This window comes from Apium graveolens, chromosome 3 (genome assembly GCF_009905375.1).
Source record: "Apium graveolens cultivar Ventura chromosome 3, ASM990537v1, whole genome shotgun sequence".
In the NCBI taxonomy this organism is placed as follows: domain Eukaryota; kingdom Viridiplantae; phylum Streptophyta; class Magnoliopsida; order Apiales; family Apiaceae; genus Apium; species Apium graveolens.
The window spans coordinates 186,358,496-186,430,584 of NC_133649.1; the positions used below are offsets into that span (position 1 = coordinate 186,358,496).

The 72,089-nt window shown below is 35.6% G+C and overlaps 1 protein-coding gene, 1 long non-coding RNA gene and 1 other non-coding gene across 3 annotated transcripts; 2 read left to right on the forward strand and 1 right to left on the reverse strand.

Annotated features, from left to right (window-relative positions):
• Window positions 1-2,632: 2,632 nt before the first annotated feature.
• Window positions 2,633-2,741, forward strand: LOC141715955 (small nucleolar RNA R71). Its single transcript, XR_012572693.1, has one exon. It is a non-coding gene; the product is annotated as a small nucleolar RNA R71 (small nucleolar RNA).
• A 27,234-nt stretch (window positions 2,742-29,975) lies between these two features.
• LOC141712974 (putative serine/threonine-protein kinase PBL7) lies at window positions 29,976-35,091 on the reverse strand. Its single transcript, XM_074516133.1, has 5 exons — window positions 34,426-35,091; window positions 32,715-32,917; window positions 32,349-32,538; window positions 31,383-31,774; window positions 29,976-30,565 (listed from the first exon to the last, which is right to left on the reverse strand). The coding sequence occupies exons 1-5, from the start codon at window positions 34,628-34,630 to the stop codon at window positions 30,125-30,127; spliced, it is 1,431 nt and encodes a 476-aa protein (XP_074372234.1). The 5' UTR covers window positions 34,631-35,091; the 3' UTR covers window positions 29,976-30,124.
• Window positions 35,092-40,760: 5,669 nt separating this feature from the next.
• LOC141712975 (uncharacterized) lies at window positions 40,761-43,626 on the forward strand. The gene is made up of 4 exons (XR_012571745.1): window positions 40,761-40,928; window positions 41,363-41,401; window positions 41,956-42,032; window positions 43,393-43,626. It is a non-coding gene; the product is annotated as an uncharacterized LOC141712975 (long non-coding RNA).
• Window positions 43,627-72,089: the final 28,463 nt, after the last annotated feature.

The following is a 72,089-nucleotide window of genomic DNA, read 5'->3' on the forward strand; positions in this document are numbered from 1 at the left end:
TCGAGAGAGGAGAGGGAGAGGAGAAGGCGGTGAGTGAACAGGGGGAGTGGGGATTAAGTTTTTTTTTTTTTGTTCGTCGTTATCCCGATTTTGTCATTAACTTACGAATTTAAAGGTACATTTCTCGTGCAAAAATTCATCAAAAGAATAAGAATAGTTTAAAAATAACCCTAAATAATTCTTAAAATCTCCCAAATATTTAAAATTTATTAAAATAAAATTTTCAAAATTTTTAATTCATATTTGACTCGTTAATTTATGTCCACATTTATCCCATTAACGAATAGATGTGCGGTTAAATAAAAGCCAATTTTTTTTTTGAATTAATTTTAAAATTCTCAAAATATTTAAAGGTTAGTAGAATAAAAATTTCATGATTTTTGGAAACATTCTGGAATTAAAAATTGATTTTACAATTAAATGAAAGGAGAAAATCATTTAAAGATAAATAATCTAAAAAATATTGATTTCTAAATTTTATAAATTCCCGAAAATAATAAATAAAATTATAAAGTAACAAAAATAATTTTAGAAATAATTTTAGCATTTTTGAGAATAGATATTCAATAAAATCATTTTAAAAGCAAAATAAATTCCTACAATTCAATAATTAATTATACAAATAATCTTCGTATCCAACAAATCACAAACAATTGATAACAAAGCAATGCACAACTGACCGAACCATCAAGTATTTTATTTATTTGATAATTTCCATAATTACATTTACATATCAGATCCAATTTCATACCAGATTTGGATAAATATCAAAATAGAGCCTCTTATAAAACACTTTGTACAAAAATAGGGTAATAATATCTCGCCTTTTAAGAATACGGATTTTTATCAATCCATAAAATGATTAGCGTATCGAAAATTTCACACCGGGACTCTTACGGATCAAACCGTACCCCGGATCGAAAAAGTCAAAATACGAAAAGTGTTCGGAATTATCAGATTAGGTTAGGAAGGAGATTTCGAAAGAGTTTTGGGTTGTAAAAATGCAAAAATGGTTAAAGTGGGACGATTTCTGATTCTAAAAAGTAATTTTATAATTATGTAAAAATAATCATTATTACTTCTATAAATTCTCATAAAATCACATAACAATCCAAATATTACTAGAAAAATACCAAAACTATCTATGTTTTATTCTGGATAATTAAAGATTAAAATATCCTAATTTTATCAAAAATAAACACCCAAATATTAATATCAATCATCAAATAATTTACCAAAATTCACATAAAAATCGTATAATAATTATTTATTGATAAAAGTAATTACATAATATTTCCCAGACGTTACAATATATGTAGGCTTTGGATCAGGTAAACACAACTCCTTGAAGATAGACAAAGGCATCATATTGATTCTAGCTCCCAAATCACATAAACACATGTTGAACGACAAGTTTTCGATGGTGCAAGGAATATTGAAGCTTCCAGGATCTTTAAGCTTTAGAGGCAATTTATGTTGCAGCACAACACTACATTCCTCCGTAAGAGCAACGGTCTCTAAGTCATCGAACTTCACTTTCCGAGAGAGAATACCTTTCATAAACTTCGCATAGCTAGGAATCTATTCAAGAGCTTCAGGGAAAGGTATGTTGATATGAAGTTCCTTGAACACCTCCTGAAACTTAGCAAATTGCTTATCCAACTTTTGCTTCTGTAGCCTCTTAGGAAAAGGAGGTGGAGCATAGACCTGTTTCTCCCCTGTATTACCCTCAAGAGGAGTGGGTTCCACAGTTTTCTTCCTTGATTCCACTTCTGCTTCCTTTTGCACATCTTCTTCAGCCAAAACTTCATATTCTGGAACTTGAGATTTTTCAGGGCTTGCAACCTTCCCAAACCTCAATGTAATTGCCTTAACCTGCTCTATTGTTTCCCTCTTCCTTGGAACTTCTATGTCATTAGGGAGTGTACCAGGATGTCGATACAACAAAGTATTGGCAATCTGCCCAATTTTATTCTCCAAAGTCTTGATAGAAACCCATTGGCTCTTGCACATGAGCCTCAACTCCTCCAATTCAGATTTTTCATTAGATTGACTTGTACTTCCAAGTGGTAGTTGTTGAAGTTGGAGTTGTTGTCTTGGTGCATATTGCGGTTGTTAAAAACCACAAAGGTTGAATTGCTTTGCTGCATACTGCTGATAAGGCTGTTACACCGCATTCTGATTGTTGCTCCAACTGAAGTTAGGATGTTTGCGGTTGTTGGGATGATAAGTGGCTGGAACTGGTTGTTGTGACCTCTGAAAGTTGCTTACGAACTGAGCTGATTCACTAGATATAGCACACTGCTCTGTCTCATGCACGCCCGCATAAAGCTCACAGATACTTGTGATCTGATTAACTCCATAATTGGCCAAAGAATCCACCTTCATCGTTAAATCCTTAAGCTGAGCAGCTATAGCAATAGCTGCATCCACCTCCAGAATTCCAGTTACCTTTCCTTGAGGTAGTCTCTGAGTTGGGTTCTGGTATTCATTAGCAACCATCTGTTCATTCAACTCATAAGCTTCATCGTAGCTCTTAGCCCATAAGGCTCCACCCAATGATGCATCGAGCATGGGTCTTGACTATGCTCCCAAACCATTATAAAAGCAGTTGATAATCATCCAGTCAGGCATCCCATGATGATGACACTTTCTAAGCATCTCCTAATAACGCTCCCAAACTTCACATAAAGACTCTCCCGATTTTGCTACACAAATTGAGTCAGAGCATTCCTGATTGCAGCTATCTTTGCCATAGGGAAGAATTTAGTAAGAAACTTCTGAGCAAGATCTTCCCCAGTAGTAATAGAGCCTAGTGGTAGAGAATGCAACCAACACTTAGCTTTATCCCTCGGAGAGAATGGGAAAAGCCCCAGCTTAATAGCATCTTTAGAAACATTGTTGAATTTGAAAGTGTCGCAGATCTCGATGAAATCTCTAATGTGCATGTTGGGATCTTCCGTTGGAGAACCCCCAAACTGGACTGAATTCTGCACCATCAGAATCATGCTAGCCTTGATTTCAAAAGTATTAGCCGCTATGGATGGTCTAAAAATGCTAGATTGAATGTTATTGATCTTCAATTGAGAGTAATCCATCAAAGCCTTCGGATTCGCTACTGGTTCTCCCATTGAAATTGAAAGGAATATGTCCTAAGTCCAATCATGTATTAGGATTTAGGAATAACTTCGATGTAATCTGTTTTGATTTCATTGATATTAATAAAAGACTTGTTTTGTTTTTAATACGGGCTTTATCTATTTAAGTGTTTAAATAAGATATACCATAGTTTAGAGTAAAGCTTTTTATGGATTATAATGAGATCATAATAGTGAGACCTAAAAAGATGATAACTCTAAACTTAAATAGTTCCTGGTCATAGGATTACTAACTGGTAATTAATAATCTGCAAAGATAGGTACATACTATGCTTGCTTCATTATGAAGGATGTCTATTCTCATAGACATTTGTGTGGTGACACTATAGCTAGTATGTAGGTGCTTATTATAGAATAAGTTCACTGAACATGACTCGCACAGCTGAACAACTGATGGAGTTCACTCACGTGTCAGCAGTTGTTCACATAGTGATAGTTGTAGAAGTATCCTTAGACTTGAGGTCATCATAGTCATCTTGTGTACACTGAACTATGTTTTGGTTTAGTTCTTAGTCTCCAGGGACAATTATTAGGGCTCTTCTGGGTATAGGAATTTGTACACGAAGATAGTGTATGATCAATAAAGGATCTACCCCTTCCAGTGAAGGAAGCGAATGTTCAAGGCTGATCCACTTATGCTAGTTCAGAAATCTCTGGCTAGAGTGAATGAAATTAGAAAGGAGTTTCTAATTTGCATAGAACTACGCATAGTAAATGGTAAGCAAGTGATTGAATTAGATAGGCTTGACACGAGATCCATGCCTTGTATTTAATCGGGACATTGTAGGGTAGAAGGAGTTTATTGTACGGTAATTATTCACTGACAGGTTCTTGGTATTCTAAGCAGTGAATTCATATTATCCGGATAGTCACGATATGTTGAGAAGCATCACTCACGATGTAGAATAAATGTGATTAATTAATTAATCATATTTAATAAATTAGAGAATTTATATAAATAATGATAAAATAGTTTTATTATTATTTATTTCTACTACCGGCTTAATATTGAACCTACAGGGTCACACCATAAAAAGAGAATGATTTAATGGTGGAGGAATTAATTAATAACGGCTAATAATTATTTATTTGTGAAATAAATAATTAATTGGAAAATTTAATAATTGATTAAATGAGATTTAATTGATTATAAATTTATTAAGAAAAGTTCTTAATATTATTAATTAAGGATTTAATTTTTGGAAATTAAATCAAGAGAGAGAATTATTTCTAAAGTGTTTAGAAAAAGGATTAATAATTAAAAGGTGTTTTAATTATTAATGAGAATAATAAATGGGATAATAATAATATTATTTATGGGAAAATTTCAGCTGAAAATTTTGCCTATAAATATACTATTATAGACCCTATTTTTATCATCGAAACACAAAACCCAAAAAGTTTGGAAAACTCAATTCTCTCCACCTCCTTCCTCCTCCTTAACATCGTTTTCTTGATGGATACCGGTGGAGTGCTTCACACTTGAGGAGCAACTGCTAAGGATCTCTGATCGTTGTCTTCGAATTATTTTAAAAGGTTAGATTCGATCCCTCGAATTTTGATTCACGATTTATATGCTTTTATTTGGATTTTGTATGTGTAAAAGTGTTTTTCCATGCCCCCGCTGCGTTAAAAATCCAACAATGGTATCAGAGCGTAGGTTGTATGCATATAGATCTGTGGTAAAAATTTCAGAATTTTATGTGCTTGTATGAATTAATTATGATTTTTACAAGTTATATCATGGTTTAATTTTGTCTGATGAGAAATCGTTTCTCAGAATAATTTTGAATGTTGATCTGGATTCTACAAGTGTTGTAGATCGTCTGGGTATTTTTTCATAATTTTATGATGTATAGATTTTTTATTATGAATTTTTGAAGTTCTTGCAATTAAATTCGTAATTAAATATGTATATATATATAAATTGATTGTAAGTATGTATATATATATATATATATCTGTACATCTGCATATATCTGCTCTGCTGTTATGTCTGTTGAATGCACGGAGAAAAGCAAGGTACAGGTCTGACATGCGCGTAAACCGAGGAAGAAAGCTGTCGGCTGCTGAAAAACAAAAAATATATATATATAGGGGTGTAACGCATTCCGGGAATGCGTTACACACCTGTGGCGCATTCACGGAATGCGTTACACCCTTTAGTGGCTTAAAAGGGGTGTAACGCATCACCGGAATGCGTTACATGGTTTGTAACGCGTTCCTGTAATGCGTTACAGCCTGTCTGTTGATTTTAAAATTGATTTTCTGGGAGTTTCGTAACTCCGTTTTGGGCGTGCAATATACCGTTGGATTTGTTTTTCCGAGACGGATCTAATGGAGTGATCAATTTTAGTGTATATAAAAGTTTTGAACTGTTTATATTTCCATGAAGTGTTTTAAAGCTGTTTTTGATTGTTTGAATTGATTTTAAATGCTTCTTGTGATACATAGAGATGTATAATGCTTAGACTAATGTGCTAGATGATGTAACATGCCTACCTTGATGTTTATTCATGTTGATATATGTGATATATGCATATTTTATCATGCGATGATAGATTTAGGTGAACTTAAATGAAGATAAGGCGTTTGTTAGACAACCTAGTATAGTGAAATTGTTTCATAACCTTAATAACAATATTATGAATACAATCATGAGATTCTTGTGTTTGTGAAACACGTAATTGAATATGAATTTTCGATATGAGAGAAAGGATGATTCTGTCAACAACAGATTTCTATCTGTAAGAAAGGGTTATTAAGTGACGCCTCTTGACAATGCTCCACCCGATCTGGGAATCATATGATTATTGATTATTGATTTGGAATATTTAATTTAAAAGGAAGAATATCTTTATAATATGATTATGATTGTAACGTAATATAATCCCTCTAAAATTAAATAATATCAAGTAGTAATTGGCCAATGACACAACGGGCTTGTGTCGGTCATAGCCTTCCAACATGATAGAAAAGTAGTTCTTATTTTTGAATCATTGTCGGTTCGTGCTACAGCCGAGGGATTTGATTTCGAAATAAGAAATACTTGTCTATTACATAGAGATGTGTACATTGAATAAGAATCTAAAGGTCGGTATGTGCTACAGCCGTGGGCCTTTGGGGACTGATTCAACTGTACGGAATGTTGGGTTAGACTTGACTTAGAATATTGAGTTTGTCGTGCTACAGCCGAGACTCAATTATTCAAGAGGCTAAAGTTTGATTAGGGAATAACATGAGATGTAATTGACAAGAGTTGTCTGCCTATTAAACATTACATGGCGGTTCGTGCTACAGCCGGGGTCGTGTAATGAAATGTAGGATCCATATTCCCACTAGCATTATGAATGCTTAATTTTTCACGTAGGGGGTTGAATAAATTAGGAAAACTAGTGGGAGCCACTTATGAATAAAGACCTGATTCATATAGTGTTTTAAAATGAAATCGAATATTTGCTAAGTGTTGTTATGTGTTTATCATTTACAGATTTACAATATACATTATGTCTTCTACACTATCACTCAGGAGTATACTGGATGCTCACAAATTGACTGGTCCTAATTATGCTGACTGGCTTCGAAACTTGAGAATTGTTCTCAGGATTGAGAAGCTGGAATACGTGATTGACTCACCTAAGCCTACTGAACCTGCTAGCGATGCGCATAATGATGAACATGTGGTGTATCGTAAGTGGATAGATGATGCAAATGTTGCTCATGCATCATGCTAGCTTCCATGAACATTGAGCTACAGAAGCAACATGAGCATATGGATGCTCACACTATCCTCATGCATCTACAAGAGTTGTATGATGTGGCAGGGAGGACAGCTCGATATGAGATATCGAAGGAGTTGTTCGGTTGTAGGATGTCTGAGGGATCATCTGTGAATGACCATGTACTTAAGATGATCAATTTGATTGAACGTCTTGGACAACTTGGTTTTGCCATGGATGGGGAGCTGAGCCAAGACTTGGTCTTGCAATCGCTTCCGAGTTCGTTCTCGCAGTTTGTTGTGAACTTTCACATGAATAAGTTGGATGTCAGCCTGCCTGAACTCCACAACATGTTGAAGACTGCGAAATCAAATTTTTCCCCTAAGAAGAGTTTTGTTCTTCTAATTGGTGAAGGTTCCAATCCTAAGAAAAGGAAGAGGAACTCTTCCAAGAAGAAGAAAGTAGGTGAAGAAAAGCCGGTTCCACCAAAAGCTGAAGACCCCAAGAGCAAAGTTGTTTGCTTTCACTGTAACAAGGTGGGGCACTGGAAGATGAACTGCAAGGTTTACCTTGCATAATTGAAGAAGAAGAAGGGTAGTGAGACTACCGCTTCTGATTCAGGTATGTTCATGATAGAAGTGAATATGTCATTAAATCAAATTTCTACTTGGGTATTAGATACCGCCTGTGGTTCTCATATCTGCAATTGTTGCAGGGACCAAGGAGAAGTAGGACTCTTGAGGAAGAGGAGGTGATTCTACTGATGGGAAATGGAGCAAGAGTTGCTGCTGTAGATGTAGAATCATTTCATTTACATAGGCCTACGGGCAAGACTATTGTTTGAAATAATTGTTATTTTGTTCCCTCAATTGTGAGGAATATTATTCCCATGTTAGACTTGGCTGGATTTTCATTTATTATTGAGAATAATGAATGTTCTATTCTTAGAGATAATATTCTTTATGGACGTGGTGCTTTATATAATGGTCTGTATGTATGTGACATAATTTATTTCAGATTGAACAAACTAATAAAAGAAAAGGGATGATGAAAATCTCACTTTATAGTGGCATTGTAGTCTCCATTTAGTAGACATGGAAAGAGGGCTGCAAATTTGCTAGGAATGGTACACACAGATATATGTGAACCAATGTCTACGCAAGCCATGGGTGGATTTTCATACTTCATTACTTTTATAGATGATAGATCTGGATTCGGATATGTGTTTGATGAAACACAAGTCTGAGGCCTTTGAAAAGTTCAAAGAATATAAGTATGAAGTGGAGAAACAACCAAACATAGTATTATAACTCTTCGATCAGATCGAGGTGGTGAATACTTTGATGGAGTGTTTCTAGATTATCTCAAAGTAAATGGTATAGTCTCCCAGTAGACTCCTCCAGATTGGTATCTGAAAGGAGAAATCGAACTTTGTTAGACATAGTTCGGTCCATTATGAGCTATGCAAATCTTCCAGTATTCCTATGGGGTTATGCATTGGAAACCTCAGCATATTTACTGAATAAGGTGATTTCCAAAATCTGTTCCTCAAACTTCGTATGAGATATGAAAAGAAAGGAAACCGAGTCTTAAACACATTAAGATTTGGGGATGTCCAGCTTATGTCAAGAAAGTTGACCCAGATAAGATGGAATATCGATCCGTAAAATGTGGTTTTGTGGGATATCCTAAAGAGTCTTTAGGGTATTACTTTTACACCGATCATCGGGTGTTTGTCTCTAGACATGCTACCTTCTTGGAAAAGGAGTTTATCCTTGAAGGAAACAGTGGGAGCAAAATTGAACTTGATGAAGTTCAAGAAGCACAAACTACTACGGATCAAGTGGAAACACCTGTTCTGACTGAACAACCTTTTGTGGAACAGCCCATTCATAGATCAGGGACAGTGTCTCGCCAACCTGAGAGGTAATATGGCCTTGTCATTGAGAATGACAATGAGTTGTCGATCATTGATGATGACGACCCTGTGACCTATAATGAGGCTATGAGTAGTGTTGACTCAGAGAAATGGCATAGTGCTATAAAATCCAGAATGGAATCTATATATACGGTATACAAAAGATAGATTATAGCAGATGGCCAGGTGGAGACCTATAAGGCCAGGCTTGTGGCAAAAGGATTCAAACAAAGGCAATGGATTGACTTTGATGAAACCTTTTACCTGTAGCCCTGTTAAAATCAGTTCGGATTTTACTTGCGATTGTTGCTTACTACGACTATGAGATCTGGCATATAGCCAGATGGTTTTCTTTCCGAGGGAAATGAAAACCTAGTGTGTAAGCTACTGCGAACCATATGTAGTTTAAAGCAAGCTTCTCGAAAGATGGAACATTCGTTTTGATGAGACAATCAAAGAGTTTGATTTTATCAAAAACGTAGATGAACCATGCGTTTACAAAAGGGTTAGTGGGAGCGCGGTAACATTTCTTATATTGTATTGAATTAGAGTTGACACACATAACAACATAGCAGACCCACTCACAAAGCTACTTTATGAAAGTCACTTTGATCATCATAAAGACAAGATGGGTATTAGATACCAGAGTGATTGGCTTTAGTACAAGTGGGAGATTGAAAGGAATATGTCCTAAGTCCAATCATATATTAGGATTTAGGAATAACTTTGATGTAATATGTTTTGATTTCATTGATATTAATAAAAGACTTGTTTTGTTTTTATTACGGGCTTTATCTATTTAAGTGTTTAAATAAGATATACCATAGTTTAGAGTAAAGCTTTTTATGGATTATGATGAGATCATAATAGTGAGACCTAAAAAGATGATAACTCTAAACTTAAATAGTTCCCGGTCATAGGATTACTAACTGGTAATTAATAATCCGCAAAGATCGGTACATACTATGCTTGCTTCATTATGAAGGATGTCTGTTCTCATAGACATTTGTGTGGTGACACTATAGCTAGTATGTAGGTGCTTATTATAGAATAAGTTCACTGAACATGACTCGCACAGCTGAACAACTGATGGAGTTCACTCACGTGTCAGCAGTTGTTCACATAGTGATAGTTGTACAAGTATCCTTAGAATTGAGGTCATCATAGTCATCTTGTGTACACTGAACTATGTTTTGGTTTAGTTCTTAGTCTACAGGGACAATTATTAGGGCTCTTCTGGGTATAGGAATTTGTACACGAAGATAGTGTATGATCAATAAAGGATCTACCCCTTCCAGTGAAGGAAGCGAATGTTCAAGGCTGATCCACTTATGCTAGTTCAGGAATCTCTGGCCAGAGTGAATGAAATTAGAAAGGAGTTTCTAATTTGCATAGAACTACGCATAGTAAATGGTAAGCAAGTGATTGAATTAGATAGGCTTGACACGAGATTCATGCCTTGTATTTAATCGGGACATTGTAGGGTAGAAGGAGTTTATTGTACGGTAACTATTCACTGACAGGTTCTTGGTATTCTAAGCAGTGAATTCATATTATCCGGATAGTCGCGATATGTTGAGAAGCATCACTCACGATATAGAATAAATGTGATTAATTAATTAATCATATTTAATAAATTAGAGAATTTATATAAATAATGATAAAATAGTTTTATTATTATTTATTTCTACTACCGGCTTAATATTGAACCTACAGGGTCACACCATAAAAAAAGAATGATTTAATGGTGGAGGAATTAATTAATAATGGCTAATAATTATTTATTTGTGAAATAAATAATTAATTGGCAAATTTAATAATTGATTAAATGAGATTTAATTGATTATAAATTTATTAAGAAAAGTTCTTAATATTATTAATTAAGGATTTAATTTTTGGAAATTAAATCAAGAGAGAGAATTATTTCTAAAGTGTTTAGAAAAAGGATTAATAATTAAAAGGTGTTTTAATTATTAATGAGAATAATAAATGGGATAATAATAATATTATTTATGGGAAAATTTCAGCTGAAAATTTTGCCTATAAATATACAATTATAGACCCTATTTTTATCATCGAAACACAAAACCCAAAAAGTTTGGAAAACCCAATTCTCTCCACCTCCTTCCTCCTCCTTAACATCGTTTTCTTGGTGGATACCGGTGGAGTGCTTCACACTTGAGGAGCAACTGCTAAGGATCTCTGATCGTTGTCTCCGAATTATTTTAAAAGGTTAGATTCGATCCCTCGAATTTTTATTCACGATTTATATGCTTTTATTTGGATTTTGTATGTGTAAAAGTATTTTGCCATGCCCCCGCTGCGTTAAAAATCCAACAGAAATAATAGCTTCTTCTTCAACTTTCTCAACTTCTTCAAAAACTTCTTCAACTACTTCAACTTCGTCCAGTGTTTCCTTTCGAGATTGAGAACGCGTTCGCATACACGCTTTCTAGAGTACCTGAAATACCAACAAGCAAAACAAGTAAGTAAAATATCTTAGTCAGTGAACTTTAACGACCACTGATGTCAAGCACATAAACTAAATTAAACATCGAGTCCCCGGAAGCAGTGCCAAAAACTTGTTAGGGTGAAAACACGCGCTAAAATTACACGTAAGTATACGCGTTCACAAGTAGTATAAGATATAAATCAGATTCGTACCCACATAGACTCTTTTTAGTTAACTTAAGATTATGCACCTATGCAACAATTGTATGGCTATCGCTCAATGCTAAGACAATAACAAGTTGAGATGTTTATAACTAAGACTAAAATAACATGCAATTAATTAAGAATAAAAGTGATTGAATTAACTATATGAGGCAAACATGGGATTCCAACTTCATTAAATACTTCATTCAAAGTCATTGTTCTTAACCTTAGCATGCAATGGTGATGACAACTAATCAGATAACACGAAACTAGTAAACGCCAACTTTCGTTATACGAATACCCTACTACCAGACATCCACAAAAGATATAGAAGTTAAATAGATACCAATTATGTCGAGACCCTAAACGTCTATAGAATTTGACAACATAAAGGTTTAATAAACAATTTATCTATCGTGATTACATAGGGAAAGTAAAATGGTTAAAATTACCTACGAATCATGCATAATAAATACATGAACCTATGCTAGCATGGCAAGTTCTAAACCTCTATATTCACTGTCGCTTCAATAGAGATTAACACGTTATCTTATATGTTAGCTACGCACGACGAATAAGCACAACCAATACTAGGATATCAATCAATCACCACACACTTAGGTATCAAAACAATTAACTATAGAAATCCATAAGTAAATCTGTTAGAACCCCACGATAACGATTAGTTCATAACCGAACTCATCGTGACCATGGGTTCGAATGAAAGCATGGAAAATAAACTAAGATAAACTAGGTCTAAAATAACTGAATAATAATAACAAAGTATATTAACAAGAGTATTAGGTTCAAACAACAAAGAAAACAAGCATCCAAGATTACAACTTAAGCAAAGAATCACAAGTAAAAATAAGATCTTCTTCTCCTTCTTCATTGTATTGTGCTATTAGGTCTTCTTGCTGCTATCTCCTTTCTCTTTTATATGAAAAACATCTTTTTATCTTTATATATATATACTCCTGGATGATCCAGACGCTTCAATTTTTCGAATTATAATAGAATCAGGATTATGGAAAAATGACCTGGCGCAGCCGCCCTCAAATCCAGCGCGGCCGCCCTTGCTTTCTGTCAAATGGGTGCGGCCGCTCCGCATACCAGCGCGGCCGCCCCGGGCTTCGGAAAAATCTGAATTTTTATGCTTTCTTGACCTTCTCATGCTGGTTTCTTGCTCGCAATCGAATGAGGTTCCATACTAACACTCTTTTAAACATAAAACATGCAATATCCATTCCTTCTTTCGAATATGCCCTGAAATGCAAAACACTACGAAAACACATCAAAAACACAAATAACTTGAGTACAAAACACCAATTTGAGCCTTTACGAAGCGTTCTAAGTGGATATAAATGCCACTTATTAGCCCCAGGCTGACATCTTAAGGGATATCAAAGGAAAGCCTTCTGACCCTCTGAAACCCCTATTCGTAGCCCCAGAGAACAGAGTAAGAGACAAACACTACGGATACCACGAAGATCATGGTCACACAACTGAAAAATGTTTCTACTTCAAAATGTTCATCAGAGACCAAATCAAGAAAGGAAACATGAACCAGTATATATAGAGAAAACCCAATGAGAAAGACAAAGCCCCGGGAAGTGGTAACACATGGTCAATGTCGTATATGGTGGCATAACCTTACCACCCCGAAGTCCAGACATGGACAATGATGTTATGATGATCCAACCTTTTGAAAATGAGCCGATTTACTTCACCTATTCGGGTTATGAAGGACTGGACTCGGATCACAACCAAGTATTGAGGGTAACTCTGGATGTTACAGACTATGAGGTAAAGAGAATTCTAAATGACAATGATTCTTCAGCAAACATAGTCTTTGAACATACTTTGAGACGAATGAAGCTGGGCCATCTATGCATGGACCCTTACCTCAAAGACCCCCTTTATGGATTCAGGAATTATATGATATCAATTCGGGTGTAATCTATCTCCCTGTCACCTTTGAAGCCTCCCTAGCAGGTTTCGCATGTCATGAAATTCTATGTGATAAGGGCAACATCGTATTACAATATAATTTTGGGATGGTCGACAATCACCAAACTTTGGGCCATCCCGTCAATTATACATCTAAAGCTTAAGTTCCCCACCCCGGGAGGAATAGGAGAAATCAAAGGCGATAGAGACATGGCAGGAAGGTGTTACGGACAAGTTTTAGTCATGGCTGAGACATAACTAGAGAACAAAAAGAAGGTCATGTCCCTACCCAAGGGGCAAAGCCGGAAGAAGCACCGGGAGCACTTAAGCAAAAGACCGAAGTTGGATGTAAATGTTATAGAAGACTCGGGATACAGCATAAGCAACGCAGATGCCCAAATTCAAAAGTTTGTTAAAATCAAAGAAAAACCCAAGGTTGAACCAGCCGCACAGATAGTAGAAGTTAAACTCGACTTTCACGAATTCCACCTGGAAGTTGAAAATCGAAAAAGGCTTAGAATCAACATTCCGTGTAGAGCTCATCAAATTGCTGAAAGAATATGTTGATGTATTTTCCTGAAGCCCGGAGGACATGCCCGGAATCGATGAATCAGTAGCGATGCACATCTTAGATGTTGATCCAAGACGTAAACTGATCAAACAGAAATGAATAATTTTTTCCCCGGAGTGCCAATAAGAAATAGATGAAGAGGTGGAAAAACTCCTTAAGGCTGATATCATCTATAAAATTAAATATCCAGATTGGCTTGCCAATATTGTGCTGGTCAAAAAACTGAAAGGTAAATGAAGGATGTGTATTGATTACACAAGTCTGAATTCGGCATGCTCTAAGGATTCCTACCATCTCCCTAACATCGATCAGCTAATTGATGCGACTTCATGTTATTTTATGCTGACCTGCATGGATGCTTTTTCCGGGTACGATCAGTTCAAGGTGGATCCGAAAGACATTGCGAAAATAGCCTTCATAACCCACTGAGTTGTATATGATTTCATTATGATACCGTTCAGAGTCATCAATATCGGGGCCACATATCATAAAATGATGAACACCATATTTAAGAGCCAAGTGGGAAGGAATATGGAATTATATGTCGATAAAATGATCTCAAAGTCAATTATGTCCCGGACCACATCAAAACCTCAAAGAATGTTTCAACAACTTAATGAAATACAATATAAAACTCAATCCAGAGAAATGCGCATTTGGAGTCCCCGTTAGAAAGTTTTTGGACTTCCTGATTAGTAAAAGAGGAATTGAAGAAAACCCAAAAAAGATAAATACAATAATGGGAATGAAAGTGCCCCGAACCCAGAAAGACATTCGAAAGCTGGCTGGATGCCTCGCAACACTTCGCGGGTTTATCCCAAAACTTGCACGTAGGTGTCTCCCCTTCTTTGAGTTGCTCAAAGGAGCCCGAAATAAGAAGATGATAAACTAGACCCCGGAATGCAACTTTACATTTAAAGAAGTTAAGCAACATCTGATGAACCCCTCAGTTCTGTGAAAAGTGAAACCCAGAGAACTCCTATCTTTCTACATAGTAGCCGGCCCGAGAGCCATCCCTTCTGCTCTTATTCGGGAAAAATGGGGTACAGAATCCTGTGTATTATGTCAGCCAAGTCCTCAGAGATGCTGAAACTCGGTACCCAAACTTGGAAAAGTTTTCCTTGACCCTCGTACACTCAAGCAGGAAACAAAGGCAATACTTCCAAGGACGAGAAATTAGGTGGTCACTGATCAACCACTCTGAAAAATCATCCACAATCCCGATGCATCCCGGAGGCTGGTCAACTGGGCTATCGAGCTGGGTCAGTTCAACATCAAGTTTATACCCCAGACAGTAATGAAGGCCCAAGCACTGGCTGAGTTTGTCATTAAATATACTTTTCCTGAATCCCCATCGATTACCACAAATCCAACCAACATCGAAAATAAAGCTTAGACTAAGAATGCATGGACATTATATGTTGATGGATCGGTAACAGCTGAGCAATTTGGAGCTGGCCTCATTCTTACTAGTCCGGAAGGGTTCACCATCCAACAAGAAATAACCTTCTCCTTCAGAGCAACAAATAATCAGGCCGAGTAGGAAGCACCACTCTTTGGAATCAAACTAGCAAAATCTCTCGGGGTAACAAGCATAATTATCCACAGTGATTTCCAGATTATGGTTAAACAAATAAACGGGGAGTACATCGCCAAAGATAAAAAACTAGCACAATACCAAGCCATGGTAAGGAATATCCTGGAAACCATCCCGGATACAACAATCCTACAGATCAATAGAGAAAAAAACTCAAAAGAAAATGAGTTCTCCAACCTAGTACAAAATGCTTCAGATTTAAGCAATTCAGTCTACTTCGAAAAACTCCGGGCCCCAAGCACATAAAGGGCTGAAATCTTATGCATCAGCAGCCCAGAGAACTGGATGACTCCAGAACCAAAGGTTTCTAAAGCAAATGAGCTCTCGGCGTGGTTCTGTATGACCACAAAACCTTTGCCGAGAACAGGAATCGGGGAAACCTCTTTCAAACTAGCATATGGTTCGGAGGCTAGAATCCCAGTGGAAACCGGGTCCCCATCTCACATAGTCATTCACTTTGATGAAATGTCCAATATTAAAGGCCTAAAGACAAACCTAGAGCTACTAGATGAAGTAAGAGATCGGGAAGTGCAAAAAATGGAGAGATGCAAAGAGATGACAAAGCTCTACTTCGGGAAGAAGGCCAAAATCAGGGAGCATGAAGTTGGAGATTTGGTTCTCCGGGACACAGAAGCTTTAGACCCAACAAATCAAGGCAAACAATAGCTTAACTGGAAGGGCCATATAAAATGAAAGAAGTGGTGCACCCGGGAACCTACAAGCTAAGCTACTGAATGACACCGATGTAACACCCCAAATCCGGGGTCAAGATTTGGTGTCACTAAACAATCCTTACTTAGAATAAAGAAATAAATAAATAAATAAATAACCCCTTGAATCCGGATCGTTTACAGGTTATGGTATGAAACAAGAATCTAATCTTCTACAACTTACAACAACTAATATACAATTGTAAATACCTCTGAACTAATGCTCGAATCATATTCTTCTAACTTCTTCAACCTCTCGCAGCGGAGATTTCTCGAACTTCTGCTGTCTATCTAAGCTATTCATTTGTATCCTTATCTGTTTCTGGCAGAAATAAGAATTGACAAAGCAAGAGTGAGCCAAAAATGCCCAGCAAGTATATAATTTGAGTCTTAAACATTAATTTCAAAGAAAACTTTCAGACAAAATTTCTGAAATATTTTGAAGAGTAAAACACGAAATCATTTAAAGGATATACTTTATCAACTTAAAATCAATTTGATTTGCATTGCTATAAATCACAAAGGACATAATGACATTTTTGTCAGAGCTTTTAGAGATTGCGTGTTTTCAAAATAGCTTCTGGTATCATCTCATAATTGAGCAATGGATGCAATAACTATTCATAAAACGACGTTCAAGAAATTCCTAACTATTCAGTATCCATCATTATCGACTAAGTTTCCATAGACTTAGCCTGCTAAACCAGCCTGATAAGGACGGGTTGAATAATTAAGAAGATCTCAATTCATTCGAGATCCTAACTATCACTGAGCAACTAATGCTGCAGCAACAATCTGAACCTCGAATATATTTAGAAACATTGTAATTTCCCGAAACTGAGGGCTAAGAAAGAATAACTTTAACCCATAATCACATTTTATTTCAAGAGGGAATGCCGTTAATGGCGATCAACAATAAATTGGACTGAACACTAGAAACCAACATATGCACTATAACCTGCTGATCAGTCAGGAGATAGTGCGGATCTATACCCAACTGCATAGACCCAACCAACATTAGGAGTACTCAGGCAACTATGGCCTAAAGGGTCCGGTCCATCTCCGGCCCATAGGATCCAGCTCATCACTGGTCCTTATATATATATATATAGTAACCATCCAGTCCGTGGAGTATTTTGATGTCAAATCACTTTGGGTACTTGCTCAAGAGAGCCATCGATGATAAAGAAATAATAGTGAAAGGAACTTGCATAAATAAGAGTAATTGCAGCGAAATATAAAACAGTTAACTATTCTGAACTTAGAATAGGAGCGAATAAATATTTGCAGTATTTAAGGAGAAAGGTTAGGAATACTTGCAGTATTTAAAAGAAAGTTCGGGAATACTTGCATAAACAGAATTATTTAATTCAGCGATATGTTTATCGATTCTAAACTGAGAATAGGGAAAGCAATACTTGCATGGTAAAATTTAAAATAAATATCACTTGAACAATAAGTGATGATAGAGATACTTGCCTCAATAAGCTTTAACCGCTATTACTGGTTGACTTTGGTTCGACTTTGATCGTTTGGCTTTATCGTCAACCTACTATCCTATTCTCGATACAATCCCAACATTCAGACCTTTTGGTTGGAACTTTGTTGATCTCGACGTCTAATCACTAGATCGTTCCTAGTCCGATGTCACGTCTCGGGTCTTCCGTCTAAAACCTACAGGGTTGAAATACCCTAATTCAGATAATCGCTTAAGCTTACATCAAATTGTCATCCTATTCTACCCATACGATTTCATAACTGAATTCATATTTATATGTATTATCGAAATACACATAGCAGTTATGGTTCACATCTTCGAAATTCGGTTCGGTATTCATTTTCAGAAAATACGTATACTCGTCATTTTCAAAAACAGGGTAATCGATTATTTATAAATTATCTTGTCTAAATCGCAGTCCAGTTCATATAATATAATTGTATATGATTATTCGACGTTTCCGATAATTATAGGTTACGTTTCCGATATTTCGGAATTAATTTCCCGAAAATCGGACAGCGTCTCCTTTGTTTATCGGCCTACCCGTCGAAATCAAATCGACGTCAAATCACAACACAACAATCAATCCAATCCATCATTCGCAATCCCAATCACCGACACAATTCAATTATTAACTATTTTTATTCGTATTTTTATTCATATTTTATTACATACAAACATCCAAATATTATAATCAAACACCAGATAATTCACCAAAAATTCATATAATATTCACATAATAATCACATATTGATTTAAATAATTATACGATATTTCCCAGATGTTACATCCTTCCCCCCTTAAAAGGATTCTGTCCTCAGAATCACGCTAAGGAATAATACTAATATTTTTCAAGTATATAACTTTCATTTTCTCAGGTTAATCTCTCAACCTCATAATTTTTCATAACTTTAACGTATAATACCAATCTTTCCTTTATCGCCTCTTGCTAATATCATATTTTATTTATTGTTTGCATAACTCAATTCAACTCTCCATCTTATATATATATACTGGAGCTAACCTACTCCTTCTGAATATCTACAGATAAACGCCTTATGAATGCGCTGTATGGGTAACGGTGAAGCCAACTCACTTCTACTTATCATGTCTATTTACTACTTAGGAGGAACAACATAACACATCTTAATTCTCTTTTTCTTTCTAATTTTAACAATTTGCGATTATGCACCTTCTATTTTCCTGACTGTTCAACTTTACTACTCACGTATTCTTATTTCAGTGACCAATAACCTGCAGCTCTGATACCAAACTGTAACACCCCAAATCCGGGGTCAAGATTTGGTGTCACTAAACAATCCTTACTTAGAATAAAGAAATAAATAAATAAATAAATAACCCCTTGAATCCGGATCGTTTACAGGTTATGGTATGAAACAAGAATCTAATCTTCTACAACTTACAACAACTAATATACAATTGTAAATACCTCTGAACTAATGCTCGAATCATATTCTTCTAACTTCTTCAACCTCTCGCAGCGGAGATTTCTCGAACTTCTGCTGTCTATCTAAGCTATTCATTTGTATCCTTATCTGTTTCTGGCAGAAATAAGAATTGACAAAGCAAGAGTGAGCCAAAAATGCCCAGCAAGTATATAATTTGAGTCTTAAACATTAATTTCAAAGAAAACTTTCAGACAAAATTTCTGAAATATTTTGAAGAGTAAAACACGAAATCATTTAAAGGATATACTTTATCAACTTAAAATCAATTTGATTTGCATTGCTATAAATCACAAAGGACATAATGACATTTTTGTCAGAGCTTTTAGAGATTGCGTGTTTTCAAAATAGCTTCTGGTATCATCTCATAATTGAGCAATGGATGCAATAACTATTCATAAAACGACGTTCAAGAAATTCCTAACTATTCAGTATCCATCATTATCGACTAAGTTTCCATAGACTTAGCCTGCTAAACCAGCCTGATAAGGACGGGTTGAATAATTAAGAAGATCTCAATTCATTCGAGATCCTAACTATCACTGAGCAACTAATGCTGCAGCAACAATCTGAACCTCGAATATATTTAGAAACATTGTAATTTCCCGAAACTGAGGGCTAAGAAAGAATAACTTTAACCCATAATCACATTTTATTTCAAGAGGGAATGCCGTTAATGGCGATCAACAATAAATTGGACTGAACACTAGAAACCAACATATGCACTATAACCTGCTGATCAGTCAGGAGATAGTGCGGATCTATACCCAACTGCATAGACCCAACCAACATTAGGAGTACTCAGGCAACTATGGCCTAAAGGGTCCGGTCCATCTCCGGTCCATAGGATCCAGCTCATCACTGGTCCTTATATATATATATATATAGTAACCATCCAGTCCGTGGAGTATTTTGATGTCAAATCACTTTGGGTACTTGCTCAAGAGAGCCATCGATGATAAAGAAATAATAGTGAAAGGAACTTGCATAAATAAGAGTAATTGCAGCGAAATATAAAACAGTTAACTATTCTGAACTTAGAATAGGAGCGAATAAATATTTGCAGTATTTAAGGAGAAAGGTTAGGAATACTTGCAGTATTTAAAAGAAAGTTCGGGAATACTTGCATAAACAGAATTATTTAATTCAGCGATATGTTTATCGATTCTAAACTGAGAATAGGGAAAGCAATACTTGCATGGTAAAATTTAAAATAAATATCACTTGAACAATAAGTGATGATAGAGATACTTGCCTCAATAAGCTTTAACCGCTATTACTGGTTGACTTTGGTTCGACTTTGATCGTTTGGCTTTATCGTCAACCTACTATCCTATTCTCGATACAATCCCAACATTCAGACCTTTTGGTTGGAACTTTGTTGATCTCGACGTCTAATCACTAGATCGTTCCTAGTCCGATGTCACGTCTCGGGTCTTCCGTCTAAAACCTACAGGGTTGAAATACCCTAATTCAGATAATCGCTTAAGCTTACATCAAATTGTCATCCTATTCTACCCATACGATTTCATAACTGAATTCATATTTATATGTATTATCGAAATACACATAGCAGTTATGGTTCACATCTTCGAAATTCGGTTCGGTATTCATTTTCAGAAAATACGTATACTCGTCATTTTCAAAAACAGGGTAATCGATTATTTATAAATTATCTTGTCTAAATCGCAGTCCAGTTCATATAATATAATTGTATATGATTATTCGACGTTTCCGATAATTATAGGTTACGTTTCCGATATTTCGGAATTAATTTCCCGAAAATCGGACAGCGTCTCCTTTGTTTATCGGCCTACCCGTCGAAATCAAATCGACGTCAAATCACAACACAACAATCAATCCAATCCATCATTCGCAATCCCAATCACCGACACAATTCAATTATTAACTATTTTTATTCGTATTTTTATTCATATTTTATTACATACAAACATCCAAATATTATAATCAAACACCAGATAATTCACCAAAAATTCATATAATATTCACATAATAATCACATATTGATATAAATAATTATACGATATTTCCCAGATGTTACAACCGAGGTCCCAAACACATGGCACGTGGCTCGTCTAAGGAAATTCTACCAGTAGTTAAAAGGTGCACATCCCGGAATCATCTCTTTACTAGAGATGCATTGTTTTTATTTCCCAAATAAGAGATTTTAAATTTGTATCTACTTATCCTGGAATGTAATCATTATCAGATTTTTATTGAAATGAAATACCATATTTTGATCATCCCAAAACTTAGAATAACTTCATTCTTGTGATTAGATTACAACTATTATTTGCATACCAAAATGCATGATTACTTACTTTAATTTAGCACAGTCCATGTGCACTGAGAAAATTTTCTCAATTTTAAAGTTTACACTCCTACCCGGGGTTGAATAAGCACAGTCCATGTGAACTTAGAAAAGTTTTCCTATTTTAAAAATTTTATACCCTTACCCGGGTTACAATAAGCACAATCCATGTGCACTTAGAAAATATTCTCAATTTTAAAGTTTGCACTCCTACCCAGGGTCCAATAAGCACAGTCCATGTGCACTTAGAAAATTTTCAATATTTTAAAAATTTTATACCCCTTCCCGAGGTCGAATAAACACAGTCCATGTGCACTTGGAAAAAAAATTCGGTTTTAAATTTTATACCCCTACCCGAGGTCAATTAAGCACAGTCCATGTGCACTTAGAAAATTTTCTCAATTTTAAAGTTTACACTCCTACCCAGGGTTAAATAAGCAAAATGCATGCGCACTTCAAAATTTTTATCATTGTTAAAATTTATACCTCTACCCGGGGTTTATCAAAACACAGACCATGTGTTAGAAAAATTTCCAAACGTCAAAAGTTTTAACCCAAAACTATAAGAATGCAAAACAGAATTGCATAAAACAAAACATAAATTCAAAAGTCCTGGGTAATCCAGCCCAGGGCAAATCCAAGAATGCTGGAGTTCCCCGGAAACTGGCCAAGACCTCATCCAGAGTCAGCCTAGTATTAAAGTGTCCTTCAACTTCTGATTCTCCTCCCGCATAGACATCACCGCCGCATCCGCCTGAGCCTGCATTGCCCGGAGCTCATCCAAAATTTTCTTGTGCGTAGCATTTTCCCTAGCATTTTCAGCTTTCACATTCTTGAGCTCCCGGGCCAAGTTCTCACCCTCGGTCTTGCATGCCTCCCCAACGTCGGCTTCAGCCTTCAGATTCCGGGCAATCGCCACGAGAGCCGCAATTCTTGAGTTAGCATGCAATAAAATAAACTGTCAAGGAATGAAATGGATAGTTGTAGATAAAAAAAGACAAGTACTATTAAAATAACTTACAGCCGTCACATTCTCCTGCATACCGACTTGGAAGTTCTCAAACGGTTCCCTCCGGTACTGCCTCATTTCGGCGGTTGTAGCATAGTTTTCAAAGAGCTCCTTTCTCCGAGTCTCCGGAGTAAAACTAGCCAGCAATGCCTTGAGCATCTCCGGGGTATCCGGAGCCAATTCAGTAGCAATATGTTTAGAGTCCCAACTCCCGGAACCCTCGGCTTCTTCAGTACCCTCCTCGGGAACTGTCTTTCTCTTCGTGTGCTCTCCCTCATTCTCCTTCTCCTTTTCCCTCGGGGGCTCAACAACCTGAACACTAGTCCTTCCCGAGTTCACAGCAACAACATTACCTGACCCAAAACCCCCAACACCACTACCCATATCATTCCTCTTCTTGCCTTTCCCGGCTTTCAAACTGTTCATCCCTCCAATCCTCTTGCAACGAGCAGCAAGGTCTTTTAACTGAGCAGCCATGTTGTTCAGGTAGAGGAGAAGTTTCGAGATACCTAAAATGCAACCAAATTAAACATAAGCCCCAGATTCAAATGAGATATTAAATAATGGAAATGCTAAATAGCAAGGTTTAACAACTTACAGCTGGTAACATGCATCTCAACATTATTATTAAAAGTGTATCGGGTTCACTGCCCTCCGAGTGCCCCACAGAAGGAATAGACCATCGTGAGGGATCCTTCCCTGAGCTTTTGGACCGAATGTCTATCTGTTTTTAATTCAAGTTTATAGAGGGGCATGAACTCCAAGTCCCCACCCCGGATAAAAATAAACTCCCGGTGCCACCCCTTAAGTGAATTTAACATACTATTTGGAAGCACCATCTTATGGGACTGATAACCACAGTACTCTATCCGGGCCAAAAACTCATATAACGGTTTACTTATGGATTTTTATTTCCAAGATGTGATGAAAAAGTCTGAAGGTAAGGGAGGTAATTTTTGGCGTGGTAGTAGGCCAAAAACCAACTGATCCACTTAATAGAGTTGGGGGCCAACTAAGTGAAGGGGATCCTGTAAACATCCTGGCACTAGGCCTTGATAGACTGGTGTAACCTAGGCGCATACCCCGGAGGTGCTCAAAAGGGATCTCAACATAGCCCCCGATCAGCCTATGGTATACACGCTCGTGCGGCTCTAACCTTCTCCGCTCAAAGTCCTCCTTGAGGTTAAACGCATGCCTAAGTGCACCATCTACCTTGGCGTCAGTAGACCACTCTCCATTGTATTTGTAAACCAGCCACACTCATATCTAATCCCCGGAGCATTAAAAAATAACTTATCAAGAGCAACCTCATCGTATGGCTCCCTGCCATCCAAACCCTCCAAGCCCCTATACGCCTCGGAAAAATCATGATAATAAAAACCTAAAGGACGGGGATCTATTATACACTGTACAAAGTAATGGTTTACGTCCTCCCAGGACCCGTCTTTATTTGCTAACGTCCCCCGGGGCCCAGTACTAAGGTCTTCGCCAAAACTTGGACCGGTCTCTCAACACGAGGATGCATTTCTATGGATTCACTAGAAGTAAAAGAAGAGATGGGTTCTATTTTACCTATGAATTCGGGTCTATCCGGATTGTGCTTCTTAAGGTTAACAAGTTGTTTAAATAAGCTACCATGCATATACTAGATATACCTAATAACCCGGAGTCAATGCTAGACCCAAACCCAAAAACAAAAACAAAACAAACTCATAAACATTTTTTATGAAAATCAAAGGGCAAAAATCAGATCTACATAATATACATACAAATATAACCAAAAACATACAAAACAAGAACACTGTAACAACACCCCGGACTCAAACCGAACTACCAGAAGCAAAAACCCCATATTTTGCATACAAATCAAACAAATTCTACCATTTCCATCACACCAAACGCAATATCATAACAAAAAAATGCAGACAACTATAACTAGCAAAAACAAGACGACATGCTTCAAAAACTTGAAGAAACTAGTCAAATATTTAGAATACAATCGCATGTAAGATAAAAGCAAAGAATAACAGGGAAGAGAAGAATAAAACTTACAAAAAACATGAGAAAGGGTGAGGCTTCGACATGAAAGCTTCAAAATTCTCTGGTAAAGGCTTCAAAAACTCAGAAAGTACAAATGTTTGCTCTCGACTTTGTTTTTGTGTAAGAGAAAAAAGAAAGAGAAGAGGAGGATATTTATAGGCGAAAGTAGGGAATGGTGAAAAGTTTTGACGGGGCAGACAATGCGGCCACATGGCCACTCCTTATTCGCCTCGAAAATATAACTGTTGCAGTAGTTATTGTCATGCAGTCAAAATAACAATTACCCCACGGTAATTATGACCCGACGCGTCATTTTAGAAATAAAAAAGGGGGAGTTGGAAAAAAATCCACACAAATATTCATATATATATAATTCAAATCTAGTCGAATTCCAACAGGTTCCTGACACACCGGATAATAAGCCAAAAACTTTTCAGAGCCTAGTCAAATTAAGAACACCCCGTCCTTATCCATCTACCTATCATTATCCTATAAAATTTGAATTAAAGCCAAAAAGGCTAACCAAGTCAACCCCTGAGTCTCATATTCATAAGATCCCGGAATGAGGGAGCTACAAATCAAAGAAAACCCCCAAGTTTTTTTCTAACTAGTTCAAGGGACACCACCTTGGACATAAATCAAAGACTAACCAAGTCAACCCCAGTATCTCATATTCATAAGACCCCGGAGTTAGAGGCTACAAATCAAAGAAAAATCCCAAATTTTTCTTTTAAGTAGTTCAAGGGACCCTACCTTGGACACAAATTAAAGACTAACGAAGTCAACCCAAGCATCTCATATTCATAGCACCCCAGAGTTAGGGAAAACAAATCAAAGAAAAACCCCAAGTTTTCCTTTTAGAGTAATTCAAGGAACCCCACCTTGGACCCAAATCAAAGACTAACCAAGTCAACCCCAACACCTCATATTCATAAGACCCCGAAGTTAGGGTGCTACAAATTAAAGAAAAACCCCAAGTTTTTCTTCTAAGTGTAATTCAAGGAACCCCCACATTGAACACAAATCAAAAAGGTTACATAACAAACAAAACCTCCTCCCCCATCCGAGAAACCCGCATAGGGGAGTGGGAGGTAAATGAAAGTCCATGTTTGGTATAATTCCTATGAAAGCCCAATAAGAAGAGCCCAGGGTCCAGAATACAATAAGGGAAGGGTTCCCGGGCACGTGAAAGCATCCCTACCGCCCACGTCACCGTAATCTGGAACCTTCCAATGGTCCAAATCCGTGGACACGTTGACCCATAACAAACATCCACGCGTTCCCGAATCCAGCACACGTCAACGGTCCAGATTTAAGGTACAAACCCCCAAACCCTAATAGGAAGCCTGTAAAAGGCTGACCAAAAGGTATTTTGGGTATTACTCATTTCATTCTCCTACACACCTATACACAACCCATATTCATATCTACATAACTCATGTTTTATCCATCTTCTCCAAAACCATATCTTATTCTCACAGAGGTGCCGCCGAGATGCCACCCCCTCCGGTTCTGTTTTGTAGGAAATCAACCTAGAGCTAAACCTCAAACACCCACATTCCTACATAAATGGAGGTTGAGCCCGGATAGAGAAGGAGAGGACCCCGGGGAAAGATTGGAGTTATCATTACTAATCCAAAATCTATCACAAAGGTGATTATTACAAAAGCGCATCTAATGAAAGTGCAAAGGTCAATCTACTCCATATCTAATTACTCAAATTTAATACTCTCCAACTTGAACTCTTAGAAGAAACCTGAAATATTAAAAGAATGAGCGGCAAAGCCCATCAAGCAACTACCGTCCAACGGCTCAAAATAATATTTTCAACTTTTTTTCAAAACACAGTTTAGACATGCGACAAATAACATAGATCACATAGGGTTGCACAAGTATTTGATAACAAAGATAACAAAATATATTCTCTATAAAAAGGATAAAAATAAATCACACAATATATTCTATAATCCACATCATCGAAATTACTAATCAATCAATAAATCTTAATAACAAATTCTTATTATTAGTCCCACAGCCCTAAATGACACCTTATGCCACACTTTGCCAGTGTCCCGCATCTTATACTTTATCTCACAATTCCCAACTGACTGGGTTATTATTCTTCTTCGATGAGGGGCTAGTTTATGTCCCTCGTCAAGTGAAACCGAAGTTTTACAAAGTATAGACGTGTTCCAGAATGTACAAAAACTAGTTCTACGTTCTATATATCACACTACCCAGTGATCGGATTCTAATTCTTATATTGCACATGATTAAGACTCAGGATTTCTTTTAATTTATTTTTTATCAGTCTTTAATTCGATATCATAGTTACGATAATCAAATGAAATATACGAGCATATGAATAAAACAATATAAGAAATATTACACAATAATACATAGCAACGAAAAGTTACTTACTAAACAAATACCAACATTTAAGCCAACAATATATACGGAGCAACGAATAATCAGTTACAGAACACATATGCAAACAAATAATACAAAGCAACATGAAGTTACTTATTAAATAATTAGGAACACGTGATCAAAAAATGTTACACAATAACGCGGACTAACGAATAATCACTTAGGTCAATCTTGCAAATCAAATAATCCCCGTTAGAATACACAATCAATCCTTAATAATCCATCACAGACGAAACATCTTCAATCTTGAACTTCTCCATGATTACAATTTTATTCAGATTCCAGTTTAGCCCTTTTGAACCTCTGAACGATATTTTCTTGAAAAACACAAATCACGAAAGTTGCAGAGAATGAAAAGACCTTTCTGAAAAGTTCAGAATCAACCAGTTCTGAGTTATGATGAATTTTCTACGTATTTTACAAGATTGATGATTTATGTGTGTAAAAGACCTACGAGTTTTATGAATAAAAACGAGGAGAATTTGAGATAAGTTTTCAATCAATCTTGCTAAAGTTTTTTAAATTATGTGTTACGTGTGTATATTTAAGTATCAAAAACTGGGTTAAGTGGTGATATATTTGATAGTATTATATGTGATAGTATATGTATCGATGTATATATGTGTTGTCTATACGATAATTTTGGATCTCTGATTTATGTCATGATTTGTGAAAATATCGAATAAGAATCTAGGACTGTAATCATCGGATTGTACAGTGACAGTTTTCTTAAAAATTAGCACCGTTATTACCGGGTTGTAGTGGACGTGGCATGAATTATGGGTTTACAGTTATTGTTGTTATGTGATTATCTATATTGTATGCATCAAATAAGAATATGAAAGTTTATTGAAAGTGTTTATTTTGTATATTGTATCATATAATTTATCGTATTTTGTTATATATGTATCTGTAGTTTGGCCCACTGGTTGGATCGATTCGTTTCTTACAATTCTCTTACTCAACTGTAGGGCTGAGGAAAAACGAACCGAAACCGAAAAACCGAACCGACCCGAAAAATTTCGGTTCGATTTGGTTTGAGGTTTTTTTAAAAATTTCGGTTATTTCGGTTTAAACAGAAATAAAATCGGTTCGGTTCGGTTTCTCAAAATATTGGTTCGGTTTTAACCGAATTAACCGAATTATATAGATATATAAATTTTAAATATATTTTATACATATAATATAATTTAGTAAATATTAAATAAAACAGACCAGTCGAACAGATGACACTCATATAGTATATTTGCGCCTACCGGATATATTAGAGTCGATGTATTTTTTAATCCTGCTTACTTTGCAATGTTAATTTTAGAGAACAAGCTACTGAGTTAATTACATACCATTATTTCTAATACTTGAAGTCTGTTCTGTTGGATTACTAAACTGAAGACATAGAGTCATGATTGCATGTTTTTGTAAACTTAAGCATGACTCTGAATCATTTGATATTTTAATTTGTAGTTTTTTACTGATGATTTAAATTAAATTACAATTTGCATTTTTTTATTTTAACTTCTCAAAATTATTTTTTGTTTCCTTTTTATTAGATCTTGTAAATGGTTTCTATTATTTATCTTCCTTTTTTAACTCTCAATTTTGAATTTGCTGTAAAACGCAATTTTATTGTGTTTGTAGAAACAAGAATTTTAGATATTTCGGTTTTTATAAACCGAACTAAATAAACCAAAATATTTCGGTTCGGTTACAAAAAAAATCAGCTATTCAATTTTCGGTTAATTTGGTTCGGTTCGGTTTCTGACCGAACCGACCGAATGCTCAGCCCTACTCGACTGTATGACTCATTACTTATAATTTTCAGGTTTCGTGTAAAATTCAAGTTGGATAGGATTGGGTTTAAGATTTTGATTATTTTTCCCTGCAATAACAATAATGCAAAGCAATTTCTCCCTATTTTCGATCTATCATAAATCTTAAATAATCATGCTCATGCTCATGCTAAATGCACATGCTCTATTTATAGCATGTCAAGGATCTAGAGGTGTACACGGATCGGGTTAGGCGGTTTGGGAGAATTTAGCAACCCAACTCAATTAGTTCGGGTTTTCAAAATTTCAACCCAACCCAAACCGTTTAAATTTATAACCCAAACCAATTTGTATACTTCGGTTTGGTTCGGTTTGGATCGGTTTGATCGGTTTATTAAATATACAAAATTAATATAAAAAACTATAATAAAATATAAGGTTTTAAAGTTTAAAACACTTGAAAATAGTTCAAAACAATATTACAATCCTCCATATTGAATAGTCTTAAGCATCTAATTTTCGACATCAAAAGTACTAATAATATTACTTACGCTTTAAATATTGGAATGAATCATTAATGCAAAAAATATAAAACTAATCAAACATCTATTGTTGTTACGAAATGAACTATGAACACGGAGGTTATAAGTTACATTTAGAGTTAGAGATATATGGATCTATGTAAATGGGCTAAACATAATTTTGGATTAATTTATTAGCATGTACATATATATTTTAATCGGGCTGGGTTGGATTGGTTTAAAATTATCGAAAAACATATCCAACCCAATTAAATCGGGTTGACATTTTTTCAACCCAACTATATATCGGGTTGAAAAAAATCGGTTTGGTTCGGCTGAAATAGGATCGGTTCGGTTTGGATTGGTCGGTTGGCCAAACCGTATACACCCCTATCAGGATCCATGGTCTGTGAGTCCAGGGTTCGACTCCGGCTAGGACCTTTCATTCCCTGCTTTCATGTAGGATGGGGCAACTGCGCAAATCCCAAGCTTAACACCTAAATATAAAATCTTTAAGTACATGGATGTTGAGAATGGAAAAGAGCATGGATAGGATGGGTTAATTTCCAATTGTATATGCTTTAGGCATTTAAATATTTTAACCTGCAGGTATAAACAACACTCTACAAATATAGCAAAAACGGTCCATTACTCCATTTATAGTGCCAGAATGACATGGCTATTGTATGTTCATTCAATGGGCTATGTTCTAACGTAAAAAAAAAGGATATGTTCTACTATGATAGCTCTACTCCTGCCTCTCTATTCTATAACACACTACTCACCTACTCGAAACATCAAATTGATTTTCTACAAATTGTTGCCTCTTCTCTCTCCAAGTCTCTCCCCACATCTTTGCCTCCGCAACAGCTCGCTGGCGTTCTCGTTCCTTGTTTACCTTTTCTCTTTCCACATCCTCACTAATATTAACAGTTTCCACGACTTTCATGTTTCTTTCTGGCTCTCTCTCGGCGGTACCAAGTCCGTCACTTCCAGGACTATAATTACGAGTACCATCTTTTTCGTGTTCATACTTATGAGAAGACAGGTAATCTATTGCTTGTACCACCTCTCTGATACCAGGCCGAGCACGTGATTCTTCTTGGACACACATTAGGGCCACCTCTATAGCCCTTCGTACACTGGACCGTGGAAACTGACCTTTCAGACGAGGATCTGCCAGTTTAACAAAGTCCCTTCGATCTCTCAACAACGGACGTGCCTTTACAAAAATTAAAAGATTAATATAAAAACAAGTGAGAACCTCAAAACTCGTCATAACTCGCAAAATATACCAATCATAAAATATTCAAGATATAGTCATGAACTTGTACATAGCCAAAAGCAGGATATAATATTTTCACATAGTTACTACTAGTTCCTTTATAATGCATACACCTAACACACACAACTGTGCACTGTTGTCATAATTAGGAACATAAAATATATATCCAGTTATAAACACCTCCCCTGTGATCATCTCATTAAAATCGAAACTAATTTTTAATTTTTTATTCCATTTGAGGATTTCATAGAATAAATATCAGAGCTGCAGACATCATAAATATGCAACAAGAGGATGCGTAGATGATAAAAAGATAATTTTGGTTGAGTAACAATAATTTGATAATTTTGGTTAAGTAACAATAAAAAAGTACAATTTGATTTGTTGATACTCGGAACTAAACTGAAGTCCATATATCAAATCTGCCAAGGAATGTAACCCCTATATTACTTAAATAAAAATTGTTTAAATTTTCTTGTGACTGTCACATTAGTAAAAAACACTGTTCTCTGATTCCTTTATTTTTTTGTAGAGACAGCAATAGAAACAGGGATCAAGAGTAAGGAGCACAAACATGAAATCAGAAATGGTTGCCAAATTAGTTAAAGGAATCTGTCAAATCTCAAACCACGCCAAACCTTGGACAATCGGGAGGTATATAAGCATCTAAAAACAGATATCAAGAGTAAGGATCATAAGCATGTGGACAGTTGGGAGGTATATATATAAGAATCTAGAATTGTATTGAGTTTACCCATTGAACAATCATCTGGCTTTCACGCGGTTGAGTTGTATCTAATGCTCTGCGTCCAGTAATTAGCTCCAACAAGACCACCCCAAAACTATAGACGTCCGATCTCTTTGTCAGCTTTCCAGAAGTTCCATATTCAGGTGCACAGTATCCATGGGTTCCCATAACTCTAGTGGACACATGTGAATTACCATCTCTAGGGCCAAACTTTGCTAGCCCAAAATCAGAAAGTTTTGGATTGTACTCCGCATCCAGTAATATGTTTGATGATTTTAGGTCTCTGTATATAACTTGAGGTTTCGCATCATTGTGCAGGTAGTCCAGGCCTTTGGCTGCTCCATATGCTATTCTCATTCTTGCATTCCAGTTGGGCGGTTCCATATCAGACTCAAGATCTGTATAGCAATCAGAAAATTCATGTATAAACATTGTTTTAAACTATTCCGACAATGGTTCATACAGTTCGAAGATAAGCGCTTTTCGGTAATTGGTAATCATGTGAGTACGAATCTTTTGCTTTTTCGGTATATATATTTATAAAGCCAATATCTACTCTAAAAAATTGGATTGTAAATAACTCTAAAGTAGAAACAAAAGACAAATAATCTAGTCGTCCTTGGGGGCTTAGTATTTCCCTGGTCATGACATCAATGTCAAATATAGATACGGATAGTCTTTGTTGGTGGAATTAAAACTGCTTGCTTCACCTCTGAGAACTGTCACCCAACATGTTACAGATCACGAATATTTGGAAACAAGAATTGGGAGTCCTTACCACAATAGAAGATGTATGTCATTCAAGTTTAAAAGATTGTTATTTATTCATGCATTGTATTTCAACCAAATTACAAAAGCATCGACTCGGACCAATTCTTTACTGTTCTTAAATGAAAAAGGACAATAATAAATATTTGCATCTGCAGGGTGGTGCACTGAATTGTAAGATAGGAGATATCATTAGTGTCATACCGTGGAGGTGAGAATCCAGAGATCCTAAGGGCATATATTCATATACAAGAAGACGCTGGTCTCCCTCAGCACAGTACCCAATCATATTGACAAGGTTAGGGTGACGCAACAAGGATAGCATCAAAATCTCCACTAGAAACTCTTTGTCGCCTTGAACACCTTTCTCATTTAGTTTCTTAATAGCAACGACCTGCCACCAATTGGGAATCAAGTTATGTCTAGAAAATAAATCATCCACGTTTCACATCATAGAAACATAAAAAAAACAATAAACCTGCGTCAAGGACACAATTGAATTATACTTGTTCTTGGAGTTGGATGTATAGCAAAGCTTCTGTTATATAATTTTATATCTATTTGGCATACCTGACCAGATTTCTCCAATTTCCCTCTATATACCAGTCCAAAACCGCCTTCCCCGACAATGGACTCATTTCTGAAATTTTTTGTTGCACTAGCAAGCTCTCGGAAAGTGAATAACTGCGCATCACTTTTTGTCTTGATTTCGTTCTCTACAAGTGACCGTTCGAGATCTGGCTCCAAACCGGTTTTCTGTTCGACTTCAAGCCCTATAAAATAAACTATGTACATATGAAGCGGCTTTAAATTAAATGTGCATAGAACTGACAGGATCTATAAAAATGGATTCCTAGTTCATCAATTATGCTACCAGTACCAATGCCCCCGAAATCACAGAATAACGTTGAAAATGAGTCAAATAGGACATGAATATCTGCAAAAATGGAATGCTCTTGTACAGTCACCAATAACCGCTAATACTGATCTACCAGTGCTTGTTCTTGATCATAATGCACAATGAACAAAGCTAAATACTGGGGCGGATATAGAAGGGGGCTCAGGATGCTTCAACCTACCCCTCTACAGACTTTTTATTACTATAAATTTTTGTATTTCATTATTCAGCCCACCCCATTTATGATTCAGTACCTATATTTGAGTAGTACAAGATATATATAATTTTTTCTTCTTATAAATGAAGCCCCCTTCTCCGAAAATTCCTAGATGGCTAAATAGGTATAACTTATTAACCATGTCATATATTAATATGAAAATTTAAGTAGTAGAACTCATTTCAATTTGTCCCCTACTGTTGGATAAACCTTCTAGAAAACTTTGATCATGGTGCCTGCTCAAACCTTACCCGGGCAAGTGTGGGGAGCATTAACAAGTATAAAATCCAGTTACTGGTCTATAGTAATTGTTCATAATCTAAGATCCACTCAGTGGCTTCTACTATTACCATAAGAGTTTATTAATAAGATTTATTGCATCAACAAGGCTCTACCAAAACCGCTGAAAAAAGAAATTTGTGTTGGTGAAAGAGAGGGGATTACGGTGCAGGAGGTTGTGAGTTTGCAAATGATGAAGTTTTCAAAGATTTGGTTACTTAATATTGTATCGGGATTGGGGAGAAGTCTCGGTTCCCATATCAAGACTTAAGGTTTTGACTGAGTTTGTCATCCAACAAAGCCAGGATTCTGAACAACCAGCGCTAAAAAGGAATTATAGCTATTTTTGAATCCAGCAGGGCTTGATTTCTAATTTGACTTTGTAACCAAAATTGAATTTAAGGGGGGCACGAACTACTTATAAGCCCTTGGTTCTAAATTGAACCTATTTCCGTTATTTCAAGATTGACAAGCCTAAAATTAAAGATCCATGATCACAACTTTATGTCAAAAGTACTCATTCATCACCCCAGAGCCCAGAGGCACAACATAACTCAAATAATTGCACCCTTTCATGTATTTAAGGAATAAACTTTATGTCAGGAGGGCGATGAGATAGCTCAAATGATTAAAAGCTTATTTTTTATCTAGGTTCGATTCTTGTTCATCATTGAGATTTCAAGATTTGTTAGAACAGACAATCAATTATAAGGCATATAAGTCTAATTCGTCGAAAAAACAAAACAAAACTTGCAAAAACAAGCCAAGATTGTGCAAAATAGATCAAGAAACTAAATAGCAAATTTAAATATTAAAAAGAAAAAACCTAGTAAATTAAGGCGTGTTAAACACATGACATGCACGTGTAGATAAAGAGTTAAACTAACCAGAGGAATATTGGGCTTGGACGGTTACATGATGAGATAAATCGACTTGTTCTCTTTCGTCAACATTAACATTAACATTAACATTAACATGATCTTCCTCTTGATCATAACTCTTAAGCTTCAATCCTCTTTTACGCCCAAAACATGGACAAAAAACTACACTCTCTATCATACTTCTATATACTGACACTATAATACTATACATCTACATCATCTGACTAATAATAATAGTAAAAAATAACTTATTAGAAGAAGAGATGTAGAGTAAGAATTTAATACTTTTTTGCCGTGTGTATGTATATTTAAGGGAATTGAGGATTTTGTCTGGTTGAGACCTTACGCGGCGCCGAGAAATCACAAATTTCCCATCTCCGTACCTAGTGAGCAGTTTGCACACTTGTCTAACTTCTATAAACCACGTGTGTCTGTTACAAAACGGTGAGTACCAAAATATAACTTTGTTATGTTAATTTTTAAAAATTACGAATTTTTTAGTAGGCATCCATTAATAAGTTGGCTCGTAAAAAATAATTGGCTTCTTCTTTTTTTTAACGATGGACTCCTTTCATGCTAAAAAATTCCCATAAATCACAATAAGAAAAGTTTATCAAATTTCGTGATGTTAGATAATAAAAATATATTAAATTCGAGTTAAACTTGTGTAAATAATATCGTGGGTCAAGGTGTTTTTCTTGAACATCATATATTACTTTATGGATTATAACTAAATCGGAGATCTCACGAAAAAAGTCACCCTATCCTTTGAAATATACGTACATCTTGTTGAAATATTTAAATAAGATCATGAAAAAAATCTCTCTCACACTTTGAGAGTTTAGAGTGACTGATTTCTTAATATAGTATCAGAACTCAACCTGAACTCAACCTGACAGAGGACTCTGATCCCGGCCACCTTCAATATCCCGGCCACCTTCAATATTTTTCACAATTTCTAGTGGCACGAAAGGCAAATTAATGCCCAAAAGATGGATGCCCGTGTTCCATATTTCGAGTCATAAATGGGCTTTCGAGTGAGGGGAGTGTTAGAATCCTAATATAAGACTATCTTAAATCCTGTGTGATACACGAGTTCCGTTAATATTTAATTTTTTTATATATTCTGTTATATTATAATTTTAAAATTATTTATATAAATATATATTAATAAATTTATAAAAAAATAATAGGATAACCTGTGATCGTAGTTTAGTAGGATAAGTATACTATATCCGGTACTTTAACAATTTAGTAGTTTAACAGATATATAACAATTTTTTTTTATATAATATGATAAGCTGTGGTTGTAATTTAGTAGGATAAGTAGACTATGTGTGTAGTATTTTTATAATTTAGTAGTATAGCATATATATAATACTACTTATTTATTTTTTTAATAACCAAAATTAAGTAATAACCGTTAAACCAAATTATACCTCATTCCGGTTATTATAGTATAGTATAGATTAGGGAAAGGTCTTCCTCTAATATCTCGAGATTTTAGAGTGACTGACACATCTAACCTTCTTCAGAAAAACTGTTGTAAGCGGTATATTGATTATGTTTACTTTGATTTGGTTTAATGTGTCGATAAACCCTTTAATTTATTATCTCTTCAATATATTAAAAGAGGATTACGGACAAATTGAGTCATTCTAATGATTGTGAAATTACAGTTTTACCCTGTATGTTAAAAAATGCAGTTTTGCCCTTTATGTTAAAAAATTATTAAAAATATCATCCTTACACAATTTTAGTTAAAAATAAGCAGAATTAGTATATTCACTAGGAATCGAACCCCTTACCTCCTACTTATTAATTTTATGTTGCTACCATATGTGTTACATAAAATTTTTATTTTATTTTAAAATTCTTATTTGATAAGTCATATTCTCTCTTTTTATCAAATTCTCTTTTTATAATTTTAATTTATGAGTAAATAAAATACTTATTTATATTATTTATTAATGTCATTTCATTTTTTTAATTTAGTTATAATAGTTTTATATATATTAAAAGAGACCTATGGGCAAATTGAGTCACATTAATGGCTGTGAAATGAACATTAGCAAAGGAAAACTAGCAAAGCTGAATGAGAAATATGGTTCAGTTACCAAAAATTTTGTCTCAGGAGAATCAAGTAAAACCAAGGATGCAAGGAAAGTGAATATAGGGCATCTGTCAATGAAGCAATTGAATGACATGTTGGAAATGATTAAGATCAAAGAAGAATCAAAAAGGAAAATAAACATGAATGGGAAAGTAGGGATTACGAAACATAACAACTATACACCTGATAAGTATGCACCTAGAAAAATATGTGTGAAATATAGTAGTGTTAATCATTTATATACTAATTGCAAGTCTGTTATGAATCCAACCATGTATGCACCTCATTTTCTGCCTAACATGCCTATGACACCTATGCATGCCATGCATGTTATGCCACCACAGAATTCACTTGCACATTATGCTAATATGTCATTTGCACAAAATTTTTATTAAGCTGCATTCAATATGCCACAAATGCGATATAACATGTCTGTCTGGATTAACATATTTGCACATCCTATGCCATATCATGTTATTAACAATGTGTTTAATGAATCTCAAACTAATCATGGTTTTCAAAGATCTAGTGTATGATAAAGGTTGATCTTGAATTACCTGAGTCTAGTGGTGCAAAGTCCAAGAAAACTAAAAGGAAGGCTAAGAAGGCAGGCCCCAAGGAAACTTGGGTACCAAAATTAACTTGATTTGGTGTTGATGTATGAAGGGAAATATAAAGAATCTATGGTGTTTGGACAGTGGATGCTCAAAGCATATTACTGGAGATTCTACCCTGCTCATAGAGTTCAAGGAAGGAGCTGGCCCTCGCATTATCTTTTGAAATGATAACAAAGGATATACTATGGTATATGGCTTGATTTTAAAAGGGTATGTCATTATTGATGAAGTTGCACTAGTTGATGGACTCAAACACAATCTATTAAGTGTTAGTCAACTTTGTGATAGAGGCAACTCAGTCAACTTTAATTCTGACGCCTGTGTTGTAACCTGCAAAAACGACAATAAAGTGGTTCTTACAGGAGTAAAAAAAGGAAATGTATACTTAGATGACTTCAACTCAACAAACGCAGATTCAATCACTTGTCTTTTCATCAAAGCAAGTCAAGAAGAAAGTTGGCTTTGGCACAAGATGCTATCTCATTTTAACTTCAAGACAATGAATGAATTGGTCAGGAAAGACCTTGTTAGAGGCATTCCTCATGTTGAATTTTCAAATGATAAACTGTGTGGTGCCTGTCAAAAAGGAAAGCATATAAATGCATCATTCAAAAGGAAGCTTGAGTCGACAATTGAAGAACCATTACACTGTTGCACATGGATCTATTTGGACCATTTAATGTATTGTCAATTTCCAAGAAGAGGTATTGCCTAGTGATTGTAGATGATATTTCCAAAGTTATCATTGACATATTTTCTTAGATCAAAGGATGAAGCTAGTGAAAGCATTATCAATCATATTAGACAAGTCAACAATCATCCTGATCTCAAAGTTAGAAGAATCAGGAGTGACAATGAAACTGAGTTCAAGAATTCTATAATGAGGTTGTTTTTTGAAGAAATGGAATCATGCATGAGTTATCAGCTCCAAGAACACCATAACAAAATGGAGTGGTTGAGAGAAATAATAGATCATTAATTGAAGCTGCAAGAACCATGCTAGAAGAATCAAAGTTACCAACTTATTTTTGGGCTGAAGCAGTCAACACTGTAAGATACACTCAGAATATTTCTTTGATCAATCAAGAAAAAGGCATGACTCCCTATCAATTATTCAAGAGAAGAAAGACAACACTGAACTTTCTTCATATTTTTGGATGTGTTATATTATAAGGAATCAAGCTGGCCAAAGTGGGAAGTTTGGTGCAAAATCTGATGAAGGTATCTTTGTTGGATATGTTGTTGGGAAAGCATATAGAGTCTACAATTTGAAAACCAACATTGTTATGGAATCTGTACATGTTATTTTTGATGATAAAAATATTGAAGGACTGAAAGATGAATATTTCTATGAAAGACTCAAATTTGATAATGTTGAGATGTATGTTGATGATAGTGATGATGAAAGTGATCAAGAAGGAATGACAAAAGATTATTCAAACTTGCCCTCAAATGAAGCAACAACAGTTAATACACAAAGTGCTGCATCCGTTGAAAGACAAAGTACAGAATCTGTTGAAAGACAAGGTACTGTATCCGTTGCAAGACAAAGTGCAACATCTATTGAAAGACGAAGTACATCATCCATTGAAAGAAAAAATTCACCATCTGTTGATGATCATTCCAGATCACTATTTGACAAAACCCCAACTTCAAATCAAAGATCCACAAACTCAGGGGGAATGTCAACTAGTTAACACTCAGTCACATATCAAGACACTAACGAGGCCACTTAATCTAGAGCAAATCTACCACCTCAAAGAAAATGGACTAAGGATCACCCATTTGAACTGATTATTGATGACGCAACATCTAGAGTACAAACAAGGAGAGAAACCCAAGATAAATGTCTGTACAGTAGCTTTCTTTCACAGGAAGAACCAAAGAAGGTAGAATAGGCTTTAATGGATCCATATTAGGTTTTAGCAATGCAAAAAGAGTTAAACCAATTTTTGAGCAATAAAGTATGGAAGCTGGTACCCAAACCTAAAAATAAGCACTCTATTGATACTAAGTGGGTATTCAGAAACAAGATGGATGAAACAAAGCTATATTGGTTGCTAAAAGTTACTCTCAGCAAGATGGAATAGATTTTGATTAGACATTTGCTCCAATTTCAAGACTTGAAGCTATTAGAAGCTTTCTAGCCTATGCAGCCCATGCCAATTTCAATGTCTATCAAATAGATGTAAGAACTGCCTTTCTGAATGGAGAATTGGAGGGGAAAGACTATGTCAGTCAACCTCCAGGTTTTGAAGAATCCAACTTTCCAGAGTATTTTTATTATCTTTTGAAAGCACTTTATACATTGAAGCAAGCACCTAGAGCCTAGTATGAAACTTTGTCAAAGTTTCTTTTAGATAATCACTCCACTAGAGGTACTGTCGACAAAACTCTTTTCTTTAGAAATATTAATGGCTCTAGTATACTGATTCAAATTTATGTAGATGATATAATATTTGGCTCTATAGATGATAAACTTTGTAAAAAGTTTTCCAAATTGATGCAAAGTAAATATGAAATAACCATGATGGGAGAACTGACTTACTTTCTTTATTTACAAGTTAAGCAAGTTAGTGATGGAATATTCATTAGTCAAACTAAATAAAATTATGATATTTTTAAGAAGTTTGACTTAATGAATTGCACATTTACAAAAACTCCCATGACCACTGCCACTAAGCTCGAATTGAACACTATTAAAAAGTCTGTGGACATTTCAAGTTATAGAAGTATGGTTGTCTCACTTTTGTATTTAATAGTGAATATGTCAGGTATAATATTTGCTACGTGTCTTTGTGCTAGATTCTAAGCTGATCCTAGGGAATCTCATTTAGTAGCTATTAAGAGAATTTTTAGATATCTCAAGGGCACACCAAAACTTGACATTTTGTATCCCATAGATTCTGATTTTGATCTAATTGGCTATTCAGATGCAGATTATACAGGTTGCAGAATTGACAGAAAAAGTACTATAGAAACATGTCAATTTCTAGGAAACAAGTTGGAGTCCTGGTTTAGTAAGAAACAACCATTACACCATAGATTGCATGCTGTAACCCTTCATCCTGTGGTTGCAAAGAAAAGTGTAATAATAGCCTTCTAAACAAATGTCTGTCGAACCCCTCTTTTTTAGTGTTGCAGTATAGTTACAATGTGTTACCATAGCATACTATAAAAATGAATAGGTTTTATTTTTAATTTATTATTTACATAAAAATGAATAAATAATTGAAATATTTTATTATTATTATTATTATAATAATAATTTTCAAAGTTACTAATATATTTAAACTTTTAAGGTCAATAATATTATTTTTATTAAAATAATAAATTTAATGATAATTTGAAAGTAAATAAAATTATATTATAAAACTGAAAGTAATATATCTATTTAAAAATATCAAATATATAAATTATTTTATGCAGCAAATAAATATATGTTGTAATTAATAATTCCAAATTCTAAAAATTAATAAGTCATTAGCAGGGTAATTTATAATATATTTATGAATTAGATTTTTTTCATATTAAATATTTAAAATCAAATTAATTTAAAGAAAAAAGGAATTAATAATTTAAACTTTTAACAAAAAACAATTGGGCTGGGTTGAAAGTTGGGGAGCAGGGGCTTGAAAATTGGGAGGCGGCAGTTTAGCCGCAACCGGATCAAACAAACATAGATCTTAAACTTATAAAACTAAAACTCTCTCTGTCAAAGGTTTGGGGTTTTCAAGTTGTTGGTTTCGAGTTTCAAGGTTTTGGGATTTCGATTGGAGGTAATTCGGGTTTCGATTGGTGTTAACTAGGGTTCTGACTGTGGCTTCTCTAACTGGAGTTGAAGTTCTTTCAATTTTTTTTATTTTGATTGAGTTGAACCAATGCTCTCTGTCTCCCTCTCAAATAATACATGCTCTCTCTCCACATCTTAAACCCATTTGGGGGTTCTACAATTTTTGAGCAGTTTTTCAGGGTTTCGGTTTCTCAAAGCTTCACATAGATCTCTATTTTGACCATGGTTGTAGATATTCAGTTTTAAATTTGAAATAATTTTATATACTTGATCTAATCGGCCTAACATATGTTTTTGATGTCATAGGCACTTCAATCCCTTTCATTAATTTTGGAGTTTTTTGATTAATTTATAAGTACTGAAAAGAAAAGATAACAATTCCATAGGTGATTTTTTATGCATATTTTCTTTGTTTTCCAGCGGGATCGGTGGAGGATTCCAACTTTATGGCGTTTACAGGTTAGTGTTCTAGTTGATTACATGGATGCTTCTTTATTTGGATATCAGTTACAGTTCTATCAAGTAATTTAATTAGATGGAGAGTATATTTAAAGCTGCTGGTTATGTTCTTTTTTTTCTCAACAATCCACTTTCAGTGACTGTAACTATATATATAAAAGATGTTTTTCAATATCTCTGTTGACACATTAATTCCCCTGCTTCAAGTCCATAGATTCTCCAGATGCTTTTGGATCTGGAGATATTAATTAACACACTAATTCTCCTTAAAAATGAACTTAACTCCTTAAGATTATTAAAAAAATGTGGCTTAGGATTATGCTGAGAATTTTAACTTCCAAATATAACCTGGAGAATGTAGATGAACATATAGGGTTGCTAAAAAGAGTGCTACAACAGTTGGTTAAATGAATAAATACTTTTAAAAAAATTAATTAAAATATCTGAACTGGAATGTATGATACTATGATCAGGGTTAGTGTTAAGATGAAAGGATATTAAATCTATATACGACTTGCTGTTTTACAATCTACTCTTATTTGGTTATATTTCAGGCTTACTTGTCCCTTCCAGAAAGGAGTGCATCTGTGGCTGAATTGATTTCCATGATGACAGAGCACTACGCAACTTGGTAAGATCAATATTTAATTTACTCAATATTTAATGACATTTTATGTGACTTTTGGACTTTTTGTTTTATGTCTTACTACTGAAAGAAACCAAACTGAACTTGCCCATTTTATGCGGTTCATAATCAGCCTCTGGGAGGGTAAAAATTTTGAAATGTTACTTTATATGTGGTTTAGAAAGTTTTTAGTTACATGAGTTTTGTGGAAGGAAATAGTCAATTGCTTTAAGTGGCGTGAACACTTATTATTCCATTAAGATAATTTCAGAAGGATATGTTGGGGCTGGGTGATGGCAACATGTTCAAACTTCAAACCAGGATAATAACCGCTATCTAAAAAACAAAGGTAGTTGCGTAGGTCAGGAGTTAGGACCCTCTAGGAAGTTTGTCACTAGGTATTAACACCAATTATTAGAAAATACGTGGCAAAAGTCCATATATATTTTTGAATAGCTGTTAGGTGGCAAAAATTGTTAATTCTGTTATTGGAATTGTGGCACCCAACTACAGAAAGCTGGAATCTCAAATATGCAGCACTTTGTTATTATATTTATGCTGACAATTGAAATTATAATAATTCTAAAGTATCGTCATTCCCCAATTTCATATGTCAAATTTGTTAAGGTCATTTTTAAGGAAATTCCCCAGTTTCCAGATTCTCCAAATGCTTTTAATATCTGGTTATGTTAAGGTAATTTTTAAGGGGAATTAGTGTGTTAATTATTATCTCCAGTTAAGGTCATTTTTTATATCTCAGCTGACTCACTAATTTCCCTGTTGTACCATGGCCTTCACTTGTCTGTTGATTATTGTGAATTTGCGTTTTCTGATGATGTGCAACACAGTTACAAAGTGGCACAATATAAGTATTGGTGGAAGTATCTTGGTATGGTTCGTGTTTATTTTTGTTATTCATTCTTTTTCACTGAATTAAATTCAAGCCCTAAACAGCAAATATATTGAATTAAATTCAATCACTTGCATACATGCCTTGTTTTTTTATTATCCAATCTTCACTTATGTCATCAGTTAAAGGCCTAACAGCTATGTAAGGTTGAATACAGAAAAAGGGAGGTTCTTGCTATAGTCCATAAATGGTTTATGTATATTTCACTATTCTCTAATTTTATGCTAAATGTCTTATACCAGCATGTTCAGAATAAGCTTTGTATACATCAACTACATTATATCATGTGTGTTTCCATGCGCGTGTCAAATCTTTATAGCATTATTAGTATTTTGATGATAGTAAACAGAATATTTGTAGCTCAATTTTGACAAACCTTCATTTCTTAATATTCTGCATAAACCATTGGGATTATTGTCTTTATTATATGAGGAATCTACCTTTCCCTATTGGCAGGAAATCTCATACATGAGGCAGTAGATATATTTAGGTCCCAAAGTGACATGAAAGGACTTCATCTCCTCTTTTATTGTAAGATTATATAATTACACAATAGAACTCTGAAGTGCAATATATGTCAGCTATATATTAAATTTTTAGTTTAATACACTGTGGTGCACTCTGCCTTTACATTTTTCTGCAATGTACATTACAAATTATCAAACTTAATTCTAATTAGTTTATTTTCTAGATTTAGTTTTATTGAGCTAAATTAAGTACCGTTAATGTTTTATTGGTTGAACCATCAAGAACTTGAACAATTAACTTTTTTTTGGCCATGTGAGTGCGGAAGCAACTCTAATTGAAAGTGTTGTGTATATGTTGTGTACTGGATGATTTCATGAACAAAATACCTTGGTAGATTTTACTTGGTGAAATTATGTAGCACTCGACGGATAAGATTTATAGTCCCGACGGATGACTCATTATAGTCCCGACGGATGATGACTTATTATCCATCGAGTGAGTAGCTTATGTAAAAATAAGTCCGTAGCATATTTCTGCATACACCATTGTATAGATTCTGTAAGTAGTATTCAAGTCATGTTGACTTTAACTAGATATGCGGAATAGGTTGATTAATTGTACATAGATGATGTCTTGTAATTCTGCATAAATGAAATGAAGTCAAGTGCCAGATTGCTACCCGACGGATAAACTACAATGAAGTCGACGGATGATCAACTAGACAACCCGACGAATGATCAATAACTCGACGGATGATCATGAACCCGACGGACAAAGAATTCAAATATCTGTTGACAGTGATAACACAGTCACATGCGTCAAGTGGATGCAAATGGAATGTGGTAGCCTATTCAACTGGGTTTTCGAGAACAAAGAAGCATTGCCATTTCCATGCTATAATGAAGATATTCAAAGATGCTGGAATAGAGTAATAAAGTAGCATTGTAATAGACTAGATAGTTTTTGTTTTATTATCCTGTCTCATTACTTTGTAATCTTGGTGATATATAAACCAAGAAGTAGAAAGTTTTTAAAGACTCTTGTTTTTAATTACTTGTGATTTGATTCATTTAAGTAACTATTCCGTATTGTGCTAATCAATTCACACTTATATATATAATCGAGTTAGAACATTTTTATTTCAAGAAAAAGTTTCAAGAATTCCATTCAACCCCCCTTCTGTAATTCTTGTCACATTGTTAAGGGACTAACAATTGGTATCAGAGCAAGCTCTTAACTTACAAAGAGTTTAAAGATCAAAACAATATAGCAAGATGAACAAGAAGGATGTTGGAGTCAAGATCCCTTTTCTGGATAAAGACAATTACCATCATTAGAAGGTAAAGATGCATCTTCATTTGCTTTCTCAAGATGAGGCCTATGTTGACTGCATAGAAAGAGGCCCTCATGTTCCAATGAGAGCTGCAACAGGAAACGAGCCATCAGTCCCCAAGCCAAGGCATGAATGGTCTGATCCTGACATTGAACAAGTCAGGAAGGATAAAAAGGCCATGAATATCCTGTTTAATGGAGTTGATGGAGATATGTTTGACAATATTATCAACTGCAAAACTGCCAAGGATGTTTGGGATACAATACAGATCATCTGTGATGGCATTAGCAAGTTAGAGAAAACAAGATGCAGCTCTTGATTCAGCAATATGAGCATTTTCATAATGAAGAAAGTGAGTCTCTCACTGACATTTTTAGTAGGTTTCAAAAAATACTAAATGCTCTAAAGTTGCATGGAAGGGTCTATCAGACAAAAGACTCCAATTTGAAATTCCTTAGATCTCTTCCAAAGGAATGGAAACCAATGACAGTCTTATTAAGAAATTCACAAGATTATAAAGAGTTTACTTTGGAGAGACTGTATGGCATCCTGAAAACTTATGAGCTTGAAATAGAGCAAGATGAGAGGATGGAGAGAGGAAAGAAGAAAGGAGGATCCATTGCACTAGTTGTTGAGCTGGAAAAAGAGAAGGAAATAAAGATGGAAGCTGTTGAGTCAACTTCAAGGGTCTGTGAAAAAAAGGGTAAGGGGCTTGCAGCTGAAAATGAAGATTCTTTGAGCCAAGATGACATGGAGGACATTGATGAACACCTAGCATTTCTTTCCAGGAGATTTGCCAAGCTCAAGTTCAAGAAGAACTTTGGAGCAGCCAAGCCAAATAGAAATATGGTGGATAAATCAAAATTCAAATGTTTCAAATGTGGCTTGGCAGGGCACTTTGCCGATGAGTGTAGGAAGTCTGATTCCAGTAAGAAAAAGTTTGAGCCTGTGGATTATAAGCAAAAATACTTTGAACTGCTCAAACAGAAGGAAAGGGCTTTCATAACACAAGAAAATGACTAGACAACAGATGGTCTGGATGAAGATGAAGATGTTAGCTATGTTAATCTAGCCCTAATGGCCAAGTCTGATGAGAAAGAAACAAGTTCTTCAAGTAATCAGGTAATTACTACAAACCTTGCACATTTATCTAAAGCTAAGTGTAATGAATGTATACAGAGTTATATCATTTGCGTGTTACACTTAAGTCTCTTACTAAAGAAAATGCTAAAATCAAAGAAAACAATTTGTTTTTGAGTGAGAGAAATAATGTGCTTGAGTCTCAGTTCATTGATTTTAAAAAGTTAAGAATTGAGTGTAAGATTGCCAAGGAGGAATTAACAGAGTCCTTGAAGAAAGAAGAAATTTTAAAGAAGCAGCTCGAGCGTGAACAAGAGGTGATTAAGGCATGGAAAACATCCAGGGATGTCCATGCTCAAATCACCAAAGTTCAAGGAATTGAGTCCTTCTGTAATGCAGCCTAGAAAAAGAACAAAGAGAAACTAGAACCAAATTTGGTAGATGGAGTGCTAACAGATGAAGACTCGACGGATGATGAGGATCATCCGTCGGATAACAAAAAGGGTTATCCGTCGAATGATGAAAATCCTCATCCTTTAGTTGTGAGCAAGCCTATTAGTAAAGCCAAACTTGTTAAGCTGAATGAGAAGTATGGGTCCATTTCCAAGAACTTTGTTTCAGGAGAATCGAGTCAAGTTAAGAAAGGGAAAAAGGCTAATGTTGGTCACATGACTGTCAAACAGTTAAGTGACAGACTTGAAAAGATTGAGGTAAAAACAGAGACTAAAAAGAAAAACAATAGAAATGGTAAAGTAGGGATTAACAAACACAATAACTACACACCTGATAAATATGCTCCTAGAAAAATCTGTGTCAAGTGTGGTAGTGTAAATCATTTGTCTGTTAATTGCAAATCTGGCATGCCTACTTCCATGTATGTGCCACCTCAATTTCCTATCATGAATGCCATGACTTCCATGCCTATGAATGCTATGTCTACACAGAATATGAATGCTCAGTTTGCTAACATGCCATTTGCACCTAATCCTTATTATGCTGCATTTAGCATGCCACAAATGCCATTTAGCATGCCTTACTGGAATAACATGTTTACTAACAACATGCCATTCCCTGTTGATTACAATATGCATGATAATTCTGTTGCAATGAATGGTTTCAAAGGCCCAACTCAAATGACCAAGGATAAATCTGATATCCCTAGGTCAAATGAGATAAAGCCTAAGAAACAGAAAAAAAAGCTAACAAGGTAGGACCCAAGGAAACTTGGGTACCAAAATCAACTTGATTTGATTTTGATGTGTGCAGGGAAACAGAAAGAATCTTTGGTACTTGGATAGTGGTTGTTCAAGACATATGACTGGTGATTCTACCCTGCTCGCAGAGTTTAAGGAGAGAGCTGGCCCAAGTATTACTTTTGGAGATGACAACAAGGGTTATACTGTGGGATATGACTTGATTTCAAAGGACAATGTCATCATTGAGGAGGTTGCCTTAGTGGATGGTCTTAAACACAACTTGTTGAGTATCAACAAGCTTTGTGATAAAGGCAACTCACCTTCAACTCAGAAGCCTGTGTTGTGACTAATAAAAGAAGCAACAATGTGGTTCTCACTGGTGTGAGAAAAGGAAATGTGTACCTAGCTGATTTCAACTCATCCAATGCAGAATCTGTTACTTGTCTTCTCAGTAAAGCAAGTCAGGATGAAAGTTGGCTATGGCACAAGAAGCTATCCCATTTAAACTTCAAGACCATGAATGAGCTAGTAAAGAAAGAACTGGTTAGAGGCATTCCTCCAGTGGAGGTTTCTAAGGATGGACTGTGTGATGCCTGCTAAAAAGGGAAGCAGATTAGAGCATCATTCAGGAAGAAACTTGATTCAACAATTGAAGAACCTTTGCAACTGCTATACAGGGATTTGTTTGGACCAGTCAATGTGTTGTCCATCTCAAGGAAAATATTTTGCCTAGTAATTGTAGATGATTTCTCAATGTTCTCTTGAACATATTTCTTTAAGTCTAAAGATGAGGCTAGTGAAATCATCATCAATCACATAAGGCAAGTCAATAATCATCCTGATTTCGAGGTAAGAAGAATCAGGTGTGACAATAGAACTGAGTTCAAGAATTCTGTCATGAGAGCATTTTGTGAGGAAAATGGGATTCTGCATGAGTTTTCAGCTGCAAGCACTCCACAACAGAATGGAGTAGTGAAAATGAAGAACATATCACTTATTGAAGCTACAAGGACAATGCTTGAAGAATCTAAACTGCCAACCTATTTCTGGGCTGAAGCCGTAAATACTACATGCTACACTCAGAATATTTCTCTGGTTAATCAAGCAAGATACATGACTCCTTATCAATTGTTCAAGAACAAGAAACCAACTCTAAACTTTCTTCATGTCTTTGGCTGCAAATGCTATATTCTGAGAAATCAAACTGATCAAAATGGGAAGTTTGATGCTAAAGCAGATGAAAGAATTTTTGTTGGATATGCTGTTGGTAAAGCATATAGAGTCTACAATCTAAGAACCAACATTGTTGTGGAATCAATACATCTTATGTTTGATGATAAAAAGATTGAAGGACTGAAAGATGGAGATTACCATGAGAGACTCAAATTCGACAATGTGGAGATGGTTAATGATGACAATGATGATGAAAGTGATCAAGAAACAGTGTCTAAGGATAATGCAGATAAATCTACTACCAATGAAGCACAAAACTCAACATCTGTCGAGTTGCATAATGCGTTATCCGTCGGGAGACAACCAGCTTCATCCGTCGGTACTCAAAATTCACCATCCCTCGGGTTATCAAAAGGAGCAGAAAGTCAAGATAGATCACCTATAGAAAGTTCCCCTTTCTCAAATAAAAAATCCACAAACTCAGGAGGACTTTCTAATAATCAAAACTCAATCACACATCAAGACAATAATGAGGTTTCTTCATTTAGAGCTAATCTACCTCAACAAAGAAAATGGACAAAAGATCACCCCTTTGAGCTTTTTATTGGAGATGTTTCTTCTAGAGTTCAAACAAGGAGAGCAACTCAAGGAGAATGTCTATACAGTAGCTTTCTTTCCAAGGAAGAGCCAAAGAAGGTAGAAGAAGCTTTGTTGGATCCTGATTGGATTTTAGCTATCCAGGAGGAGCTAAACCAGTTTGAAAGGAATAATGTATGGAAGCTGGTGCCCAAGCTTAAAGGAAAGAATTCAATAGACACCAAGTGGGTATTCAGAAACAAGATGGATGAAAATGGCATAGTTGTCAGGAACAAAGCTAGATTGGTTGCTAAAGGCTACTGTCAACAAGAAGGAATAGATTTTGATTAAACATTTTCTCCTATTGCAAGACTTGAAGCCATCAGAATCTTCTTAGCCTATGCAGCCCATGCCAATTTCAAGGTCTATCAAATGGATGTCAAAAGTGCCTTTCTAAATGGAGATTTGGAGGAAGAAGTCTATGTCAGTCAACCTCCTAGTTTTGAAGATCCAAATTTTCCAGATCATGTCTATTATCTTTTAAAAGCACTTTCTGGACTGAAGCAAGCACCTAGAGTCTGGTAAGACACTTTATCAAAGTTCCTTTTGGAAAATCACTTCACAAGAGGTACTGTAGATAAAACTTTATTTTTCAGAAATGTTAATGGCTTTAGTATACTTGTTCAAATTTATGTGGATGATATTATTTTTGGTTCTACAGATGAGAAACTTTGCAAAAAGTTTGCCAAACTGATGCAAAGTAAGTATGAAATGAGTATGATGGGAGAACGGACTTACTTTCTTGGTTTACAAGTAAAGCAAGTTAGTGATGGAATATTCATTAGTCAAACTAAATACATTTTTGATCTTTTAAAGAAGTTTGATCTAATGGATTGCACATCTGCAAAAATTCCCATGGCCACTGCAACTAAACTTGAATTAAACACTAATGAAAAGTCTGTGGACATTTCAAGCTATAGAGGCATGGTTGGCTCACTTTCATATTTAACAGCTAGTAGGCCGGATATAATGTTTGCTACTTGTCTTTATGCTAGATTTCAGGCTGATCTCAGAGAATCTCATTTAATAGCTATTAAGAGAATTTTCAGATATCTCAAGGGAACACCAAAACTTGGCATATGGTACCCTAGAGATTGTGGTTTTGATCTAACTGGTTATTTAGATGCAGATTATGTAGGTTGTAGAATTGATAGAAAAAGTACAACAGGAACCTGTCAATTTCTAGGAAACAAACTTGTGTCCTGGTTCAGTAAAAAGCAAAATTCAGTTTCTACTTCTACAGCTGAATATATTGCTACTAGCAGTTGCTGTGCACATATTTTATGGATGAGAAATTAATTTCTAGACTATGGTTTGCAAGTTGAAAGGATTCCCATTTTCTGTGATAACACAAGTGTAATTGCCATCACTAAAAATCCAGTACAACATTCAAGGACAAAGCATATAGATATCAAGTACTATTTTATAAGGGAACATGTATTGAATGGTAATGTGGAGCTGCATTTTGTTCCAAGTGAGAAGCAGCTTGCAGATATCTTTAATAAGCCACTGGATGAATCCACCTTTTTAAGGTTTGTAAGTGAGTTAGGTATGCTTAATTACTCTTAAACCTATATGAGTTAATTTGCAAGTTGAAATGCAGCCATAAATTTAATTGATTTTTCAGTCTTGGATGAAATTTTGGCTAAGTCAAAATTTACATCTCGACGGATGATCTTTATCCATCGAGTTTGATCATCCGTCGGTATATTATGTGCTAATAAAAATCAATTACTTTTCTGGAATATTTTATGTCTCGACGGATAACAGTTTATCCTCATCCGTCGAATTGTCTTAATCTCAGCCGTTAATTCCCTGCACATTATCCATCGAGTATACTTACAGTTTATATGCATAACACGACGGATAGTGGGTGGAATTTTTACAGTTTATTTTTAAACGGCTATTTTAGGCAATTTCTATTGGTTACTTTATTTTACTTTATTAATTTTATCAGTTATTTTTTAGATAGTATAAAAGCTTATTTCATTTCAGTTGCTTTTCTTTCAGTTGCTTTTCTTTTATCATTCTCAATTCAACTGATCTAATTTCATTCTCTCTCAAAGCACTTACTCTCTTTCTCTTCAAGCTCTTATTCTCTAATAATGGCACCTGTTGTAAAGATTATGTCTCAAACTGGGTTCATTTATGAGAAGAACAATTTCACTGCACTGGTTAACAAAGGTATTCAGCAATCTGGTGACTATCACAAGATGATGGACTTTTTGAAGAATTGCAAGCTCAATTATGCCATGCTGGAATCACCCACAATCTTCTGTGAAGTTGTTGAAGAGATGTGGACCACTGCTACCCACAACTCTACAGATAAGACCATCACACTAACCATTAAAGGTAAAGAATTTTGTATCAATAGTGATGTGATAAAAGCATGTTTCAAAATTCCTGATGATAATGTAACCTCACCACACACTGACACTGATATAATCAATATGCTTAATTCCATGAACTATGCACTTTCTACTTCTAAACTGAGTGACATTAGGAGAACGGGTCTTAGGAAAGAATAGAGTTTCATGTGTGATGTAGTTATAAAGGTTTTCTCAGGAAAGATCAATAATTTTGATTCAGTGAATATTCCCATGATTAACATGCTCTACATGCTAGTTACAGATAAGCACTTTAATTTTAGTGACCTTGTTTTATTTTAGTTAGGTTTTAAACTGGGAGAGTTAAATAAAAGAGGTAAGAATGTGTATTATGCTGGATTCCTTATGATGTTAGCTAACCACCTTTGTGAAGAGATTGTACTTGAGAACCCTAACAACAAATTAGATTGTTGGGTTCAAGAGAGAAGGCTCATTGCAGATTTGAACAGGGCCAATCATCACAAGGATATGCCATTGTTTTATTTCTCTGTAATGCAATCACCTCATGTAAGTGAGGTAAGTTCATCTATCCCTACAACTATTCCAACCTCAACAATTTCTTTGAGTTCTAGTGTGGCTGTGGCAACTGTGTCAATGACCAAACAGTTGCCTACCCAAGCTACCAAAACTGCAATGATTTCAAAATCCAAGTCAAAGAAAGCCCCCTCTGGTATCTCTCAAAAGATGCCAGTTGCAAAATCCACTAAAGCCAAAGAGGGGAGTGTGAACAAAGCTCTCAACCAAGAGTGTAACACCCCCAGATCCGGGGTCAGGGATCCGGGTCATCACGGTCTTTCTTTCCACAATATCACTTCACTTAATTAATAATAATTAACCTCATGCTGTGACCCCACACTAACACACACCACAACCCGTTATAATCTCAAAGATGAAATTGAAATAAGTACAAGTCTTTGAATCCATAATTTAAAAGTTATTACAACCCAAAATGATTACTTAATAAGTTTACAATTAATTGCCATTATCTGCCACAAGTTATAATTATACATAATTCATTCTCAAAAGTAGATGGTCTGATCTACAATAGATCTACCTCTGCACCTATAGCAGCTACAACATCAACGGGAAGACGCGGGACGCTTCCCACGCGCTTGCGCTGGCTCTGCTTGAGTCTGGCCATCCTTCCTAACTGTTGTTGTGTGATGAAAGAAGAAAGCAAGGGTGAGCAGAAAGCCCACCAAAATAATATGTATAATGATTAACAATATATGAGCCTTCTCATAGTACTCATGAAAGTCTTGGTCAAAAGAAATGAACCAAGTTGATATCTTAATGTGATGAAGTCGCAAAATATTCAGTATATATATATACATATATACTTTTCAAAATATGAGAAGTCCTCTTCCATGCATAATACACACAGAGTTCCAGTGTATAACTGTATAAAAATATCGTTGCAAGGTGATCTCATATATCTAACCTTGTCTCAACATTTTTCTGAAAGTCTTTGTCATGCATAAGATAATCATTTACTAGATATAAGTTTAAAAGATGAAGTTACAAGATACTCCAATATACTTATATCTTTTCCAAATACTACTTGAACTACCACCGTTCAAGTTATAATTAGTTTCAAAAGTTCATCACACTGATGAGACTACAAGATAAGACTTGAATAGATTCAATCTTTGAAATATTTTGAAGGAAATGAAGTTATGATATACTTCATTAAGTCCCGATATATATATATACACCTATATATATACATACGTTTCCTGAAAACCTCTGTCATGTAAAGTATGAACATAATTGCAATATCCAATAAATTTGGAAAGGAAAGAATTTTGGCATAAACCTGATATCTTGCTGATCAGGCAAAGATACCAATAAGTAACCTTTTCTACTAGTAGATGGATGAATCCCCCACCGGTCATCACCCTGGCCACATAAGGACCTTGTGCTTGGACCGCCACCCGGCCTCTTACGCGTTGATGGACTGCCACCCAGCCACTTACACTTTGATAGACCGTACCCCGACCTGTCGCTTATGCCGACTCAATTAGATGGGCTTACTTCCTGAACGTTGGGTAAGTAATCAATTCATTTGTTTTCCCAAAACAACAACCACGTTGCGAATGTAAAATACACCACAGAGCTGGATCCCCCAGGTTTTGAGCGAGTACTTAAATCCCCTTTGAAAGGAAGATCTTAAATATAAAAAAATGAGTTTTGGGGTCCACTCTAACTTTAAAAAAATCATTTTGAAGACTCGGAAATATTTTTTTAAGAATGTTTGGAGTACTGCTGATTTATTAAAATAAATCAGTCCCGATATATTAGAAAATATCTGAATATTATTATTTAAATAATATTCTCATAAAGATAATCCTTATAAAAATAATCGAAGTAGAAGTATTAAAACTTATACTTGAAATGGATATTAAATAACCAAAGATATACTTATATGAAAGTACTATCTTTATTTGAATAATCAAAAATAAGTTTAATTATTGACACCTTATTCTTTAATAAAATAAAGAATATATTTCAGTAATAAGCGGAGTCATAATACCTCGAATGAATATTATAAATAATATTCATTAAATAAAATAAAGGAGTCATACATCCTCAAATGAATATTCAAATAATATTCAATTAATAAAATAAAAGGAGTCATAAGCCCTCGAATGAATATTCGAAATAATATTCAATAAATAATATAAAGTTATCGAATAACCCTTATTCGATTAATAGTTGTGAAAACTATAACCATATATATATAAATATATATATATATATAAAATCTACCTGGGATCCTCGACTCCCGGTTTTAGAAAACGTTTTCACCTTTGGGTCCCTATACTAAGGGTATATGCAAATTACTGCTATTCTCTAGCATAGGTATTATCAACTGAACCAACAGATATATATGGCAAGAATACGAAACAGGCATGCATATATATACCATATCAGCATGCTTCAATATATCGCAACATTTACTAATTAACCAACATGCATCTATCGCAAGATAATGCATATACATATATACATCACAACAACAGTATAACGGGTAGAAAACTTGCCTGAGCGACTGGGGGTTACGAATGGCTCAGGACGAGTCTGGTAACCTATAAACAACAAGTAAGTTGGAATTAAACCAAAGTCACTTGTAATTCTATACTCTACCCAAAGTAAACTCTAACGCTCGCTTTGCGCTTACTGATTCTCTTAAGTCACTCGAGTACCCTCGGCTAAACCATTTTTAATAATTTAACCATTACGAGTTTTAAGGCGATTCCTTCGCGAGTGTCTTACCAACTGCCTAACACTCTTACCATAATTGTTTCATACACTAATTAACCCTTTTTGGTCTTTAACCTATGTTTCAAAGTAAGGCGAGGGGAAAAGTTTCGTTCGCGAAACGCCGTTACTTGAAACGGTCGTTTCTCCTAAACCGTGCATCAGAATCGAACGAAATACATATCAAAACGAAGCTCGTAAGATGAGCTATCTAAACATGGCAATGGTCATAATCTAGAAGGGGATTCTCGGGTCCTAATATTATGAACAAAAGCAGTCTAAAGTAAATTGGACATTACGACGGCTATGTTTACGCGGTTTCCCAATTTTAAACCATTCAAAAACCATCACAATTCAACCTCAACCCATTCATACAACCAAAGTCCATCCTTATCTCATCATAGCAGCCACAATCAATTCAATATTAACATTTATACTTATGCCTAAGCTTGAATTTAACTATACTTAAGTTCTTTTAACCAAAATAACAAGATTTACCATTCCATTTCACTACCACTCCAACCCAAACTCTAAACCACAAGCATTAAGCTACTATATCACCATAATAATCAAAATCATCTTATTATACATAGGAATCTAGGGTTTGGAGATGATATACCTTCCTTGAAGTGGTGGGAGTAGCTAGGAAGCCTTAAGAAGCTTTGAGAAGTCTTCTGGATGCTTGGATCTTAAAGGAAAACAAGAAAAAATTCAAGTTAAAACCTTGAAAACACTATTCATTATCTTCTTCATTGATTTATTGAAGAATATTGAGAAAGAATTGAAGGCTTAAACTCATGATATAGCCATAACTATGCATAAGGATGATTAGGGAATTAACTCACCAATTTAGGAAGCTTGGATCTTGGATTTTGAAAATTCTTGCCTTTAAAAAGTGAAAAAGCCGAGAGCAAGTGAAGAAATAATGCCTTGGTTTCTTTTTGTTTTGATGAAGAATGAATTATTTGGCTTGGTTGGTTGGTTTTGATTTTGTTTTAGTTAATTACCTATTTAACCTTGGACTTTGTGTGGTTCTCATTCAACCACACCTCCTTCCTTCCCATGTCATGCTTGTGTCATGCTATGATGTCATCTTTCCCTCCTTGTCCTCTTCTCATTGGTTGGGTGACCTCATCCCCACTAATCTCTTTGATTAACTTCCTAATTGTTTGCCTAATGACCGCTGATCTGTTATACGGTTCGCTTAACTTTCGTTTTCGTTTATCGTTTGAGGGATCATACCCGGGATCTTATTACTTAGGTTCCCTTAACCTTTCTCAATATATTATATTCCTTTTATGATCCTCTCTTATAATCCTTTAATTTAAATCCTTTTTATCCTGTTATCTTATACTCAATCCTTTCCGTATCTAGTGGATTTCTGGGAAAAATCAAAGTGTTCGGAATTGGATTCTGGTGATCTTTACATACACTTATATACCATGTAGAGTACTAATAAAATCTCAGAATATCCATAACAGAACCCCTACATAGTGTGGCATGAAAAGTTTTCTCATTCAGCTAAAACACTATTCACAAGGGTTACAAAAAGTTCAAAATTTTGGGGGTTATTACAGTCTCCCCTCCTTAAAAGGATTCCGTCCCGGAATCAAATAGAAAATAATTGGGGGTACTTTTCTAGCATTGCACTTTCTAACTCTCGAGTAAATTTTCCCACTTGTGGTTCTTCCATCAAACTCTGACTAGTTTGATAACCCTTCTCCTAAGCACTTGTTCCTTTTCGATCTATAACCCTTTCTGGTTGCTCCCTATAGGTTATGTCTGGTCGCATGCCTATGCGCTCATATGCCCCTATTTATCTGGCATCCGAATTACACTTCCTTAACATTGATACGTGAAACACGTTATGACTTGCTACATGTTCGGGGGTAGGGCTAGCTCATATGCTAACTTCCCAAACGTCTTAATATATCCAAGGGTCCAACAAATTGTAGACTTAGCTTTCCTTTCTTTCCGAACCTCATCAATCCTTTCCAAGGGACACCTATAACATTACTAGGTCCCCTATTTCATACTCTTTGTCCTTTCGTGTCAAATCAACATACTTATCATGTCCATCTTGGGCTACTACCAGCCGTCCTCTGATTAGATCTATCATATCCTTGGTCCTTTGGACCACTGCTGGTCCGAGCATCTTGCGCTCTACAACTTTATCCTAACATAAGGGAGATCGACATTGTCTTCCCTCAAGGATCTCATAAGGCGATATCTCAATACTGACATATGATCTATTATCGTAAGAAAACTCAATCTGTGTTAAGTGATCTTTCCAATTTCTTTCAAGTCTATTGCACAGACTCTCATTATAGCTTTTAGCATTAGAGCTTTTGCTTCTCAATACCCATTCTTTTCCAGTTCGTAATCGCTACTACCTTCCGTTCCTAATATTATACTGGTTATACTTTTGCTCGTTAGCGTTCTATAACCTTTTAATAACCACGTCAACCTTAGTATCACAAATGTGTTTCCATTCCGAATACCACCATAACTTTACTACTCCTTTTTCAGCTGTTTCTATTTTCCAAAATTTGATCAATCATATAGAAGTAAAGGAATTTGTTGAGAGATCACTATGATCATGAACACTTGTTCTATTGCATAGTTAGTACAGAAGGTGGCCAACCTTTAGTACTTGACAAGCAATTAAACAGCATGTGGTATCCTACTAGGCTTCTATCACAAAGATAGATAGTCATTCGGCAATAGCTCCCCTTCTGGAAGGGTTGTTCTTCTCAGCTTACATGAAATGAAAAGAAGAGAAAAGAACGAACTGAAGAGAATTGTATATATGTAAAAAAATATTGCCATAAAATATCTGGCTTGGAATCTACCTCTGAACTATAGAGGCTTGTCATAGGAGAACAAAACATATATGTATTTATATCAACATCAAGTATTATAGCATCGTATTTCACATGCCTAAATATTTTTGCTATTCCGTCCATCATTCTATGGACCCATGCTCTTCCTCGAGCTTATACACAATCACCTTTGAAACTCCCTCGATATCGAAAATCGAATCTGGGATCTCATTCTAGACATCATTGTTACTAGAATTCTATGCTCGCACCGCAACCTTCCTCCTATAGTAATACGACTCTCTATTGATAAGAAGGAATAAATATTCAATAGGTAGATACTCTACTTAATTAGTCTATCAATGATAACTTATACACTACCACGACCCGATTAGTGGTACTTAATCTCAACATCCATTCCAATACAACTCTCATGGTTGTAATCAGCTCATTACTCGGAAAATCATTGCTGCCTTACTATGGTCCACCACTGACCTACTGTCATCATTCACTTTCCATGAAATCTTAATATCTAACCATACAGAGTCCATATATGTCGTATAAAATTCTTCTAAGGAGGTAACATAATCACCATTCATGATTCATGAAGAACACTCCTGATCCTGACATACATACATGACATGAAGCAGATAAAATTGCAGAAGAGTTTCAATCAAAGCAACGACAGCAGGTTAATACCATTCTTACTCGTATGCCTTAAATAGAAGACTTAACTCAAGGTTCGTTTAGTCCTTTTTGAAATATGGTCCTGGATTATTCTCAAGATAGTACCTTCTGAGATAGATAGCCCGCCCATGGTGATTACACGAATTAAACCTTTACCAAACTACTATTATGGTTGGGTATTGCACAGTCATCAGAAGGAATGTCAATCTTCCAAACCATAATACAACCTTCACGGCTTCAACCATCATCACTGTATTCCTTTGGCACGAGCGCCTATAATTATCCTCTTACACTTAAAGTGTCGGCCACCTCTTTGGCCTTTCCTGTTAGTAAAATTTCCTTACAATCATTGTCTTTTGAACCACTTTCAACTAAATTTTCTACCTCATTTCCAATCACTACTTATGTGAAAGTGCTCTTCTTAAGTTCTTGTTAGAAGAGAAAAAAAAATCACCATTTTTCCATAAGTCACTGCCTTAGTCTTCAAATGTGAAAATTATCAGGATTGACTCTTGATCATACTTAGGACGTCTCTTATCTTGGGTCCTTCTTGTTTTCACCAATCTCAACCGTCATTGGGTCAATCTATACTTTCTTATGGTTCAACACATGCCCCACCTAGTATTATTATAATTACGTCATATTTCCTTTATCAAAATTTCTATTCTTAAGAACTTTGAATATTACCTTTCTCCTTGTAAAATCTTTAAGGTTATCCTTAAATCCTTCATCATGCACTCCCTAGGTACATGACACATCAAGATACCATTTACTAATACTAGAACCATTGTCTATATAGTTCTGAAAAAAAAAAAATTCTCCCCTGATCTTTAAAGGTTGTTATTACCTTAATCCTCCATTCCGTATTACCCAAACTCGTAATGTCTCTCTTAAGGGTGAAATGCTAACCTTTATGCATTCCCCCATGGTTCATCTCAAGCTATTGAGGTTATATCCTTAATTCCACCTTTAAAAGGTACTTACATCCTTCCTTGGATAAATCAAGTCATATATCCCTGATAAGGGTATCTTATTTAATCATTCTCACCTTGATAGTATATGCCTAATTTCACAATAACATATGTATTCAAAATGAGGTCAATCAATATGGCCTCCAAAAGATAATAACGGTTATCCACTTTTCTTGCCTGATTTAGTAATGATAACAAGGATGTTCTGGAAGATATTGGTCGTGTTCAACGTGAACTTCTTCTTACTAATTCCTCATTTACTTTTGTTGTTTATCTCAACAGTCATCTCAACGTTGGGATATCTTTCATACCTGGCGTCTCCCTTTCTGGGTATCATGCCACCGGTCTTACAGTTCACATTTTTGAAGGTCACTTCCTTCATCCAATTTTCCTAATTTCTTACATTCTTGTCTCCTTAGTCCATCCGTGTTCCTTTATTAATCCATCGATCTATCTCGGAGTTTTATCGAATACTCCCAACTTAAAGGGGGTACAATATATATATATCTCTTATGCCTTCAACCATCAACTTTAACTCATGGTGAATCATCTTCATCTTGACGATCATATACTTTTCTATTTTTATTACTACGAGTCTTTAGGGTTTCCTCATACCCAACTCCCTTATCATTCCTCAAACTGTATTGCCTTTTTATCCCTTTCCACTTCAGTTTTTTTTTTCCTTTCTATTACAATCATTACATGAACCCACTAATCGTTAACTTCAAATATCACATCGTTATGGGATTCGTGTCCTCCGAACGATTCTTGACAACTTTTACAACTTAGATTCATAATTCATCATACTCGTCCACCTTTGTTCTGGCTCTAAAGCTTTTAGACTATCTCCATAATCTTGGGAAGTACTTTCCCGAAACAATTGACTGAACTTTAATCAGTTTATTGTAACCTCTGGCGCTGTGCCTTTCTTGGCCTTTCACCAGTGGGTGGTCTCTCTCTTAGGAGGGTAAGGGACAAAAATAGTCCTTTGTGATTCGTCCATCATTTAGAATCTCAAATGATTCTTATATTTCCTTTAGCCAGGCTCTTGCCTCGATTGGGTCAACTTATTCCTTGGAACTCTGAGAGCTTAGCGATTTAAAAGTCATGAAAGAATTTCCTACCGCATTATTTCCTCAAGGTGGTGGTTGGGGATATTAGTCTAAGTTCTCTTTTTTTTTTGACAGGTCCATGAATTGCCCCATAGGAGTACCGTCCTGGTTCTCCCTATCTTGCTCGACTTCTGTTTTCTGAGTATGAAATGTTTTCTCATCCTCCCCATAATCGGGGTCATCCTACATATTTTAAATCCTCATTTTCCACTTCATCATGTTATGGGTTCCTTCTATCTTGATGGCGACCTCCCTGACTATCACGTTCAGGGTTTGCTCTAAATCTTATTCCTCAAACTAGCTTTCATCTAAGATCTCATCTTTAAGCTCTTGAATATTTGGAACCCAAATTCTGTAGGAATACCTCATTATTCCCTTATCATCTTTCTCGGTATTAATCTCTTATCTATTTGTTGGCTCTCTGCCTTCATTCATCACTTTTTCTGGCACAATCTGTTCTTTTCCAATAATTCAGGCTGTATTGCAATCTCAAACAGCTTTTCGGTACCGGCTCCGGTTACCTTCACTTCTATTTCCATTTTCTCAAAACCTCTTATAAACTCTCTCAAAGACATTATCATCTCGAGTCTCTCCTTTTTACTAAGGGCATCAGCCACCACACTGGCTTTCCCCGAATGATAAAGAATCTCATAATCGTAATCCTTGATTAGCTCTAACCGCCTCCTCTGGTGTATGTTGCGCTCTTTTGACGTGAAAATGCACTAGAGCACTTATGGCTTGTGTAAATCTCGTACTTCTCTCCATACAAGTAGTGCCTCCAATATTTAGGGCAAAACTATTGTCACGAGCCCAAGCTCATGGGTGGGGATATCAAATTTTATATTCCCTTAATTGTCTTGACGCGTACGCGATTACCTTGTTGTGCTATATAAGAAGCACCCTAATTCCTTATGCGAAGCGTCACTACACCTCACAAAATCCCCTTTTCCATCCGGCAACACCATCATAGGGGCCGTCACCAATCTCTGCTTCAGTTCTTGAAAGCCGTTCTCGCATTTCTCTGTCCATTCAAACTTCTGAGTCATATGAGTAAGCCGCGTTAAAGGGGCTACTATCTTTACGAACTTGAACGAACCTCCGGTAGTGACCGACCAATCCTACCTCTGGTAGTTTCCCTAACCATGGTTATCAATTCCACAGTGGTCCTTTATTCATTCTTGTTAGGATCTTCCACGCGATCCTCCTCAGCAACAACCCATCTAGGACAACATCCTCAACCACTACATCCTCAATATCAACATCATCTGATCCCGCGTTAGGACGCTCTATCGGATCCATAATCTGATCTCCAATAAGTAATAAAACATCATCGCATTGTTGCTCCTCAACCTTAGGGTTCGGAGTCCCGCTACCATATACGATAACGAACTACGCTTCTATCACGATATTTATAAGGGTTCCCATAAGGGTTTTAACTGTCAGTACTACGTTAGGTAGCCCGACTATGAACTTGGCAAGAGTTCTTATTATCTTAGTGAACTTATTATCTTAACGTCACATCATCTCTGAGGTTTATAACACTTAGCTCTGATACCACTTCTGTAACACCCCCAGATCCGGGGTCAGGGATCCGGGTCGTCACGGTCTTTCTTTCCACAATATCACTTCACTTAATTAATAATAATTAACCTCATGCTGTGACCCCACACTAACACACACCACAACCCGTTATAATCTCAGAGATGAAATTGAGATAAGTACAAGTCTTTGAATCCAGAATTTAAAAGTTATTACAACCCAAAATGATTACTTAATAAGTTTACAATTAATTGCCATTATCTGCCACAAGTTATAATTATACATAATTGATTCTCAAAAGTAGATGGTCTGATCTATAATAGATCTACCTCTGCAGCTATAGCAGCTACAACATCAACGGGAAGACGCGGGACGCTTCCCACGCGCTTGCGCTGGGTCTGCTTGAGTCTGGCCATCCTTCCTAACTGTTGTTGTGTGATGAAAGAAGAAAGCAAGGGTGAGCAGCAAGCCCACCAAAATAATATGTATAATGATTAACAATATATGAGCCTTCTCATAGTACTCATGAAAGTCTTGGTCAAAAGAAATGAACCAAGTTGATATCTTAATGCGATGAAGTCGCAAAATATTCAGTATATATATACATATATACTTTTCAAAATATGGGAAGTCCTCTTCCATGCATAATACACATAGAGTTCCAGTGTATAACTGTATAAAAATATCGTTGCAAGGTGATCTCATATATCTAACCTTGTCTCAACATTTTTCTGAAAATCTTTGTCATCCATAAGATAATCATTTACTAGATATAAGTTTAAAAGATGAAGTTACAAGATACTCCAATATACTTATATCTTTTCCAAATACTACTTGAACTACCACCGTTCAAGTTATAATTAGTTTCAAAAGTTCATCACACTGATGAGACTACAAGATAAGACTTGAATAGATTCAATCTTTGAAATATTTTGAAGGAAATGAAGTTATGATATACTTCATTAAGTCCCGATATATATATACACCTATATATATACATACGTTTCCTGAAAACCTCTGTCATGTAAAGTATGAACATAATTGCAATATCCAATAAATTTGGAAAGGAAAGAATTTTGGCATAAACCTGATATCTTGCTGATCAGGCAAAGATACCAATAAGTAACCTTTTCTACTAGTAGATGGATGAATCCCCCACCGCTCATCACCCTGGCCACATAAGGACCTTGTGCTGGACCGCCACCCGGCCTCTTACGCGTTGATGGACTGCCACCCAGCCACTTACACTTTGATAGACCGTACCCCGGCCTGTCGCTTATGCCGACTCAATTAGATGGGCTTACTTCCCGAACGTTGGGTAAGTAATCAATTCATTTGTTTTCTCAAAACAGCAACCACGTTGCGAATGTAAAATACACCACAGAGCTGGATCCCCCAGGTTTTGAGCGAGTATTTAAATCCCCTTTGAAAGGAAGATTTTAAATATAAAAAAACGAGTTTTGGGGTCCACTCTAACTTTAAAAAAAATCATTTTGAAGACTCGAAAATATTTTTTTAAGAATGTTTGGAGTACTGCTGATTTATTAAAATAAATCAGTCCCGATATATTAGAAAATATCTGAATATTATTATTTAAATAATATTCTCAGAAAGATAATCCTTATAAAAATAATTGAAGTAGAAGTATTAAAACTTATACTTGAAATGGATATTAAATAACCAAAGATATACTTATATGAAAGTACTATCTTTATTTGAATAATCGAAAATAAGTTTGATTATTGACACCTTATTCTTTAATAAAATAAAGAATATATTTCAGTAATAAGCGGAGTCATAATACCTCGAATGAATATTATAAATAATATTCATTAAATAAAATAAAGGAGTCATACATCCTCAAATGAATATTCAAATAATATTCAATTAATAAAATAAAAGGAGTCATAAGCCCTCGAATGAATATTCGAAATAATATTCAATAAATAATATAAATTTATCGAATAACCCTTATTCGATTAATAGTTGTGAAAACTATAACCATATATATATATATATATATATATAAAATCTACTCGGGATCCTCGACTCCCGGTTTTAGAAAACGTTTTCACCTTTGGGTCCCTATACTAAGGGTATATGCAAATTACTGCTATTCTCTAGCATAGGTATTATCAACTGAACCAACAGATATATATGGCAAGAATACGAAACAGGCATGCATATATATACCATATCAGCATGCTTCAATATATCGCAACATTTACTAATTAACCAACATGCATCTATCGCAAGATAATGCATATACATATATACATCACAACAACAGTATAAGGGGTAGAAAACTTGCCTGAGCGACTGGGGGTTACGAATGGCTCGGGACGAGTCTGGTAACCTATAAACAACAAGTAAGTTGGAATTAAACCAAAGTCACTTGTAATTCTATACTCTACCCAAAGTAAACTCTAACGCTCGCTTTGCGCTTACTGATTCTCTTAAGTCACTCGAGTACCCTCGGCTCCACCATTTTTAATAATTTAACCATTACGAGTTTTAAGGCGATTCCTTCGTGAGTGTCTTACCAACTGCCTAACACTCTTACCATAATTGTTTCATACACTAATTAACCCTTTTTGGTCTTTAACCTATGTTTCAAAGTAAGGCGAGGGGAAAAGTTTCGTTCGCGAAACGCCGTTACTTGAAACGGTCGTTTCTCCTAAACCGTGCATCGGAATCGAACGAACTACATATCAAAACGAAGCTCGGAACATGAGCTATCTAAACATGGCAATGGTCATAATCTAGCAGGGGGTTCTCGGGTCCTAATGTTATGAACAAAAGCAGTCTAAAGTAAATTGGACATTACGACAGCTATGTTTACGCGATTTCCCAATTTTAAACCATTCAAAAACCATCACAATTCAACCTCAACCTATTCATACAACCAAAGTCTATCCTTATCTCATCATAGCAGCCCCAATCAATTTAATATTAACATTTATACTTATGCCTAAGCTTGAATTTAACTATACTTAAGTTCTTTTAACCAAAACAACAAGATTTACCATTCCATTTCACTACCACTCCAACCCAAACTCTAAACCACAAGCATTAAGCTACTATATCACCATAATAATCGAAATCATCTTATTATACATAGGAATCTAGGGTTTGGAGATGATATACCTTCCTTGAAGTGGTGGGAGTAGCTAGGAAGCCTTAAGAAGCTTTGAGAAGTCTTATGGATTCTTGGATCTTAAAGGAAAACAAGAAAAAATTCAAGTTAAAACCTTGAAAACACTATTCATTGTCTTCTTCATTGATTTATTGAAGAAGATTGAGAAAGAATTGAAGGCTTAAACTCATGATATAGCCATAACTATGCATAAGGATGATTAGGGAATTAACTCACCAATTTAGGAAGCTTGGATCTTGGATTTTGAAAATTCTTGCCTTTAAAAAGTGAAAAAGCCGAGAGCAAATGAAGAAATAATGCATTGGTTTCTTTTTGTTTTGATGAAGAATGAATTATTTGGCTTGGTTGGTTGGTTTTGATTTTGTTTTAGTTAATTACCTATTTAACCTTGGACTTTGTGTGGTTCTCATTCAACCACACCTCCTTCCTTCCCATGTCATGCTTGTGTCATGCTATGATGTCATCTTTCCCTCCTTGTCCTCTTCTCATTGGTTGGATGAACTCATCCCCACTAATCTTTTTGATTAACTTCCTAATTGTTTGCCTAATGACCGCTGATCTGTTATACGGTTCGCTTAACTTTCGTTTTCGTTTATCGTTTGAGGGATCATACCCGGGATCTTATTACTTAGGTTCCCTTAACCTTTCTCAATATATTATATTCCTTTTATGATCCTCTCTTATAATCCTTTAATTTAAATCCTTTTTATCCTGTTATCTTATACTCAATCCTTTCCGTATCTAGTGGATTTCCGGGAAAAATCAAAGTGTTCGGAATTGGATTCTGGTGATCTTTACATACACTTATATACCATGTAGAGTACTAATAAAATCTCAGAATATCCATAACAGAACCCCTACATAGTGTGGCATGAAAAGTTTTCTCATTCAGCTAAAACACTATTCACAAGGATTACAAAAAGTTCAAAATTTTGGGGGTTATTACAAAGAGCACAGGCCAAGAGGGTTAGGGACTCAAGCTAACCCCAAACTTATGCCAGAAAGAAGAAATCTAAAATCTTTGGGGATGCACAGGGTACACACACAGTGCAAACTGGTGCAACAGACACAATCACTGAACCTTCACAAATTTAGTTTGATGTGGCTCCAATAAATGTGGAGTCATAGCCAAAATCTCTAGTTATAGAATCACCTCATACACCCAACTCACCAACAAATTCTCTGGATGTGGATATGATAAACACATCAATTCCTGATTCCCCTTCTTTAACTCTGTTGGGGAAGCCAAAATCTAGTGCCAGTGAGCATCATCTTTTAGATGATTTGTTGGCTCACTTGCCAATTCTTTCAGGAACTGTTGTATCATCTGTGGCCAAAATATCTTCAATCAACATAGAGTCAACAATAGTTTCTATTCCCAGCTCATTCATTTCTACTCTCTCGGCGGATATTGTTCATCCGTCGAGTAGTGATTGTATCCCAACGGATAAGCTTGACAGCAGTTATCCGTCGGATAGCAAAACCACTCACTCGATGGATATCACTAATCCGTCGAGTATCTCTACATAGCTTCAAACTTCATTTATTTCAAGTGTAGAAGATTTAGTGGTTGTACAGTCACTCTTAGGATTGAGAGAGAAGAGTGTTTTGAGTGAGAGTCTGGGTTGCTCCCAGGAAAAAGAAGAGGAAATGAGTGAAACTATGCAATCCATTTCTTTAGGATTGGCAAAAGAGAGTGAGTGGAGTCCCACCTTAGTAGGTGAAGGTGAGGGTGTGAGTGTGGGGAGCTAGGGTGAGACCCTGATGCAACAAAAGAGAGAAAATGAGAGAAATGCAGGTACTGGATCAATAAGGATGGATGTCATTGCTAGTGAGTCAATGAATGTCCAGGATGCAGACAGGGAAGGACTATCTCAGCATCCTAAAGTTGTTATAGATTCCACTTCCCTTAATGCTGAGGCATTTACTCACCCTGTTCCAGATTATCAACTTCTAGCTGAATAGGGCAATGACAATGCAGAAAGGATGCTGAACTTGGTGCATACCACGCAGTCTATGATGAGAGCTAAGGATGTCATCACAGCTTTGCCTTCTATAGCTGGTGATGTGGACTATGAGACTGGTGGTTCAGCTGATTTTTTTGGAGATGGGAGTGGGGATAGTGAAGATGAATCAATGGACATAGGGGGAGAATTAGGCTCAGGTTCAAGATCAAGTATGCCATCATGGGCCTTCTCAAAGCACTGTGATGAGCATTACTTCAAGACAACCCTGATCCAGCTAATTAATCAGACAAATACTGCTCTTCAAACCACTACTAATGTCAGCACCAAGAAGCTCCTTCAGGAACATCTAGCCTCCCTGCAACTTCAATAAATCCAGGGCTTCCAGCATGCTAGGGATGTAAACACCATGAAGGGTGATATTGAGGAGATGAAGAAGGCCATTTCAGACAAGATAGATCCTAAACTTCTAGAAGCTACAATGCTTGACATCAAAAGGCAATTAAGGAAAAATTCTGATCTTGCAACCAAGATAGATGCCTTGGATACAAGAATGTCAGCCATGGAAGCATCTTTAACAACCATTCATCTTCATCAAGCCCAACGGACAAATTTACTACAAAAACTGGTGGTTGCTCAAACCCCCTCCTCACCTCAACTTGATGATAACAAAAAGGGGGAGAAAGGACCAAGTGAGGGTGGGAGACCAAGTGAGGGGGAGAGGCTTCAAATTCAAATCAGTAAAGTAATTGTGCCTTCAATTACTGTCTCAAAGCCATCAGTTACAGATAGAATATATCTGATCAATGCAGCAACAGCCAACATAAGAGCAACTGATAAGGAGAAGTTGAGTTTAGTCAACTGGGAGAAGATTGATGAGGAAATACAGAAGAAGTTTGAACTTGTCAAGGAGCCAGTTAAGTCAGCCATCCATCACTCTCAAGTCAAGGAAATTAGTGTGAATGAGATGAGCATGAACTATCTGGAAAGAGGACAGCCTTCCTGCATCAAATCTCCAAAGGCTGAAATAATTCTTAAACCAAGGGTGAACTACTCAAAATCATCATTGAAGAACCCCTTGGATACTGTGTATGAGACACCCAAGCCTGATGAAAAGAAGCTTCTGTCAAGATCAATTGCTTTCTACAAAGATCCAGCTGATTCAGCTTCTAAAAGGAGAATTGCCAAGATTTTCAGGAATGGGAAAGAAATTTGTGTGGTGGCTGGACATCCTCAATTTGCTCAAGCAAAGAGAGAAGAAAAGGCTAGATTGAAGCAGGAAAAGAAGCAAGCTGCTCTAGATGCTAAAAAGGCTAAACAGAAGAAAGAGCAAATTGCTATCTTAGCCAAGCTACATGCTGTAAATTCATCACAACAAATTCCTGTTCAGCCATCTGAAATCACTGAATCAAAGAAGCAAGTTGAACAACAGAAGAAATCTCCAAGAATCAAGGAATTGGATAAAAAAACTAAAAGGAAACTGGTTATTGTTGACAAGGAATTGGAAGATCAATTTCCTAAGGAATCCACACCATCTACAACTCAAGCATCAAAGCCCACTGTGGTTTTTGAAGATATTAGGGTGGTGGATCCCTACAGGAATATTCATGGTGAACCTATTGTGCCCAAGGATGAGCTAATAGAATGGGAGAACATACCAATTCCTGACTTCAATCTACCAATCCTTAGCAAGCCAAGAAGAACAAAGTCAAGAGCAGTCAAGAAAGTGAAGCTGTCACCTCTCAAATCCAAATCTGTAGTCAAAGCTCAGTCCAAAGTCAATAGGGGAGATTACATGTACTTATGTGGCATCAAAGAATTTTCTGATCTAAACCTCTATTTAGATGAACTAGATGAAGTGAGAGGAATTAATGCATACAGAAACCTACCTGAAAGGTTAGTGTTAAAGTACAAATGAGGAAAGGAGATTCAGTGGCCACTTCACAGGATCCTTCAAGAAAGCCAATTTGTACTAATTAAACTTTATTCATCCTTCAAAAAGAATTTTGGGTTCAATATTACTGCAAGAAGATTGGTACTGAAGAAGATTGAAGAGCTAAGGAGTGTTAGAGCTAAAGATGCACTTCCAAATACTCTAATTATCCCTTATAGAGGGAGAAGAGTGCATCTAAGGCCTAACTGGCTGATGGAGTTCATGGATGACAAAGGTGTGAGAAGATTTTTCAGATTAGAAGACCAATTGAGCATCTCTAGCAATGAGACTCTTTTGGAAATGCAAGGGAAGCTAAATCTCTCAGAATCTGATGAACCGGAATTCCACAGACAGCTCCAAAATCAGATTGAGGAAAATAACAGAAAGCTGGGAAAGAGATCCAGACCTTCAAGGAACTAGATAAATCTGCTCAGGCTAGAGGAGCATCTTGAAAATGACTGTGAGCAAAACTTTGTAATTTGTTATTTGAAGCACTTTTCAGTAATATCTACTTTCTTTTTAAGTTGTATTTTTAAGGTGTTTTGTTATCATCAAATATCTCTTAATTTATGGCTACAATTCCAGTAGACATAAATTAGGGGAGATTATTGTGTATATGTTGTGTACTTGATGATTTCATGAACAAAACACCTTGGTAGATTTTACTTGGTGAAATTATGTAGCACTCGACGGATAAGATTTATAGTCCTGACGGATGACTCATTATAGTCTCGACGGATGATGACTTATTATCCATCGAGTGAGTAGCTTATGTAACAATAAGTCTGTAGCACATTTCTGCATACACCATTGTATAGATTCTGTAAGTAGTATTCAAGTCATGTTAACTTTAACTAGATATGCAGAATAGGTTGATTAATTGTACATAGATGATGTCTTGTAATTCTGCATAAATAAAATGAAGTCAAGTGCCAGATTGCTACCCGACGGATAAACTACAATGAAGTCGACGGATGATCAACTAGACAACCCGACGGATCATCAATAACTCGACGGATGATCATGAACCCGACGGACAAAGAATTCAAATATATGTTGACAGTGACAACACAGTCACATGCGTCGAGTGGATGCAAATGGAATGTGGTAGCCTATTCAACTGGGTTTTCGGGAATAAAGAAGTATTGCCATTTCCATTCTATAATGAAGATATTCAAAGATGCTGGAATAGAGTAATGAAGTAGCATTATAATAGACTAGATAGTTTTTGTTTTATTATCCTGTCTCATTACTTTGTAATCTTGGTGATATATAAACCAAGAAGTAGCAACTAAGAAACCATCGATCTAAGATACAAACAGAGAAAACATTTGTAAGCAGAATTCTTAGCATTTTTCTGTACTCTTAGTTGTTCAATTGTTGTAAGCAGCTGTGAGCATTTTGCACATCAGGGTTCTCTCGATATATAATATATATCTCTGGTGGAATCATTCAAATCCACCAGAAAGTTTTTAAAGACTCTTGTTTTTAATTACTTGTGATTTGATTCATTTAAGTAACTATTCCACATTGTGCTAATCAATTCACACTTATATATATAATCGAGTTAGAACATTTTTATTTCAAGAAAAAGTTTCAAGAATTCCATTCAACCACCCTTCTGTAATTCTTGTCACATTGTTAAGGGACTAACAGAAAGCTTGTAGACATGGACACAAATTATTTAAATATGAGATATATTTTAATAAGGCTCAAAGAGATTTATACATGTCACTCATCCTGATGGTATTATTAGAATGTTTTATACCCCTGGGATCGAGGGACTTACCATTATCTTCCTTTGTAGAGCTTTGTGCCTAAATTAGAGCTAGCATATGTAAATGCACACTGACATGAGTCAAGTTAAAAATTACTTTGCCAATATACTTAAACTGATTAAGTACTTATGCATAGCTATAATTACTGTGAATATGAGTGTTTTTATGTAAAATTTGTTGCCAATATATTTAGTTGCTTGTCTAATTCATGTCCTGCATTTTGATGTACACAAATATTTATTATCATAGGCTCAAGCTACAGGAATGTCCAGACCGAGGTAGGAATCAGATGCAGATACATCACTTTTGTTATGATTCTTACGCAAATTATAGAAGATTGTAAGTACAAGACTGATGCATCACTTCGTAGTCGGATATTTATAATTTTTAAATGTAGTATTCATGTCTGTACTAGTAATAAGGTGTTTAACGACCATTTTAGGTTATTAGATGAATGTTTATTTTAGGTTATGTTGTTTCGGATTTATGAGATGAACATGTAATGTGGGATGGTAGTATGGTGATGGTGAAGGTAGTTGTGTTTATTTGTGATAATTGATGTTTTGGTTGGTGGATAGGTTGATTTTGTTGGTTTTAAGACTATGGTCTTATTTATGGGCATGCCAATTTACAAACAGTTTCTTGCATTTTTTTTGTAAAAGCGTTCCAATAGGTCTTTACGGTGTTGCTAATAATCAGTGTAAAATGTTGCAAAAAACACTAAAAATATTGCAAAAAATATTAAAAAATATTGCAAAAGGGTTGCATCAATACCCCACACGTGGGGCCCACATGTGGGGCCCACAAATATTGTACTAATAGCCCAAACCCTGATGTAACACTTTTCAAGTCCTATAGCAACCCCATTGGTGTTGCAATAGTATGTTTCTTTAACGGATAACCAAGGGTTGCAATAGGGTGTCCCCGGGGTTCCGAAAAACTCTATTGCAACGCCTAAAATTGCAACCCCGAAAAAGAGTCACAATAGCCTGTCTTTGGCCTTTAGCAACGCTTTTTTAGCCTTTAGTAACAGTTTCTTGGGGTTACAGAATCCAATCTATGGCGTAGTGAACATTCAGTTTCTACTTTACAGCAGAGGATGAATACATTGCTGCCAGTAGCTGTTGTGCATAGATTTTTATGGATGAGAAGTCAACTATTGGATTATGATCTACATGTGGACAAGATTCCAATTTTTTGTGACAATACAAGTGCCATGGCCAATACTGAAAATTTCGTGCAGTATTCAAGGACAAAGCACATTGACATCAAATATCATTTAATAAAAGAGCATGTGATGAATGGTACCATGGAACTACATTTTGTTCCAAGTGAGTAGCAACTTGTAGACTTTTTTACCAAGCCACACAATGAATCAACTTTCACCGGGTTGGTACGTGAGTTAAGTATGGAAAAATACTCTTAATTTAATATTATTGATGTCTATGCATTTTGTAATGCATCCAGGAATTAATTTGATTTTCTTGAAAGAGTGAAATTTTGGCTAAGTCAAAATTACTCTTTCAACGGATAAGGATTATATGTTGATAGTCAAAAATATTTTTGGATACCTTATTCTTCAATGGATGATGGTGCATGTAATATCCATTGATCAATTATAACCTTTGATTCTAGAGTGTTATCCGTTGATTGATACTT

Coding starts and splice junctions, on each gene's coding strand:
- LOC141712974 (XM_074516133.1), bottom strand. CDS start 34,630: ATGTATAGTATTATAGTGTCAGTATATAGAAGTATGATAGAGAGTGTA. Junction 32,918..34,425: donor CCAAGCCCAATATTCCTCTG/GTTAGTTTAACT, acceptor TTTATTTTATAG/GGCTTGAAGTCGAACAGAAA. Junction 32,539..32,714: donor AATTGGAGAAATCTGGTCAG/GTATGCCAAATA, acceptor AATTGGTGGCAG/GTCGTTGCTATTAAGAAACT.